Below are 72,089 nucleotides of genomic sequence, written 5' to 3'. Positions count from 1 at the left end.
TATTTTCTTGCTTATAAGAGACACACCCAACATGTTTCTTATTTAATGATGAATGTGATGTGGACATATATCATCGATAATAGAAGCTTAGAAGTAGAAGGGATATGTTATCATCTACTTTTTGTTTTGCTTTGTTTTTGCATTAGATACCTTATAGTCTCATACGTTACACATGAGAAGATCTAAAAGTGGTTGGCTTCAAGATCTGAGATATTAATTAGGGGTTTTGATTCTTCCACTAAAATATAATGATGCTGAGAATAACAACAACAAAAACTTTATAATAAAGCAACGTAATTCTAAGGATAAGTTTCTGGTTGAGGAGTGGCAATGTGGTTTAGTTGGACAGGCATTGGCTTGGGGTCAAAATCTCAGCGCTGTTGTCTTATCTACATATGCCATATGTAGACATGCAAGGTAAAGAGATACTCTGAGGAGTCAGCCAGCTGTGGAGAGTAACCATCCACCACACAGTTGACTGAGTCTAAAGCAGTTATCACTATCATTAAAAGTAAGGACAGAGTCCTTTTTCTGAGTAAATCTAAGGATCTAGTCAAATCCTTGCTGAGTAAAATGAGTTTCTTTTCTCTTTTATATTTACAGAGATGCTGGCAATAATATAATTCCCATCCTAATATGCCTGCTGAATATATTACTGATTCTACTGAGCTCTCAAGATTGGAACATGGAATACAGGGAGACTCCTTTTGAGAGCTTATACTGATGGAAAATGACACAATATCCATACAAGAGATATGCTAATACACAGAAATTAAAAAAAATTCTTGGACCTTTTTCTAAAAAAATTACAATGCAAAATTCAGAAATGTTTGTGTTTACTAAATCTAGTTAGTAGGTTTCTGTATTTGACATTCATGTGGACAGGACTGGAAAAGACATCATAAATGGCACAAATGAAACACTTGTTAAACCACTTGCAAAAAAGTAAATAATATTCATAGGTGTGCAATCCTCTTTTTCTTTTTCCTAACCACATTTGAAAGTAAACTCATAAAGATGATTATATGAAATCAGTATATAAATGCATTTAGTTAAAGGAACTTAACAAAAAGAGAATAAGACATTTATAAAAATCAAATTGAATGGATACTTCTTTTTCAAGTAACTGAAAAAGATAAATAGTAATAATCAAATTGAAAAAATCAAGTCTTTTTAGATCTGTACACTAGAAACTGTCAGACATTGATGAAAAAAATTGAAGACAAATAAATGGAAAGATGTCTTATGTTCATGGGTTGGAAGAATTAATATTGTTAAAATGTCCATGCCACCTAAAGCAATCTACAGATTCATAAAGTTCAAATGGCCTTTTTCATATAAATAAAGAAAAAAGATTAAAATTTGCATGGAACCACAAAAGACCCCTAGTAGACCCAGGAAACTTGAAGAACAAAGCTGGAGACATAACATTTCCTGATTTCAAACTATATTGCAAAGCTCTAGCTGTCAAAACAATATGGTATTGACACAAAAACAGACACAGACCAAGGGAACAGAATAGAGAACACAGAAATTAACACACACATATATAGTCAACTGATCTTAAGAGCACCAGGAATAAACAATGAGAAAAGGATAGTCTCTTTAATAAATGGTGTTGTGAACTGGATATCCACATGCAAAAGTACGAAATTGGACACTTAACTTACACCATACACAAGAATTAACTTGAAAGTGATTACATACTTAAATTTAATGCCTGAGACCATAAAACTAGAAGAGAACATAGGTAAAAGCCCCTTGACATTGGTCTTGGTAATGATATTTTGGGTATGACACTGAACGCAAAGGCAACAAAATAAAAGATAAACAAGCGGGACTACTTCAAACTGAAAAGCTCCTGCAAAGCTAAAGAAACCATCAGTGAGATGAAAAGGCAACCTAAGAAGCGAAAGAAAGTATTTGCAAATAATATATCTGATAAGAAATTGATATCCAAAATATATCAGGATATACCTACAACTTAATTGAAAGAAAAAAACAATTAAAAAAGTGGGCAAAGGTCCAGAGTAGACATTTTTCCAAAGACACACGGGCAGACAACAATTACATGAAAAGGTGATCAGCTACACTAATCATTATGGAAATGCAAAGAACCTCCCACCTATTAGAATGGCTATCATCTAAAATACAGAAATCTTAAATGTTGATGAGGATGTAGAGAAAATGAAACCCTTGTTCACTGCTGGTAAGTATGTGTACTGTTTTAGCTTCTGTGGAAACTGATATGGAGGATCCTCAAAAAGTTAAAAATAGAACTAGTGTATGATCCAGCAATATCACCTCTGAGTATATATCCAAAAGAAATGAAACAGTATCTCAAAGAGATATCTGCATCCCTATGTTCATTGTAGCATTATTTATAAGAGCCAAGATATGGAAACAACCTAATTGTCCACTGAGGGATGAATGATAAGGAAAATATGATGTGCATGTGTGTGTGTGTGTGTGTGTGTGTGCATGTGTGCACATGTGTGTGATATATATAGTAGAATGTTGTTCAGTCATTAAAAGATAAGGAAATCCTGCCATTTGTGACAATATGGGTGAAACTAAAGGACATTATGCTAAGTGAAAAAATCCAGACATAGAAAGAAAAATACTGTATGATTTCACTTTAATATGGAATCTAATAAAATTGAACTCATAGAAGTAGAGAGCAAAATGTTGGTTGCCAGAAGCCAGGGAGGGTGGGAGAAATGGAGGAGATGTTAGCCAAAGGGCACAAACAGTCAGTTGTAACATGAGTAAGCTCTGGAGATCTAATGTACAGCATGGTGACTATAGTCAATAATTCTATATTATATACTTGGAAGTTGCTAAGAGAGTAAATCTGAAGTGTTGTTACCCCACCCCTTCCAAAATACGATGTGAGGTGACAGACGGGTTATGTGATGTGAAGTGAGGTGATGGATGTGTTAATTAACTTGATTGTGGTAATCATTTCACAATGCACACATATATTAAATCATCACACCATACACTTTAAAAAAATCAACAACTGGAAAAACAAAATCAAAAATAAAAAGTCTTTTCAGTAGGGGCTACTGAAAATCACAAACCTGGCTGACCATCTTCCTAGGGCTAAAGGATCATTTCAGGAAACCAAGAAACATATTAGGGATAAGGAGTCTGTTCTGTATAGGAAAGCCCAGTGGATCCTGCCGTACAGGCATCTATACCTTTAAGAGGACATTCTATACAGATTCTGTTAAATCTAACTGAGCTCTCTTTAACCCTAGGTTTTCCACTCTACCTTTCAGAAGCCAGGCACACCACTTTCCTTTTGAGCACTCTTTCAAATGTACCTAGCTGTATACTATCATCTAACCACCTTATTTCAACTGTTTTCTCACATGTAAGTCCAGAACATTTGACTTAATGACTCTGAGGTCTTATTTACATGTCAATCATAATACCGCCAAATACAAATGATGGAAGTGGCTAGAGCAGGCTGTAATTCTCTTATTGCTATTGTCAGACTAGGAAAGCATTGAATCATCTTATTTATGTTAATTCTGAATTCCTTTTTTGTTACTGTTTTGTAGAAAATTGTTCCTTTAAAATCTGTATGATCAGTGGCCATCTGATAGTTTTCAAATGTTAATCTTTATTTAATTTCTATCACTTAAAGAAATATAATAATACAGAAGCTAGTTTGTTACATGCCATACTGTCTTAAAGAAGCAGAGGAAATAAATGCATTACTGAGTTCAGGAATCTTAACAGAGACTCATCCAACATTTCATTATCTTTAAAAGATAGAGCCAAACATAACTGCATGGTGATACAGATAAGTTTGGCTGTTTAAAATAATAATTCTGAAGAAATATTGCATTACAAATGCAAATAGACTGAGGAAGCCCTGGTCGCTCAGTATGTATTGATAATATTAGATTATATCTGTGCATTCAGAGTAATAACATTCAAGTTTCTAGGAAGGGAATGAAAAATTATATATCATTTTATTTGTTTATTATTCAAACAAGTTGGTGATTTATATAATTTTCATGCAAGTAGGAGTAAGAAAAACTTTCTGAGGATAGGAAACATAGGAAATAGGACTTTAAGCTTGTAAACCTCTGAAAAGAAATGCTTGCATATAAAATGGAAAAATATGAGTTGGTCTCACCAATGGGAAAAAAGTGAGATATTACTGTGTCTCATATGTGTGATTAGTTTGTTTAAACACAGAGTTTTCCATACCGATATTGCTTCATGATCAACATGATGGCCAGAAACTTCTACTTATAGGTTATAACATGCCCAGGTATACCTTGTATACATATGCTTGAGAAAAAAATCTGATATAGTTTGTTCTTCATAGAATTAAACACTGATTCTCTTTTGCTTACATGCATTTTCATTTATGTCTAAAACATCTGTGCCTACAAATAATTAGAAATACAATAATCATTGCCCTTCTCTTATTCTATCTCAGATATTATTACTATAATTTTTCTTGAAAAAAATTTTTAGAAATAGGGAGAACTTTCTGAAAAGAACAGAGAGGTAAGGACAGGAAAGAGAAAATAAGATAAATACTGTGTTTTTTAAGAGAACCATAGGAGAACTTATGTGAAAAGACATACACAGATAGAGTTACTGACCACAGCTTGGAGCAATACACTTTAATAGGTGAACAGAGAAACTCTTCAAAAGCTGGATAGATTAATAAAAAGACATTGGTAAAGCCGGTAACATCAAATATTATCTCTTTACAAGAAGTGGTTGTCTATAATAAAAAAATAGCATCAAAATAACCAAACACTGTTCTAAAAAGATCTAAAGAGAAAACAAATGGAGAGTGTCTTCGGCCTACAATGGAATAGCTTTTATTAGACCAAATATCCCACTGAAAACAATTACAAAAAGCTGGCAGTTCTAAGTCAACAGAAGCAAAGATAGCAGACAGGAGTTGGGAGGTCAAGATTAAGAGTGAAGGAAAATGGAAGTAAGTGAGCCCAAAATTCTCTACCAAGGTTTCTCCTCAAAGGCATTTGTTGATTCCCAACTCTGAGCATCTCAAATTCCATGAATAAAGCAGACCCTGAGATGCTAAGAAGTTAAACTCAGGGTTTACCAAGAAAGGCCCTAGTAAATGCCCTACATTTTTAGCTGCAATTCCTGTAGGGCTGCATCTTAAAAGTAAAGGCAAACCACAAATAGACAAGCCCTCGAAAATGCCTAAAGCCAGGTTCAGTTCAGTTCAAAACCTTTTGCAGCAAGATGACATGTTCCTACATTGACTGCTTGCTACAAGAAAAGTTAATCTCTTCTGGAGAAGGTAAACATCATTTGGTGGCTCTAAAATTTTTCTTACATAATGCCTGCTATGAAACAAACAAATAAACAAATGAACAAAAATTACCTTAAGATTTCAAGGGAGCAAAAATAAAGACAGAAAACTGACTTTTCAACCAGCAAAATGGAAGCCAGAAGACAATGGAATAACACAATTTAAAAAAAAGAAAAACTGTTTACAAACACAGAATCCTATCATATTGAAAATATTCTTCAAAAATCAAGTACAAATGCTTAAAGAAACAAAGGGAAGGTATTAGTCACCAGCAAATACACACTAAAAAAAATTAAAAAATAAAGGTAGTTCTTCAGAGAGGGCAATGATCTCAGATGGACACATGCAAATAGTAGAGGAATAAAAATACCAGGTGGTAAACAGGTGATCAATCGATTGTAGATTATAAAACAATATTCACAAGCAAGATTGGCTTACTAATATCTTTTCTTGTAATGTCTTTGTCAGGACTTGGTATCATGGTAGTGCCAACCTGACTAAAAATGCAAATATTGTAGAGATGTAGTTAAGACAATGTATTTCAAGAAACTTGTCAATATTAGAAAACATAGATGCTCAAAAAAAGGGGTGGTGGAGTGGAAAGGGTTTGAAACTCCTTGCTTTTGAATCTTAGCTGTGCAATTTACTACTTATATAACTTCAGAATAGTTGGGAAATCTTTTTGAGTCTGTTTCTTTATGCGCAAAATGAGGATGAGTATAATGCACTCATTAATTTTTCTGGTGAAGGTTAAAAATTTAACTCAAATTTTTCTGCAAAGCGAGTAGTTGAATGGCATATATTTAGTGGTCAACAAATGTGAGTTTCTTTTTTCCATTTCTGTTTCTTTTACTACTTTGTTCCCTTTTTCTGTGCCTGAATGTGTCAGATTGGGTTTTCTGGATGCTGATGCTAAGTTGGAGTTTTGGAATGCAGTGTTTTTATCAGAGATAATCACCTGGCGAAGGAAGTGGGGTGCGAAGCAGAACTGAGCAGACGGGGAAGCTGAACTAGATGCAGGTCCAAAAAGCCTTGGTCAAGCTCCTTGAGAGAGAGATATATAGCATCTGATTTAACCCACATTGGATTTGAGGAGCTGGGCCTTCAAACTTCTTCCTGGATTAATGACTGGACATGGGATATCCTAGGAAGCATGGGACCGCGGGTGAATCTGCTCTCTAGTGGAGGCAAATCCTGAAAGACCTGACAGCTGGGGCAACAAGTCTCTCTTAAAGGGGTTCAAACGGCCCTTCTCCATGTCCACCATACTGTCCCTGACTTCCGCCTTCCTCTAGCCTCCCTATTTTCCTCCTTCCTATTTCCACTTCCTCCCACCTTCTCCTCTTTACTATATCAAAAAAGCCGTCAGTTTCAACATTCTTCTTATCCTCCAATAGAAGGGCTATGCAGGAGAAATTTATTTTGAGGACACCTCCATTTTGAACTAGATTTTAAATTTGCTCAATTCTAAACATATAGAATGGAAAAAAAAAGGTATATTCATTCCAAAGAGTAAAATTACCTTGAATGTGCCTTGTTATCTCTCCTAGGCTTTGTGGCTATAATGTTTAGCATTAGTTGTTGACTTTAACAATAGAAATGAAAATACAGTCACTTTGTATCTTAATTTAATAAAATATTGATATTGATATTAATATTAATGCATTTGTGTATAAAATTAGAACTCTATAATTCTCAACATATGCTTAATCTTTATAACAACCATTAGAAAAATTTGAATTATTTAAAATACATATAGTTATATTCTTTTTTACATGACTTGGCTAAAATTTGAAAATTGTTTAGTGCCTTGAAAATATTAAAGTATAATGTGTTAGTAACATGGAAAATTAAGACATCTACTAACCCTTTATGGTCTTTTAGATCATAACTATTCTAATGCATTTACTTCTTATAGAGAAAATTCTGCATATCTAGATTGTTTCCTGATGGGCAATTATTAAAAATCAACTTTCTCATTAGTAAAGTGGGCTTAATTCGTCCTTTTCCTCTTATCCCTGTTCACACGGTTCAGCCTTGACATGAACTTCTTTAAATTCATCCTTTATGAGAGTAGCAAGAAAGGAGAGCAGGGAGTTAATTTAAAACGACAATGAACATGAAAAGAAAGCAGTGCAGCATTTTTCATCTGCTCAGAACAGGGCCCCTGAATTAATCCTCTACAGAAATAAACCAGGAATCAATTTACCCTGGATTTTCTTCTTCCCCCACCCCACCCCATAAGCCTTTATAAATCTTTAAGTCAAATCTTAAAGAAAGCTCCTGGGTGGAAACAGATTTTTTTTTTTTTAGGTTAGTTGGAAAACTGATTATGTCATAGCTATAAGCAGCCAATTACCAGATTAGATTTTTTTGCCACAAAATTATTTTCATCCCAGCTGACAAGCTTGTGCTGGAAGACTGTGTATGCACCTGTTTCTTGGCTGCTTGTAATGACTCTCATTTGAGAGCTAAGATTAAGCATAAGTAGAATATTGTGTCCGGTGACATCATACACATACAGGCCACAGTGTCAACGTGAGATATTTATTCTAAGATAACAGAGGGATTACTGTTTCTGTTCATTCCCGTAATTTATTGACAATTATGTGGTTTTGAATGCTTTGATATTTCCACATAAAAAAACATGGAGAGAATATGAAAAAAAAAAGGAAAACAAGGAGAATTTGGGGGATTCACCATTTTCTTTGATGCAGAGAAACTTTGTTAAGCAATATTTGACCATAAACCTCTAAAAGGTAATTGTGGTTTCCAATTTATTATTAGAGTCATAAGATGGGTTCTCTTTATAGAATGTATATCATTAAATAAATTTGTAAAACTGTGTTTTTCTTGTGCACACCATTTAGTTGTAGAAATTTTTCTAATGTAAAGAACATATTTCTCTGTGACCTTGAGATTTTAAATGATTTTAAATTTTAGGGATTTCATACTAGCTCCCTAAAGTAGCCATGGAGCCAGCAAAAACAAATGAAAAAATTAAACAATATAATTTTATTGGCATATTTATTTATCATCATAAAAGAGGAAAGGCAACTTTTAATTATTCAGGGATAGTGTTTGTCTTCATAAAAGAATAATAATATCATCAATCATATGTCTTCTGGAAACATTTGGAAAGTTTTGGTCATTTATTTGACAAATATTTATTGAGAGTTACTGTGATCTGGGCACTGTTCTCAAGGCTGGTGATACACCGATGAGAAGACAGATAAAGGCCCTGCCCTCATGGAGACTGCACTCCAGGGGAGAAGACAAAAAGATAAAGAAACTACCAACAACCAAAAAGACAAATAAACAGATTAGTCTAACATATAATTTAGGCAATGAGAAGTGCTGTGTCAGTTTGATTTTAGTCAAAGGAGTGCCAGAAGAACACCATCTAAGGCAAGCCTTATTGACTGTATATTAACAATCAATATATGAAAGAGACAAATAAACAGATTAGTCTAACATATAATTTAGGCAATGAGAAGTGCTGTGTCAGTTTGATTTTAGTCAAAGGAGTGCCAGAAGAACACCATCTAAGGCAAGCCTTATTGACTGTATATTAACAATCAATATATGAAAGAGTTTTGGGTGATGCAAGAAATTCTGTGTGTACGAGCATTGGAAACACAACAGGGCAGACACCAATAAAGAAGAAATCACACCATGGGTAATTATTTCCTTTATATTTATAACATGACTTCTGAAAATAATCTGGACACTGTCAATCACTGAAGACAGAAATGTTCTCTGTAGAAATAAATTTGAGTATGACCAAAACAATCATGTAAGTTATTGTATTTCACAGTCAAATTGCAGTTTTGAGGAATGATCAGACTGCAGGAGTGAGTTTCATTTAACTTGAGCCACGCTGGCTCATTTACCCAGAAACAGCCATGTTATGCAATGGTGTGCCAAGGGAATTAATAACTGATGGATGACAAGGCTTGCCTAAAGTGGTGGTAATCATTTGCTACTTAAACCAGCACATTTTGGCAAATGAAAAGCCTCTGCTGGTGCCAAATCTTTAATTACTTTACTTAACAGTGATGACATGTAAGCCTGTTCTGTGCGATCCCATACTGATGCTTCTGTCGTTGGCTAATAATCACCCAGCACTGGAGATAATAACCTCATTTCTGCATCTGTCTCTCTGCAGGATGGGTTTTTAATCCCCTTTCTCTTTTTCATTTTGTTTTGTTCTTTGAAAGTTAAAAGACTTAAGCCTTACCTTTTTTTAAAGGGCTTTGTTTGAATAACTTCACAATCTCATAAACATAATTTTTGAAAGTTGCTTACATCTTCACATGATTACCTTAGATAACAATCTTGAAGTGACAGTCTACTGATATATGAATATTAATGTGTATGTATTTGTATATTCCTGTGACCAAGTGTTATGCTCATAGAAGTCAGGGCCAGATTTCCCCCAGTGACTCCATCAGTTCCTGGTAATAGGACTCAATTTCAAGCCACTAGTAGAGGGTGAGTAACCAACATGGTGCCCTAATGCACTGAGTGAAAATGCCTCCTTAGGGTTTGGGTGCCTGAAATACAGTTTGCATGTGAGACAGGCCATTGAGAGAATAAATCCAAATACATGGAATCACAAATGGAAAGTTTCCACTGAGAAAGGGAAAAGTTCAGGCAAATTTACCTGAAGTATGAGAAAATATTTTCCAGCTGATGAAAATGGTTCATTTCAAAAGAAGTTTTTTCTGTGAATGGAATTCATTGGAATGGAATAAAAATATATTTAAAATGTATTGCTTTTAGATAAGTAACTTTCCTAGAGTTGGGTTGTGCAGTTTTATCCATTCTAACAAACTTTGTCATTTAAAAGGGACATTTAGGCCATTTATATTTAATTTAATAACAATATGGGATTTAAATCTACCATTAACTATTTTTAAAATATTTCTTCCATCTGTTCTTCTTTGCTTAGCTTTTTACTGCTTTATTTTCAAATAATTGAGTATTATTTAATCATTCATTTTATCTCTATTACTGAATAAATACCAATACCTTTTATGTCAATATGCATATTCTAGTATTTCAGGATGCACCTTTAACTTATCACAATCTATCTTCAAATAATATTATACCACTTCACATGTACTGCAAGAGCACACAGCAGTGTACTTCTACTCACCCCCCTCTTGTTCTTTGTGCTGTTGTCAAGAGCTCTAAGTCTACATATGCTATATAAAACTTTATACATTTCATTGTTTTTGCTTTCAGTAGTCAATTACCTATTAAAGAGAGTAAACACATATATTCAAATATTTAACAGTATTTACCATTTCTGCACTCATTTTTTTTAAGATCCAAATTTCTGTCTGGATTATTTTCCTTCTCTTTGAAGAATTTTCTTTACCATTTATTGTAGTATACGACTACTACTGATTGATTTTCTTAGCTTTCTGTGTCTGTTAATAATTTACTTGACCTTTATTTTTGAAGGTTATTTTCTCTAGGTATAGAGTTATAAACTCCAGGGCAAGTGTTTTTGTTTTATTTTGTTTTGTTTCCACTATCAATACTTTAAAGATGTCACCCATTGTTTTATCTTTGTATAGTATCTAATGTTATTCTAATCTTTGTTTCTCTATGTAATGGATCTTTTTCTCTTCATTATTAGTTTTCACAATTTGATTATGCCTCTTCATGTGGTTTTCCTCAGGTTTTTTGGGAACTCTTCCAGCTTATTTAATGAATAGGTTCATATTCTTCATAAAACTTGGAAAACTCTATTTCTTCAGTATTTTTGTCCTTTACATTCCTTCCTAATAGGACTCCAATGACATAATTTGAGGCCATTGTCCTCCAAGTCATTGATGTTCTGTTTTTTTTTTTTAAAGACATTTTTCTCTCTGTTGTTCATTTTGGATAGTTTCAATTGCCGTGTCTTCAAGTTCATCGATCTTTTCTTCTACACTATCCAATCTGCTATTATTCCCATCTAGTGCATTTTTCAATTCAGATGTGGTATTTTCAATCTCTAGAAGTTTTATATGGACTTTAAAAAATATCTTCTATTTATCTCATACGATCATGTCCGTCTGTATCTTCTTGGCTCTGTGGTGCATATTTGTATTGCTGAATTGTCTTTGTCTTCTCTTTCCAACATCTCCACCACTTATGAGTCTGTTTTTATTAATTGATTCTTCTCTTGCATTGGAATCATACTTTCCTGCTCCTTTAATTGCTGGTTAGTTTTTAATTAGATACCAAACATTATGAATTTTCATGGTTTAATGCTTGATTTTGATGAATTCTCTTATATAATGTTGACGTTTGTTCTTGCACATAATTAAATTACTTGGGATCAGTTGGACATTTCCAAGTTTTTTCTGTCAAGAACTTTTAGTATGGTGCATGGGAACCTTTAGTCTAGGACTGGTTGGGAACTCCAATACTAAGGTGAAAACATATAGATAGCACTGTCTCATGCGCCTTATATTTAATTATCTCTCTAATCTGGCTAGTGGAAATACCAAATATTCTCATTTTGCCAGAAATATTTCAGCCTATTGATTACTGACAGCTCTTCTCAATCCTTAGGTAGTTTTTCTCATGTGTGTTCTCTTTCGTCATCAAAGACTTAGAGAATATCTGTCAAAGGGATCTTCTCTGTATGGAGCTTCCGCTTCTCCAGTATTTTATCATATAAACTTTAGCCACCTTGGCCTCCCCAAATTCTGATCTCTCTCTCCTTAAATCAGCAAGGCTGCAGGCCTCTATTTCAATCACCCCTTCCTGCATTACAACCTTTAAGCTGTATCAAGGCAGTAAACTTGGGGAATCATGGGTCTCACCTTTTTCTTTTTTTCTTACCCCAGGGATGACCATCCTATACAACCAGCCATCCAATATTTGAAAATAGTTGCTTTATGTATACCTTGATTTTTTATTTGTTTAAGACCGAGGATAAGACTTGCCATGTTTATTAACATTGTTGAAAATGTCTCACAATGATTTCCACATTGTTCTTCTCAGTAAAAAATATTAAAAAATAATCACTTATTGTATACCTATAAGTGCTCTTTTGATTTTGTATAAATGTCTGATGTAATAGAAAAAGGGTATGTGTCATTTTCAAATAATTACATTTTTCACTAATGATCATTTTGGGTAGGGAGTGTTACTAAGTGACACATGTACTGACCTTTTAAAAAAATTCAGTAAGTGCAGATCATGTGAAAGCTCTTCCTATGTTCTTCTCCTTCCCCAGAAGTGACCATTGTTCATAGTTGAGTGGGGATCATAGTCTTATAATGCATTCACACACACACACATATAATTCTACTACTCTTGTTTTACATATAAGTTTTATACATATTTTTTGTGTTTTTTTTGTATTTTCACCAAATTTCTTAGCAGAATTTTGAAGTTCAAAGATAGAGTTTTAAGTTATCATTTAGTGCTGCATGGTATTCTGTACTGTGAATACACCGTCACTTATTTAAACCTAAGTATTAGCATTTAGGTAGTTTCTGATTTTTATTATCACAGACACTGCACATTGACTCTATTTGCAAATGTTTGTGCAATATGCTAATATTCTTCTGAAGCAAATGACAAGAAATGGAATTACTTTATTTAATGGTAAATGCATACTTTAATTTTAATAATTAAGGCAAAATTGCTTTCCAAAATGCTATACTGCCACAAGTATATGTGTACTCATTTCCTCACAATCTCACCAACACTAGATACAATCTTTAAAATGTTTTCAATATAATAAAAATATAATGGAAAGATAAAGAAAAATAGGTAACCTTGATTCATAAGTATAATTCCAGTGAAAGCTGAAATAAACTCATGTTTAAATATGTAGTGCTTGCTCTAATTAATTGCTCTTTTTTTTTGAAACTGTTTCTCTTCATGATTTCATTCTACCAGTATTTATCCATCCATTCTTAATAAACCGTTTAGTTCTTTAAAAATGCTTCAAGTCAGAACAACTTTTAAAGAAACATAAAACCAGTTACTATGTAAGGTTCTTTGCACTGACTTAAATTCCTACTAGTCCAATACATGTATTGTGTTGGGATGTGCTATTTAAACTGCTCTCAAATTCAGCCTCCTCTATCATATACGGTATTGTACAAAATAGAGTCAGAAAAATGAGGTTCATGTCTGTAAATGGCAACAAAAGGGTAACATGGCACATTTATTTGGGGAAACTTGAACGGACATTAAAGAAAGGGTGCTTTTTGAGACAGACCTTAGACATAAAAGGGATAAATTTCCACTAAAGGGCATGAGCAATGAGGGGGACAGTTTCCAAGTTTGTGGAACGCAAAAGTCACATACATAAAATATGAAAGAAGGGGATATATTTGGAAAAATAGTAGAAGTCTAGACCTTGAAGAGTCAATCTGTAAAAGAACAGTAGCAGCAACCTTAAATACCTCTTTAAAAATACAAAATTCAACATTTTTATGTAAATTTATGTAAAACAAGACCGAATGATTTCCTAGTTGTTTTATGAATGAAATCTTATTTTTCCAACCAAGTTTAAGCTCCATAATAGCTGGATAGCATCTGAAAACTTTCCTTTTCATTTGCAGAGTGACAAATTAATCACAATTTGTTGCTGAGAACATACAAATTGCTGAATGTAACCTACTTAGGTCATACTGCTTTTTTACATTGTGTTTTTGTTTTTTGTTTCCTAATATCACTGGGTTAAAATATGTTCAACCTTGAAAGTGATATTTTGCTGGGATTTTCAGAATTTAGAAAAGAGCAAAAATAATGCATGTGGCATCCCCCCCACCTCAGTTATAGACCGTGCTTTCTTTTTATGTATTCTAAGGTAATACCAACCAACATGCTCTCTGAGCCATGGAGCAAATCCTAAAGAACTTTTATGACATCTTTGTCTTTGATAATCTCCTTTCTAGTCCATTGTGAACTAAACAAAGATAAAATATCCCTGATGTAGCTGTGAGAGTACAAGAGATATCTGTAAGCTCTTAAGGCATGTGAGTGATACTATGGCGAATCCCCTTAAGCTTTTCCTCAGGTTCTTCGTTCTTTCTTTTGTACATTTCCTCATCTTAGTAGAATTAATTCATGGGCACAACATGCTCCCTATGCTGGTTATACCACTGAAGTAAAGAGTTGAACTATTTAGGGAATCGGTATGGTTTATTTGTGTGATTGCTCTGCCCTGTTTTGTCTGGTGTTATAGCCTCTGGGCTTAAGCCTCGGGACTGTCTCTGTTGTTAAATGTCTTTTGTTTAGAAGACACCAATGAGCAAATATTGTAGGACCCAATTTGGAAATCAGAATGAAGATTAAGGAAGGTTTTCTCCATTCTAGGAAATTCAGAACCGAGGCAAAGAAGAGTATTTCTGAAATATCCCTGTAGACTTTTGGCAGTGATTAATTTCACTCACATTGTAGCTTTATAATTGGATCTCTTCTCTAGTCTATGTAAACTGCCAGCCAAGTCATGTCATCCATTTTTTACTTTCAGTTTTACGTATTTTTAAGGGAATCATGAAAAACTCCCCACCCTCATTTTCTTGGCAAAGAGCTCTGAGCTACAACGCAGAACAAAGGAGCAGAGGCTATTTCTGATGTTTTTGTTGACATGCACGCACTTGCTAAACCCTGACTTACAATGCGTTTATACTCATTAGTGAAAAAGGTTGAGTCACCAGTGTCTGCAATTGTCACATGTGAATTATTTATTTCTCCAGCCTCATTTCCCCATCTGGCTTATTCTGTCATGGAAAAACAAAACAAAACAAAACAAAACAAAACAAAACAAAACAAAACAAAACATGTTTTAAATGGCTTTGCTAGAAGTTTTATCTATTGCAATGTGTCTATCTTTTTTCTTAGGTACAGCACCTGCTATTGCTTTGTTATTGTTTAAGTTGCCTGAGATTTTATCAAGGGGTGTAAGACAGAAACTTCTGTGAGACAGGATGCATCTAAGTTTTGGATTTTGAACTGCTGTGTGTGTCAGTATTAAAGTCAGATGACAGCTATTGGCAAGGCCAATGGTAGGGAAGATAATATTTTATTATAGATTTGTAGATTTACAATAAAAGATAGCTTGCTCAAAATACTTGACAGTGATTGCATAAGGTTAGACTTTTTAAGAATATTAACAAGAAACTTAAGAAAATAATGCCAAAAAATCAAGTCTTTGCAAAAAAACACCTTTGAGTGAGAACTTTTGTTCTTTAGGTCTAATCCAAACATTATGCCTTTGAATTAAAATAATACAAAGTAGTAATGGTTTAATTTTGATTTCACTAGCTTTTGTGACAATTTTGATAATGTGACAGAACTGAATAGAGTTTGAGGAGGGAATTAATTTTTTTTAGAAAATTCTCTGTGCCATACTGTACAAATAAATCAATAACTAGCATTGAAAAATAAAATAACAAATATATAAACATGTAGAAGTAAATATAAAAAGTAAAAAAATAATTATTATCAAGTAGATTTATTCATTCATTTATGTAATACCTACTATTTTCCAGGAACTATTCTAGGTTCTGAGGATATAGAGTTGAATCCTGCCCTCAAGTAGTTCATTCCTAGTTAAAAGAATGAAATACTAAAAAAGAAAAAAAGGAAAAGAAACTGCACCAGCATGTAAAACTGAAAGATGACTGGTAGTGGCAAGTGATAAAGAAAGAGAAAAGAGGATACAGCAAATGGTGGCTCCAAAGGGAGGTAGGTAAGCTTATTTAAGGCAGATTAGGGAAGGCTGTCTAAGGAGATGAAATTTCAGTGGTGAACCAGTGAAGTGAGAAAGCGATTTGCTATCAAGGGGAGAACTTCCCAAGCAGAGGCATCAGCAAGTGCAGATGCCCTGGGAGAAGGATGTGGCTGGAATGGTGTGAGGAACAGCAAGAGGGCCAGTGAGACTGGCTCACTAAGAACCATGATGCTGCAGGGAGAGAGAAGAAACCTCAGGAAGGGTCCTGTGGTCCACAGACAGGACCTTCAGATTCATTGCTCATGAAGAGTTGAGAGCAGGAGAGAAAGGAGCCTTATTCGGTTTTAAAGGAACTAATATGACTGTTAGAAGAGATTTGTGCATGGGAGACAGGAATAGAAGCAGAAAAATCTACTAGGTAGCTGTTGCTCTCACAGTCCAGGTATGGACGACCTTGAAAGCAAAACCCTGGATTACTACAGTATTGTGCATATTTTACTAAAGCTTAGAGTCTGGGGTCATAACCTGTAATAACACACTGTAAGTTGGGCTAACAGAAAAGATGACTTCTTAAGTACACATAACTCCTTAATATGCATGTGTGAATTTATATACTGAAATAGCTGTAATGTCTAAGATAAATGTTAACCTGATAAACAATATAAGTGTTTTTCAAAACACACACACAAATGTTCTTTTTTGCAGTGAAATGTATAAATGTTGTCATTCAGTGGATAAAAAAGGAACATAAATGGTGTTGTGTCAGTTTAGGTCAAGTTTTCCCACCAAATCAGTAAAGACTGTAGTTAAATTTCCAGAGATTTTTGGTCTTCTAAATTTCAGACTATTTATATGTAGTAAGCAACTATCAGTAATGCCCATAAATTACTAATACTATACAAATGTTAGGTAACCTTTCATCAGAAAAGACTCTCTGAATACATACTCCACATGACCAAAAGATGAATCAAACTAATAAAATAAAATAAGTCCATATATCCATAAAAGGAACTCACAGATCCTTCTTTAGTCATGCAGGCCCTGAAGGGCAGTAGGGTACTCCACCCCAAAATATGCCATTTTGAGTTGTAGGCAATTGAAAAACAGCAAAAGCTGGGAGAGGCTTTCTCTGAACATCTCTTTTCTGACTAACGACAGTCTCCAAAAAGAACTCCACTGTCATAGATCGCCCCTCAGAAGTTCCTTCAGACGGAATACGAACCCTTTCAGCAGAATAGTGGACGTTCACACAACACCCAGACAATCTTTGTCCCAAAATTATCATATCTCCCACCTGTTCTTTCCAGAGCCACTCATCTTTCCTGAAAATCACTCACTCTCCCTGTAGAGGCCTGACTCTCCCCTCCCCTCTTCCTACAAAGATGATATTTAATCTTGAATTCTCAAGCAGCCTCTTTCAGTTACCTATTTTTCCCTGGATATCTCCCATGTACACATGTTAATATATATGTTCATGTTATATGTGTGAATCTGTCTTTTATTACAGGGATCTCAATTAAGAACTCAGAAGGGTAGAGAGAAAATTATTTGCCTTCTTATGACTCCAAACTTGGGAATTCAGGCAGATCGTGCGTTAACAGTGTATTCTGGAGCCCAGAGGTGAAACTTAGTATCAGACTTTTCTTTTGCTTTCTTAGTACCGGGAATTGGGGATCTTAGGCCCGATCCTCCTTTCCACAATTAAGACTAAATCATGTTTGGTAACCGATTTAGGAGACATGAACAGTGACAATCTGGTGTCATCTCTGAAAGCTGTTTGTCCAGCACCTGGCCCCTGGAGGGGAGTGCGGCAGGCTGACCCCCTCTTTTCCACCAGCTTTACAGCCCTGGTTGCCTAAGTAGCTACATAGACCCCTGGGGAAAGAAGGTGTTGCTCTTCCCCTAAGACAGCGAGACATTTGAACCTTGGTTCCTGAACGCAGAAGCCCAGAATTAGCAGGTAGGAATGAGCGGCTTGTTTGTATAAAATTCTGCCTAATCACTGACTTCATTAACAAAATTCAACCAAACCAAAGTAAACCAATCAAATCAAATGAAAGCAATGCTTTGAGCACATCAAATGTGAATATAATTTTGGTTGGATTTTTAAACTGTCATATAGTCATGCCTGTATCCTGCCATCATAAGCAGCTTCAAATCCTATTTTTCACCACTCCTGGGATTTCATTCACTGCCTTTATCAGTACAAAATCCATTGTCTACATGAGCAATGCTCACTTTAGGCACAGATCTCCCTTTTGTATTTATCTTATTTTATACAGGACTAAAACTTTCCTGATAGAAATATTCACATAAATATAACTGTATGATTCGTTTAAAATATCATTTTCAAAAATCTCCACCTTCAAAATAATTCCATAAGCACTCTTTTTTTTTTGGTCCTGAATAAAATGTGTTTTATTCACCAGCTGTTTCTATGTATGTGTATGTGTGGTTAATGCTGCTAATACTTCACAATTTCTTTCTGACTTGTTAGAACTGGAACTTCTCCAAACATCATTTTTTAATGCTTTTAATTACAAGAACTTTAATAAGGCATTTGAAGTCTTTCAAGTTGATTTCCCCTCCTATATAAACTGCCTTTGTTATGGAAAATAATATATTACTAATACATTCATCATCTAGAATAGAAATGTTTATATTTCGATTCCATATTGCAATCCCTTTTTTCTGTTGGCTGTAGACAAAAACTGTAATAGTGCCATGTTAGTTTTTCTGAATCACCATAGAGAATTTTTTGCTAGAAACACATTTCCATGAGATTAAGAAGTAGGAAGATCAAATTATCTTAGAAGGAAGTAGTAAAATATAAGAATTGTTCACTAGTCTATAAGAATGAAGGGTACTTTGGATGAAATCATGAAATGATCTGACTTTTTACATGTAAAAAGAACAAAGAGCTACCAATAAGGGAAAAGAAAAGAATAATAAAAGGAAACTATTACTCAAGGTAAAATAATGTTTTCATTTTCATTCTCCACATCATTGTGTGGTAGGGTTTTATGCTTATGGATTTGGGTGTTTATCCAACACTTACTAGGATTCATCCAAAGAATATGCAGCCCCAACGCCTTCTTTGGGTGAATCATACCAATTAGAGTAGGAGGAATTTCATTAGCTAGATATAAATACAACTAAAGCACGTCACTAATGAGAAACTAAGACAAGATTGACTTGATGAGTTTATTCTGCATTGCTTGAGATGTGGCAGTTTCTGGGGATCATTTCATGTAGATACTCACCTTATATGACTTAAACCACTTTCCTATTTTGTAACGGAATAAACAGCTATTTATCCAAAGTACCAAAAATGAAGCGTGTGACCTGCATTGCAATCAATTTTTCTAAGCTTGACAATAGTTCTCCATTGTTTTAGTTACGGGCTATCTTGGTTTGTTAGAGCTGAAGTGACTACCATAGACTGGGTGCCTTAAAAAACAGAAATTTATTTTCTCACAGTTCTGAAAGGCTGCAAGTTTGAGATAAAAGCATTGGCAATTCTGGTTTCTTCTGAGTCCTCTCTCCTTGGCTTGTAGATGCCACCTTCTCCCTAGGTCCTCACATGGTCTTGCCTCTGTGTGTGTCTGTGTCTTAATCCCTTCTTAAGAGGACACCAGTCTTACTGGATTAGGACTCTCCCTAATGACCTCATTTAACCTTAATCACCTCTTTACAGACCCTGTCTCCAAATACATTCACATTCTGAGATACTGGGGGCTGGGACTTCAACATGTGAGTTTTGGGGGTACATGACTTAGCCCATAATACTGGCTAAAATAAAATGTGTTGGAAAATAAAAGAATGACTGAATCTTTATGATTTTTCACCTAAGTTTTCTAAACCTACTGTTGCAAGTTTCTATAAACATGAAATCTGTGTGTGTGTGTGTGTGTGTGTGTGTGCATGTGTGTTTGTGCACTTGTGTGTGTGTGTGTTTTATAAGCCTAAGGTAAAATGCTTTAGTGAAAGGGTGAGTGCAGCAGTCATTCTGGGGTCTGCTGATGCTTTCCAAAGACTCAGAGAGAGAGTTGAAGACTGAGCTTTCAATATATCTTAACATTTTCAATGCTGAGCCTCCATTGCCATTAAAGTTTTGATTGTAAGAAGTGCAAGCGTGTGAACAGAGTATGAACAGGCAGTGTGAACAGAGCAGCAGCCAAGGGCTTACCTCAATATTATTGAAGTCACTATTTACAACCTAAGGAAATGAAGACCCAGAGAGGACAAAGTTTTGTTTTCATAGTAAACAGCAGAAAATCAGACTCAAAGTTCCACAAAAACTCTTTCTCTTACTTTATGTTCCCTGCATTGAAACTTCAAATTCTTTATGTCTTTAATGCTCTGATTCCTTGGTTATCAAAATCCCTGTACCATGGACATCTGTTGTTTTATTCTTGCTTGGCATCCCTTCCTCTTCATCTGGTATCAGACCTTTGCTTATGACTTGAGAACTTGCCCTGCTGTCTGGCAGTGAGCTGACCTGTCAGTCCAGGGCCCTGTCATCCTCACCATTGCCCATCTTTGATTCTTGATCCTAAGGCCCATAAGAGAATTGACACTGATGCCTGGAGAGAGAGGTCCTTCTTTTGGAGATTATGGCCCCTGAGGAGCTTGTAACCCTTGGACTGTAGAAGAGATCATAATTGAAAAAGAGGAAAGGAAAGGGGAAGAGCTGGCGAGAGACAGGAAAAGGAGAGAGGGAAAAAGAGAAGGGACAGGAAATAAGCATGTGCTTATGTCCAGCAGGACCTAAAGGATATGCAGTTTCTGTTGTTTGTAGTTGGTGAACCGAAGCACTGCATTTTTTTTTTTCCTTAAGGTGGAGTTCGAGTTAGTTTTCTGCCCCTTGCAGAAGACAAATAACTTTCACACCACTGAAAAAAATTCTGCTCTGGATGTAGGAAGTTAACTTCAGTCATAGTCTGTTAATCCAGTCACGTGTCCCATCAATGTGGTCATTATCTCTCAGCTCTGAATCCTGGTCCTTGGATGCATAAATTGTTTTAAAGGGCAAGAGCAGATAATAACTGACTGAGCACGTTTAGGATGGAACCACTGAGATGATCACCTGGCACAGGTACAGAAGGGTGCTCCTTGAAACATAAAATGAGAAAACTTAAAACTTTCCAATTGCTCACTTTCTTTGAGGATATGATTTTAGGTCAGTTTTCATTAGGGTTATTGTGGAAAACCTGACTTAACACTTCATACTTTCTTACGACAGAAAAGGGAGCAGGCTTGCCTCTCTGCATACGTTATAGTTTCAAAGCATATTTAAGGAGATTATAGCCTTTGGGCTTTGTACCCTCAGCGATGTGCTTTGTGTGTATATATATTTATATATAAATATATAAGTATATATATAATTTGGAGGGATCTAATAGAAGTACATGTCTGGGTAGCTCAGATTCAAATTTGATATATTGTGCCCTCCTTCCCTGTACCCAACTCCAATCAAAATTTCAGAATTAGGAGATACTATACATGTGGAATGAAAGTTACTCTACATTCCTGTAGGTTACTCTGATATAAATCAAACTAGGCAAAAGCCAAGGTACCTGTATCACAGAAGATATGGGATAAACATCAAAGCTAAGGTTTATTTTTGGATAGTTGAAAGGCTCAAATCCATCTCATGGTCTGGAGGGAACCACACACAGAGTGCAAGATCCCGTGGCCAATAGTTCCCACAGCAAGGCAATCTGCTGATGGTTAAGTTGTGACTTTTCAAACAGTATTTTCTTCTCTGACTAAGGGAAACCACATATAAGGTTTCATTTATAGAAATGAGCTGGTTCTTGATAAACTCATTTTAGTTGTAGATTCGGAATTCCTTCTTTCAGCATTTATGACGTTGATCACAGTGAGTCTGGTTCTTTTCCCATAGTTTCTTTGTAATCTGCCTGTTTCAACTCCAGTTTTAAGGAAGTGTATTTAGAAGCTTCTTTGACTGATCCAAGAGATTCTATCAGAAGTGTACAAAACAGAAACTGTTGAACTTAAATCCAGATTAACCTATCTTAAAAAGGTCATTTTGTTTTGGTTATGGTAAACCCTATTCAGTATTATTTTTAAAAAATAGTCATAAAATGTTTTTGATCATATGAAGTATGTTAGTCATGGCACTCAAAACAGAAAAATGATGCGTGTGTGTGTGTGTGTGTGTGTGTGTGTGTGTGTGCACATGCATGGTGTGTGCATTCTCTCTTCGGAGAATGTATGGTAACGTAACATATGTCAGCTCAGCAGTTCAGCCAGTATGTGATGATCTCAGTCCTGAACACAAACGGTGCCCACATCAGTAGATGGCTTCCCAGAACACTGAGGTGTATTTACCCTGAGTATGTGATGTGACAGAAGGTGACAGAGTGTGACATGCAAGGAATGTCTATAGATACAATCACCAGCATTCATGGGAATAAAAAAGATAAATGAAATTTCTTCCCTCTTCATAGTTTTGAGCATTAAGGGCAAAGTGTTCACTTTTGACTTTACTGATATCCCATATGCTTTGCAGGAAGCTACTCAGAGAAGAAAATAATCCAGGGTCAGATGAAACTAAGTTAAGAAAATAAAAAGTGTCCAAAGTGCCAAAATGATGTATTTATTGACAAAGGAAGTAGTCACCTCTTAAACAGAAGGCTATTATTAGATAAAAGACTGTTTGGAACTGAAATGCTGAGGACTGAAAGTGCGGATGACATCTTTCTTTAGGTGAGAGAAGCAATATTCCTGCATCATGTAACTTTAAGTTTTACTTCAAAGAATCTGAAAAATGACAAATTTCACCACAAATACTCTACCCATTGCAAAAATTTTCTTAGTGACTATCAAATAACTATGAGGCTCTAGTTTTTCCATGTGAAGGATAAGCTGAATTCTAGCACATTTATTTAATAAAATATCATTTAATCAACAGGATGATTTTTATGCCTTCATTGCTCCCTGGAGAAGGCACTTACCCTAAAAACTGTTCTGCCTGTTGACAAGTAACAGCTACACTCTCTTTTGTAGTGTCCAATATATTGCTTTGCCTGATTTGAATCTATCTACTAAATGGTTTAATTAATTTTGCATTGTGCTTACTAACTAGTTTTAATTAGCAGTTAAATCAGTTCAGTTAACAAAAAAAAATGTAGGTGTTTACATGAATGCAAATCACAATGATTCTCAAGCCTCAATTCAGAAGCTGGTTCCATGCCATTGATGCTGGATTTCTTTAGGTTTTGCTTTAAAAAAAAAATGCATTGGATAGCTATAGTTTCTCCCTTAAAAAATTGTGGAAGTTTTTGGTTCACTGTCTGGTTTGCCTCCCCTAGACTCCCTGGAGCTCTACAGTGAAGGCTGTGTGCCCACACCAAAGGTGGAGACCCCCCAGGGGCTGTCCTCTGTGCTTCAGTGAAGACCCTTCTTCTATGTAAGGTCTGGAAATGGTTCCTGCACTTCTGGCTGCAGGTGGGTTTTTCTTGGTAAGATTTTCTGGGGCAACCACAGTTTAGAGGTGCCAAGGACTTCTCCACACATGGTTAGATGGTGACACAATGGAAAACATGACCCTGATATATTTCCTTGGTAAACTGATGATTAAAGGAAAAAATAGGGCGATTCAATTGTTAAATCCCTGTTTCAGTTATTCTTCATCCACTGATGTGGCTTCCATACAAGAAAATAGTCAACCAGAAACAACTGTGGTTTTTAGAAAATCTTATCAATCAGCTGTTTTTAATTTGTAACAGATAATTTTCAAATTGATAGACACTATAGTTCACTTCAGAGGTCTTCTACGAAAAAAAAAAAGTGTTTCCAAAGGAAGAAAACATTTAAGAAGAAAGTCTTTATTATTTGACTTGAAGTTCATGATATCTTAACCGTTTTTCAGAAAAAAACAGGACAGGAGTTTCTTCTTCTTACATAGAGTACAGTCAAGTGAAATGCAAAGCAGATTTGGTATATTGACAATTTAAAGACTATACACCAAAAGTGTGAATGGTAAAATCCTAAAATATATTTTTCTATGTGTGTATACACACACACACACAAGAATATAAATCCTTTTCTAACTAATTTTGATTAAAACTTTTCTACATATAGAAAAAATACCAAAACAGTAGTCAACTATTAACCTGAGAACACATTCTGTAAGTTTTCAATATTTTAAAATTTTAAGACATAATTTAAGGCCCAACATATGGTCTCTCTTGGTGCATGTTCCATGTACAATTGAAATTGTATATTCTGCAGTTGTTGGGTGTAGTGTTCTGTAAACATCAATTAAACCAAGGCAGTTCAAAGTTCTTATATTGTTATGATTTATTTTTAGATACTTTATTACTTACTGAAATGAGGTATTACCACCAATAACTACATGGTAGACTTGCCCATTTATTTTTTTTAGTTTAATCAACTTCTGCTTTATAGGTACTTTTTAAAACTTTTGACTCTGAATTAAATATAACTTCACAGAGGTTGCTAAGATAGTGTACCCTTCACTCAATTACCCATAATAGTTACATTGATTTGTAAAAATTATCCCCTAATATCAATTTACTAGATGATTTTTTGAACCAAAAAGACATAATGTTCATCATGGAATGTTCAGTTATGGACATTGTTCCTTACCACATTTTAATTTCAATATAAATTTCAAATGTCATGACTTCTAAACAAAACATGTTCAACTAGACAAGTAATTATAAATAGTAGTTTATATCCTGCAAATGATAGTACATTTTCTTTTTACAGCTCAATTGAGAAATACTCTCATAATATAAAATTCACCTATTTAATATATATAGTCCACTGATTTTCAGTATATTCAAAGTGTTGTGCAGCCATCAATGTAGGTGATCTTAGAATCCTACCATCCTTAGATCCCTAAACCCTAGCAATCAGTAAACTCTTTCATCTCTATAATGTTATTTCAAGAATGTTCTATAAAAGAATTCATGGAGTATGTGATCTTTTGAGATTTCCTTTTTTACAATTAGTGTTATGTCTTTGAGAGCAAACCTAGTTGTTGCATGTATCGTATCAAGTTTTTTCTTTTGATTGCTGAGTGATAGTCCATGACATAAATATACCTGGAATATCCATTCAACCACTGGGGATATTTTTCTTGTTTCCAGGTTTTAGCTACTACTAATAAAGCTGCTTTAAACTTTTGTGTACAGGTTTTTATATGAACATGAATTTTAATTTCTCTGGGATAAATATCTAGTAGTGTTGTTACTAGGTCATATGATAAATGTATGTTTAGTTTTTGTGTTTTTTCTTTAAAGAAAATGCCGATTTTTTTAGAGTAGCTATATAATTATACATTTTCACAAGCAATAAATGAGAGATCCAATTTATATATGTTCTCACAACTGTTTGATATTGTCACTATCTATTTATTTTAGCTATTCTGTTAAGAATGTACTGTGGTTTCAATTTGCTTGCCCCAATGATTAATGATGCTGAACATCTTTCTGTGTGTTTATTTAACATATGTATTTCTGCCTCAGTAAAGTATCTATCCATGCCTTTTGTGCATTTTATAATTGAATTATTTGCTTTTTTTTACTTATAAGTTATGAGAATCCTTTTACAAGTTCAGGAACTAGGAAAAGAAGAACAAACTAAGCTCAAAGTTTGCAGAAAGAAATAATACAGATTAGAACAGAAATAAATGAAATAGAAAACAGGAAAACACTAGAAATGATTAACAAAACTAAGAGATGGTTCTTTAAAAAAATAAAGTTAACAAACCTTTAGCTAGAAAGAGGAACTAAATAAATAAAATCATAAATGAAAGAGAAGACATTACAACTAATGCCACACAAATGCAAGGGATCAAAAGAGACTACTATGAACAACTATATGCCAGCAAACTGGACAACCTAGAAGAAATGGATAAATTCCAAGAAATGTGCAATCTACCAAGAGTAGTGAATCACGAAGAAATAGAAAGTTCAAACAGAATAATAATGAGTAGGAGATTGAATCAGTAATCAAAAACATCCCAACACAGAAAATGTAGGACCTGATGGTTTCATTGGTAAATTTTACCAAACATTTAAAGAAGAATTCATGTCCTTCATTCTCAAACTCTTCCAAAAAATTGAGTAAGAGGGAATACTCCCAAACTCATTTGAACTACAAAAGACCCCAAATAACCAAAGCAATCTTAAGAAAGAAGAATAAACCTGGAAGGATCATCTTCCTGATTTTAAACTCTATTATAAATCTATAGTAATCAATATAATATGATATAGGCTTAAAAAAGCAAACACTAGGTCAGTAGAATAGAATAGAAAGTTCAGAAATAAACTCATGAATATATGGTCAATAGATTTTCAACAGAGGAGTCAAGAACACAGAAGATGAAGAGGATGGTCTCTTCAACAAATGGTGTTGGAAAAATTGGACAACCAGATGCAAAAGAATGAAATTGTACTCCTATATTACACTACACAGAAAAACACATTAAAATTGGATTAAAGGTTTAAGTTTAATACCTGAAAACATAAAAAGTCCTAGAAAGAAATATAGGGAAAAAATATTGACCTCAGTCTTAGCAATGATTTTTAGGTTATGATGCAAAAATGCAAAATGCACAACCAACAAAATAAAAAATAAATAAGGACTACATCAAAATAAAAAGTCTGTTATACACAGAAAAAATAAATAATTAACAAAATAAGAAAGTTACATAGAAAATTGGAAAAAAATTTTGCAAGCCACACATTTGCAAAGAGTTAATATCCAAACGTTATAAGGAACTCATATAACTCAACAGCTGAAAACCAAATAATCCCCTTTAAAAATGGCCAACAGATACATTGAAAAGTCACTCCACATCATTAACTATCAGGAAAATGTACATCAAAACCACTATGAGATATCACCTCATACCTATTAGAAGGGCTATATTTAAACAGGCAAGAGATAGCAAGTGTTAATAATGATTGGAGAAAAGGGAACCTTTGAATGATGTTGGTGGGAATGCAATGAGTGCAGCCAGTATGGAAAACAGTATGGAAATTCCTCAAAAAGTAAAAACTGACCATGTGAGTCAGCAACTCCACTTCTGAGTATATATCTGAAGGAAATTAAATCACTTCTCTAAGAAATATCTTCACCCCTGTGTTCACTGCAGTATTACTTACAATAGTCAAGGCATAGAAATATCCTAGTGTCTATTAATGGATATATGGATAAAGGAAATGTGATATGTATATATGTATGTATATATGCATATATGCATATGTGTACAAACACATACACTGAAATATTATTCAGCCATAAAAAAGAAGGAAACCTTGCCATGTGCTATGACATGGATGGACCTTGCGGGTATTATGCTAAGTAAAATAAGTCAGACAGAGAAACCCAAATACGGTATGATCTTACTGATATATAGACTCTAAAAAACCCAAACTCATAGAAACAAAAATATGGCTAGTGGCTGCCAGTAAAGGAGGGCCTGGGGCTGGTAGGGTGGAAGAAATGAGTGAAGGCATTTAACAGGTATGAACTTCTACTTAAAATACCAAGTTCTGGTAATATAATGTACAGCATGATGACTATAGTTAACAATGTACTGTATATTTGAAAGTTGTTAAGAGAGTAGATTTTAAAAGTTCTTATCACAAGAAAAAAATTAGTGAGGTGATGGAATAGTAACTAAACTTAGTGTAGTAATCATTTTGTAAAATATACATATAGTAAGTCATTATTCTGTCCACCATAAACATAAAGGTTAAAACTAGAAAAAATATACATAAAACTACAATTTTATTTATTTTTATAAATTTTATAAATAAAATACACTGCAAAGTATGCTTAATTGAGTTGCTTTTTGTAACAGATGTGAAGCTCAGTTGTATGTCTATGAATGTCCAATTGCCCTACCACCATTTGTTGAATGTCAATCTTTTACAAATACTTGGCTTTACAACATTTTAAAAAATCAACTGGGCTAGTTGTGTGCATCTATTTCTAGATAGTCTATTTTGTTCCATTATTTTGTGTGTCTGTCTCTCTTCTTATAGCACAGAGACAGATATATGTAGCTACACAATGTCTTAAAATAATAGTGATTCCTCCCAGTTTTTTTCTTCTTTATTAGAATTTTTTAGCTATTGAAATCCTTTCTCTTTTCAGATAAATTTCAGGACACTTTTGTCTATTTACATCAAAGTCCTTCTGGAATTTTGATAGAAATTGCACTCAACTTGTTTATTGATTTTTCTATTTTGTGTCTTGTAAATAAATCCTGATATACATTTCTCTCTATTCTTCAGGACTCTGATTTATTTTATCAGCATTGTGTAGTTTACAATACACAAGATAGGTACATGTTCTATTTAATTTATACCTATTTTCAGTAATATGTTGAATAGAAGTGAAGAAGTGAATACAGTTTCTGTCACACTTATACTCTCCAACTTTGAAATCTTACGGGGAAATCATTTAAGGATTTACCATTAAGTATGTTAGCTGCAGACATTTTGTAGATGTTCTTCATCAAGTTGCAAAAATTCATTCTATTTATAGTTTTATTGAGAGTTTTACCATAAATGGTTGTTGAATTTCATCAACTTTTCTCCTGTATAAATCTATATAATCATATAAGTCCATCTTGTGTAACATGTAATTTAAGTCCAATATTTCCTTATTGATTTGCTGTCTGGACAATCTATCCATTGTTGAAAGTAGGGTATTAAAGTTCTCTACTATTTTATTTCTATTTCTGAAGATCTGTTAATATTTGCTTTATATATTTATGTGATCCCATGTTAAGTATATAAATACTTACAGATGTTAATGTCTTCTTGATATATCAACTCATTTATCATTATATAATGGCCTTTGTCCTTATTACAGTCTTTGATTTAAAGTTTATTTTGCCTGAAATAAGTTTACTATCCCTGCTTTCTTTTGGTTTCTGTTATCATGGGAAATGATATCTTTTCCCATCTCTTCACTGCCTATGCATGTCCCTAAAGTTGAAGTGAGTCTTCTTTAGACAGCATATCATTAGGTCTTCCTTTTTTTCTTTTTACCCATGCAGCCAGTCAATGTCTTTTGGTTAGAGATTTTAGTCCATTTACATTTAAAGTAATTATTGATAGATACAAACTCACTGTTGATATTTTGGTAGTTGTTTTCTATCTATTTTGTAATTACTTTGTCCCTTTATGTTTCCTTTTCTTTCTTCCTTTGTGACTTAATGATTTTCTCTAGTGATATGCTTTGATTACTTTTCCTTTATTTTTTGTGCAGCTGTTATAGGTTTTGCTTTGTGGTTACCATGAGGCTTACATAAAATACCTTAGAGTTATGACAATCTATTTTAAACTGATAACAATGTAAGTTCAAACACATACAAAAGCTCTACATTCCTATTCTCCCTCACAACACACATTTTATATTTTTATGTTACTATTTAAATCTTTTTACATGTGTATTCATTAGCACATTATTTTATTATAGCTATTTTTAATACTTTGTCTTTTAACTTTCATACTAGAGCTATAATTTTACTAAATTTAGGGAGGTTTCAGCCATTATTTATTTAAATATGGTGTCTGTTTCACTTAGTCTTCTGGGAATCCAATGACAAAATTGTTAGGACTTTTGTCACCCACATCGCTGATAGTGTGCTTATTTATTTTTTAGTCTATTTCCTGTCTGTTGTCCAGATTGAGTAATTTCTATCATTCTGTCTTCAAATTCCCTCATTGATCTCTCTTACCTCTGAATTTTCTTGTTGAGTTCATCTGTTTTACACAGTAGTTTCATGTTTTTAGCTCTAAAACTTCCATTTGGTTCTTCTTTATATTTTCTATTTATTTGCTAAGACTTTCTATTTCCTTGCTGTGTATTTTCTTTTACTTTATTTCTTAGCATCCTCATAATTGTTCATTGAAGAAATTTTATGATGGATGTCTTACAATCTTTGTTAGATAATTCCAACATCTGTATCCTCTTGATGTTGGCATCTGGTAATGATCCCTTTTTCATTCAATTTGAGATCTTCCTGTCTCTTTGCATGATGAATTATTTCCATTTAAAACCACTGTGTTGTTTCCTATGTTCTGAAGTCCCGAGACATTGTATTTTCTCTCCTCCAACTTGCAGTATCTTCATATGTTGGATTTATGTGTAAAGAACTAAGGATTTTAGTGGTACTTAATAGAAGTATTTTCCAGAAGTGGAAGTCCACTTCATGCATGTATTTTGAAGTGTCTATGCAGTTAGTGTTGCTATGTTTTTGTGACATGCATATATAGACCTCATCATAACAGAATAAAGCCAGTAAGACAATTGTGAAAATGTAGAATAGATAGACAGATACATTTTAACCAAAAGTAGAGCTCAAAACTTAGGTGTTTTCAGACTACCAGAATATACTCAACTTGAACTATGCCACACCTTTTCTGGAACTAGCAAATGTAGGGTTCAAAGGTACATACATGAATAGTTTTTGATTCTATGTGAATTTATCAGATTGTAAATTTTAGAGCTATATCTGTGCTCTAGAGCCACACCTATGCACCTGAACATACATCTGTGTGCATATACTGCCAACCCTTTAGGGTCACAGTGCAAATTACTGGATTTCATTTTCTTAATTTTGTCATTCAAAGCAGCTCCTTGGCCCTTGGCCTTGAGAAACAGACTAATTCTGCTAAAACTTGTGGACAATGACTAATATTTTCTCCTCTGCTAACTCTGCAGTTTGTAGCACAGATACTAATTCAGTTATTTATTTATCCAACATTTAATGAGAGCCTCCACTTCTCCAGAAATTGTGTTCAGCCTTGTGATACTATAATGAGCTCAAAAAACATAATCTCTGGCCTCATGGAACTTAGTATTTACTCCAACAAAATTCTCTTCTATTCCTGTGTTTTTTAATGTGCTATCATCTCCCCTATCACCACAGTCTATTGCTACATCTGAGGTTGAGCCTAAGAATGTGCACATTTTTTATAAACAGCCCCCAGCTGATTATGCTGCAAATACTCCAGGGAACAGACTTTGAGACACTCTGCTCCTGGGAAATAGCTTCTAAATGTCTTTAGTCAGCTGGAAATGTAAGCAAATGAGATAAAAGCCGTTACAGGAGGTGGTCTGTTTGGGGGACCTTATTTCTTCCCCATTCTCTTTATCCAACCCAATAACATCCTTAAATAAAATTGGTGGAGGATAGAGTGGATCCACTGTGCATCACTTTGCAGTCCCAAGGAAGGACAGCCACATGGGATAAAGGAACTGTACTTGGAGCAGAGATCTAGAATCTGGTCTAATTCAAAAACAAGTTCTATAACTTCAAATAAATCACTTAAAAATAATAATGCCCTTTGACGAGAGTTTTACATGTTACAATATGATTCCTACATTTGAATTTCGCAATAATCTAGAATGGTCATTTCCACTATGTTCCTTTTACATGTGAGGAAACCAAAGCTCAGAGGTTAAGCCATCTCTTTAAATAACACAGTATGTGGAAGAGCCATGCCTTCTTTCTTTTTTTTAATTTAAAATTTATTTTTAATTATACATTTTACTGTCCATGTCACTTTCCCACTAACAATGTAGGGCCATGCCTGTATTTTCATACCACTGTTACAAAGTATATCGTACATTTTTGGAATTTCGTCAGTCTGACAGTTAAGAAATTATTTTAGTAATATTTTTATTATTAAATTTAGCCATCTTTCCACATGTTTAAGGGCCATTTGATATTTGATGCTATTTTTGTGAGTCTTCACTTTGGATCCTTTTCTACCCTGATAGTGTTTACTTCTAAATTTCTGGGAACTGTCTATTTAGTAGAAGGATTTATCCTCTATCAATTTTTTTCAAATATTTTGCCATTTTCCACTTGATTTCAGATGATTTATTGTGTTATCTTTCTTCCTTCTTTACCATTGCTGAACTTTTAAAAAATGCAGTTGAATTTTTCTTGCATTCAGGTAGTAAAAAATCCACTTTAACTTCTTTTGGTATTGTGTGGTTTCACTTTATAACATTTAAAATTTTGACCCATTTGAAGTTTATCCTATTCACAGACTGAGATATGAGAACAATTTAACTTGCTTTCCCCAAAGGATCACTTGCTTTCCCTGCACTACTTACAAAATTTCCATCTGCACTCTGCTAATTTGATATCCTCCCTTACTGTATGTTGCACTGCTGTGTGTTCCTGTGCCCATTCCTGAGTTTTCTGTTCGGTTTCTTTAGTCTCTCTGCTTACTCCTACATCCCCAGCGCACTGTCAGAATTGTTGAGGACTCTTGGTGTTTGAGTACCTGGTAAGTCTGCTCCACCTTCAAAGCTTCATTATTTTCAGGATTCTTCCTGCTTGCCTTGCCTAGTTATTTTCCATTTGATCTTTTATTGGTATATTTATTTTTCTAAGTACTTTTTTGTATTATATAATGCTGCTGATTTCTACACAGTGTCATCTTCCGGGGCCATACAGGGAAATGTAAAGTTGGTAAGTGAGAGAGAAGCCATATTGTTTGCAAAGGTTTTTTTACTTCATTGCAGATTTATTATAGCAATTACATTGCTGTTTGCAGAAGGTTTTCAGTTGATTATATTGAGCTTTTCAGATCAGTGAGAATATCTGTGAATAGTAGCTGTTTTATATTCTCTTTTCCAATTTGTTTGTCACCAATTTTGTTCTTTTGTATAATGCTATTGGCTAATACTTCCAGTACACTATTAAATAATATCAATGATAATGCATATCATTGTCTAATGCCTGCCTTTAGCAGCAGTGGCTTTTCTGTTTCCCATGAGGTATGATGCTGGCTTTTTCACTGATAGTGATATTTTTTAATGAGAAGATATTTTCCTTTTGTTTCTATTTGGCCTAAAAAAAAATCAAGCAAGAAATGTTGAATGCACTTTCAGCATCTGACTTGATCGAGTTCCCCAGAGGTTGACCTAAAGAACAGTACATATGTGCAAGTCATTTATTCAGGAACTGCTCCCTGGTGAGACTGGTAAAGGAGTGGGGGAAACAGGGCAGAGAAGGGGAAGGAGTGAGCCAGAGTGTAATTGCAGGCAGTAGTCCTACAGAAGGCAGTCTTTAGCCATGTCCTGCAGGATAACTGCAATGTAAATATATCTCAGAGTTGTCCCAGTCTCGAGTAAGAAACTGACTTTATATTACCAAACTTTACAATCATTGGCTGGTGGTCACAGGCGTCATGGTTGAGGAGGGGAGTATGAACTCACAGGTGTTTTCAGTTCTCTGTGTATCTATGCAGAGTGACTCTAGTAGCCCAAGACAGCCCTGTGGAGGTCAAAGTAATTCCTGGCTGTTGAAAGCACACTGAGAGGAAGTCAGGAGCTCAGAAATGTTCAAATGATGTCTGAGGAGATAGAAAGAGAACACAGACATTGTGTCCTTAGCATCTATTGAACTGGTTGGGATTGATAGTCTTAGATCTTTGATATGATAAATTATAATAATGCATTCCCTAAAAACTGAACAGCTGTTCATTGCTAGAATAAACTGATTGTGTCATGGTAAAAGCAGGTCGTAGTGATTTTTGGTGATGGTGGAAGGTAAGTCTTGTAAAATTTTCTCCATTTCTTCTACAGAAAAATGGCCTGTTTAAACTTTCCATGTCTTCTGAAGTCAGTTTGGTAAGTTGTATTTTCCTCAAAAGGTATCCATTTCACCCATTGCTCAAATTCAATTGACAAGAAGTTATGTAAAATAGATTCTCTTTAAACCAATTTTAAGTTACTTATGCCTTATTTCTTATTTTACGTATTTGTGCTTTCTCCCCTTTATGCTCGATTTATCTAAAAATGTCTGTTACTTATTTATTTTTTGAAACCCAGGTTTATTTAATTTAGTTTTGTCTACTTTTCTGGGTTGTGTTTTGTTTTCTAACACATGACTTTTTTCTTCTACTGTCTTCAGTTATGTTTGCTTTTGTTTTCCATTCCTTCTTCTTCTTCGCAACCCAATTAAACAATAAAATGTAATCTTAAATATTTCTAGACTTTTCCTTGGTTGTTAGCTCTTAAACATTAGGCAAAAAACAAGGTTATTATTCTTTTTTTTACCTTCTCTGACCTTTCTTCTAGCATTTTTGTTAGTTGTATTATTTTTATGTTGTCATAGCATATAGCTTTTATATTCCATTTGGACACTCTTATGCCTATCTTTGATTTACCTCAGATGTAAAGGAAAATGTTCTTAATGGTTAAGTTCACCTTGTAATGTCTTTTAAGATTACCTTATAATGTCTTATGGGTTGAATTTTATTTTTCAGTTGTTTCATCCAGTATCATGATATGAAACATATTCCCCTAGTTTCTTGTGTTCAGAACCTTGGTCTACAGATTTTATATTTGAAGATTTAGTTTGATATAAGAATTCTTGGCTTATATTTTTTTAAGTATTTTGTACATTTTGATTCAATCTTTTAGGTTTTGGGGGAATTGGATATAAGCCCAAATGTCCTTTCTTTGCAAGGCATGCATTCTGTATCAGCCTGAAGTATCATTTCATTATATTTTAAAGAAAATAAGTTTATTAGGATGTTTCTGTGTTTGAGTTTATTGGGTCAATTTTTACTGGAATGTGTGATGCTCTTTTTCTACGTGAATCCAAGTATTCTTTTATTTCAAAATAGTTTTCTTTATCAGTAAAAATGTTTCTTTCTATTCCATTATTTTAGTGTTTTCTTCAATGACTCCATTATGCACATTAGATCTCTTTTGGCCTTCTATTATATCAATCACTTTCATTCTAAATATTTGCTTTATCATTTCACTTCCATTTTCTTATTTTTCCCTTAATTTTATTCTCTTTAACTTTTGATGCATTTTCAATGGTGTCTATTAATCTGAGTGCACCTTATAGTCTTTTTTAACATTTTGTATTTCCTTATTTTTCTTCCCAAGTTATTCCTTCTCCCATTCCCTCCTCTTAATTGTTTGACCATATCCTCCTACTGTCCAGCCAGCAACTTTCCCAAATCTTGCATTTCTTCTTATATATATTTACATCAGCATTTTTTTCAGCAATTAAAAAAAAATCCATGTTATATTTTGTTGTAATTTTCATGTATATTGTGGCACTATTTTTTTTCTGCTGTAGTTTCTTTATTAGTTAAGAAAGTTTTCCTTCCTTTTTTAAATGTTCTCTTTTTGTATAATAGCTTTACTTTTGGGGTTTATGTACTTGTGGTTCCTGCTGTAGACTGAATATTTGTGTCCCCTCAAAATTCATATGTTGAAACCTAATCTCCAATATGATGCTAATTGGAAAAAGAGCCTCTGAGAGGTGATTAGGTCATGAGGGTGGAATCCTCATGAACGGGATTTAGTGCCCTTATAAAAGAGACTCAGAGAGCTCCTTCCACCACCCGAGTAACTGTCTTAATCCACTTAGGCTGCTATAGCAAAAATGTCATGGACTGGGTGTCTTAAAGAACATTTATTTCTCAAGTTTTGGAGGCCGGGAGGTTCAAGATCATAGCACCAGCGGATCTGGTGTCTGGTGAACATACCCATCCTCTTTTTCTCTGTATCAATCCCTTGTCTCAGGGATCGTTGTTATTGTTTATTTGTTTATTTTTATGTTTTGCTTAATTTAGGAACCTTGGACTGGAGTTGCATGCAATTTAGTATTTTGCATCCAATTTTATTGTAGATTTATTTTGAGTGGGTGACTTGTGATTGTTCTTATCTTCTATGTTGTTTTACCCCAAAACTGGGAAGATCCAGACTCCAGCTGCCATTACATTCCTGCGTAACCCTTGGATTTCTTGAAATAGTTTTCTGTTGTTGTGTTGCCCCAATACGCCATCAGCTTCTCTCTCAAGTCTGGTTCTTTCTGTTGTATATTATTAGTGATCGCATTACAAATGTTTTAGCTACATAAACTATAAAAATCTGATCCACTCTTAGAAGGACATGCAAGTAAATCACCCATTTTGATTATTTTCTTAAGACAACATGTCCAATCTTCCTTCTGCCCTTTATCTGGCTGTACCCCACTTCACACGTATTCTGAAACGTATTCTGAAAGTTTTTCTAAGCTCCTCCGCCCCTTTGTACATGACTTTCCCTCGCCTTTCTCTTCTGGTAAACACATAATTCACACTGAAATGTCTCTTCTGAGAATCTTTTTGTTGATCCACCAATAAAACTAGTTGTGCCTTTATGAGTCATTCCTGCATCAGAGGGGAGAGCTGTTCTCATGCTTTTAGGTCTTAATACATTTTAAGGAAATCATTTTCTTAACTGTAACCTGTCTATGGTATATTGTGAGCTCTTTTTGATGGCACATCATAGGTCTTCAGTAGTTCTTTGTTGAACAAGTATAAAACTAGTTCTACTTAATATAACCCTGAAAAAAATGTGTTTCTTCATTCGGTTCCCCATCCAGATATAGGTTCTATGAGAGTTGAGATTCCTGTATTTTTGTTATTATATTCCAAGAGACTTACACATATCTCTTGTAGCACAGAAAGCCCTTCATGTAGGTCTGACTCTTTTATCAAAAGATGGAGAAACAATGAATCTCTGAGGGTAAATAATATAAATAAAATCGTGTTAGCTAGGGACAAATTTGGAATTATAATTCAAATTTCTTAAATCCCAGAGTGCATACATACCTACTCCTTGTTTTCTTATCCATTTTTTTTTGAATCCATCATTTGTTTGCTAAGAGCAAGTCTAGAAAAAATATAATAAAAATTTAAAGATATAAAAGAAGAGAAAGGAAGAAGGATATATTTAAAAATAGGTTCCTCACTCAGAAAACTTCTGGGTATCAAAGTCGACAGCAGAGCTTCCATCCCATTCCCACTCTTCTTTCAGGGTTTCTACCTAGCTCATATTTTTGGCAGAAAGGTGTTTTCTATTCTTAGCATTCTGAAGATATATCAGAAAGATTAATTGCAATAATTTATCTTGCAACTGGGATTATTGATATATATATGTATATAATGTTTCTATATCATATATATAGGCATTCCAACTAATGCCACTCTAACTGGTATATGAAGAGCCAATTTATTAGATGACCACAAATGCTGAAGGAAACACAGAGTATGAATTTGCGTCTCTAACAGGGACTTTGGATGAGAATTCTATCTTTAGTTGCTGAGAAGATGAATGAGTGAAAGAATGATAGATACAAATAGCAGGGTTCATTACTCAATAAGAAGATATTATTGGACATGTGATGAAGATACATTCTACTGCATGTGAGAGATACCATGTTATTGCCTCTAATCTATCATCTTGTTAATGTTATTTCTACGGAAACATTAAAAGAAATTAAACTGCTAAAACCTGAAAACAGATTTGACCGCTACATGGAACAAAAGGAAAATATCAAGATTTTGCTGAAATATGTGCTATACTTCATCAAGTTAATATTAATTCCTGGTAGCTAGGGTTTGGATAATCTATGCAATGGAGATGGATAACCAAACTGCCATAGATAAAGATGCTATCATGATTGCTGTGTAACAGCGATGACTGATACGTGTGTATGTTGTTATATAAATTCATGGGGAAATTGCAACCTAGGTTTTCTTATTTTAGCAGGAGTAAGCAACTCAAATCAGGATAAAGAAAACCTCTTGTGTTTCCATACTTGTGTAAAATCTCTAGCACTGGTTCCTTATATTTAAGCAGACTCTAATCATTTGAATGGCCTCCATGAAGTGATGCAGGTAGGTGGGGTAATTTTTACCTACTTATCTTGGATATGGAATAACTTTATCTGGGAATGCAAAGCCTGTTTCTTCTGTCTCCACTGTCCTGTCACAATTTCCAGGGAAAGAAGAAGCTGTCCACAGCTCCTCATGTGTAAGCATGTGGGTGTCCATGTGTGCATTTGTATGGAGTGTTAGAGGGCCCCCAGGTGCTCCATACTTTAACAAAGACAATTTCTATCCCAGGGAGATCCAATTCTTTTTGTCTCCACTTAGCTTTGTATGAACAAGAAGAGAGATGAGCAGAGAGAGGTTTTCTCCTCCTACTTTTCTTTATTCTTCTGAAATTATGTAGAATATAAAGTCAGTTATTTGTGTCACTGCCTTCATGAGAAAAATAAAATGAGAATCAAATTGAACTTCATCAATTCTGCTGAGTTGGTGTGAGACTATTAAGGAATCTTTACCTCTATTCATCTATTATGAGAAGGGTTGAAGTTCAACTTCTCTTTAACAGAAAACTATAATCAGTTTCATTCTTTAAGTATTTATAATGAACTTTGTGAAGCTCAGATGAAAGATGCTGGGGACTGTTAGTGACAAGAACTAGCATCATTTTTTTATCCCTGAAAGTGAAGTATTTGAGTTTTCTAATATAAAGAACAAGGCATGACAAGAACTTTAAAAAATGGGGAGATTATTTTTTAACAGGAATTCAGTTTACAGCAACAGAGTAAAGTCAATCAGGTTAATTATTTAGAGGCTGAATTGCTGAGGACAATCAATCAATGGAACAAAAAAAATAGCCTTTCACACTGATACTTTATGGAACTTTTTATGTGAGTGACGATATTCCCAGAAAGATTTAGCTGTGTAAACTAACCATCCATGGTATCCAGCACATGTGATCAAAATCTTCTACAAAGTGGAGGAAGTGAAAAAATTGTTTATGTTACTAGTATTCATGCAGATTTGTTCAGAATCTATAAATGATTTTAGATTGAGAAGTTGTCAGTCTCGTGCTGTTCAGTAGTATTTGATGGAAAACCGTGATGATTCACAGATAAGCCATAATTACAAGTACACAATAAAACTGGAAATAGAGTCCAAATGTTTTGGTAATTTAAACCAAACAATCTTCTCAGAAAAGTAGGAACTTTTGCTTTGATTACAGGCCATTTTAAAATCAAATTATCAGGTATTTGTCTTATTCCTTAAACATGTTCCATCTAGATTTTTGAAGTCCTTGACTTAAGATCTCTGGCAAAGCTGAGGGCCTGGTTAGAACCATATAATTCTAAACCCCTTATTCCTGACCAACATACCTCCCCTCTAAGAGACCTGCAAAAAAATATTTATCCAAATGACAGACTTCAGTAAAAGTAAAAGACCTGGTTGTCTGTCAAAGATAACAAGTACACCTTTGAAATAAATATAATTTTATTCCAGCTTCCAGAGAACCCAAGGCACATGTATTCTCCATGAGAATTTTATCCATATAAGATGAACAACAAAATCTCTTTAAATAATGCTAATGATTACTCCTGAATTGGATCATAGGAAATGACCTGGAAGAGAGATGTCCTGGGGTGGAGGTATTCCACTTAAAAAGAATCTGGTATTATTCTACACAGAATAATAATAATCTGGAACATTCTATACAGATATGTATTTAATATATGATTGTTTACCCAAGGTTATTAACAGCAGTTCTGGGTTGAAACAGTGCTCACTGGATCGTGATTTAGCAGGTCAGGAAGAACAGTATTTATTGAGTTTATTTCTATGCACGGTACTTCTATGCACTAGTGAGGCTCTTCCTTTTCTTTTTTTAACAAATATTCTCATTTATTTACATTTAATAAAAATTATTTAGCTTCAAGTTGGTCTTTGCTATTAAAATTTGGGCAGCTGGATAAATAATATCTCCTCTCTGAGACTTTGATCTTCATCTAAAAATGAGGAGATGGTTTAGGTCGTCTTTAAAGACCCTTCCATATCTCAAATTTCCACTGCAAACACCTCTCTCAACTTTATAACTTTTCTTTAGTAGTCATATAGAACTCCACGACCTTTCATGTCTGTCTGATTTGAGACATGGTTTGGCTCTCATCAGTTCTAGCATTTTCCATAGTACACATGTGAGTGTGTAAGTTCATAGAGACATTGTTCTCTACCTAAGCAATAGAACCCACATTATTCACCTAACACCCCACCCCAGGCCGTCCCCTCTCTTCCAGGTCATTTCCTATGATCCACGTCAATAGTAATCACTAGCATTATTTAAAGAAATTTTGTTTTTCATCTTATATGGATAAAATCCTCATGGAGGAAACATGTGTCTTGGTTCTTTGGAAGCTGGAATAAAATTACACTTATTTCAAAGGTGTACTTGTTATCTTTGACAAAACAGTTAGTGCTGTTTTATTGAGGTCTGTCATTTGGGTAAAATATTTCTTTGCAGGTCTCTTAGGGAGGAGGTGTGTTGGTTAGGAATAAAAAGATTAGAATTATGCAGTTCTGTGTTACTATGAACATTGTTTTTATGTCTCTATTTTTTAATTGTAAAATAAGATAAAATAATATTTATTCTATTAGCTTCTTGGGCATATTAAATGCAATTACACATGTAAAATTTTTAGAATACTAGTTGTAAGTAGCCAAATTATAAGGAGTATATATTAAGGTTTATTGTTATTATGTTAACATATTATGTTTGGTGTTATTATATTATTCATAAGAATTTTACTCTTAATGTATAATAATCAAAATGTTTAAAAATAATAAAAATAGTTGCCAATGAAAATAGGCAATACAGCTATGAATACAACAGATGGGAAAAATTCCTTATACTACACTCAATATTACGGAAACACCCATTCATATAGTTTGATGTAGCTTCTTCAGTCAAGGGATTTCTTCTTCATTGGAGTCATCTTTTCATTGAACCAAGCCTCAAAAGCGAGTTTTAAAGCAATAGTCATTTAGCATTAGTCTGCAGTATGTAGCCTTTAACAAAGATTCCTGGTACCCTGCATCTGATGAGAATTCTCACTGGTAATCCGGACACTTTGCTAAATCATAGCTGCAGTCCTTTTGCAGGAGACCACCTGAACACATGAGAGTATTCTCCGGGTGAACTTTACATTGTGTTTTAAACTCAAATCTGTGATCTCATGTCACAGTGTGCAAAATAAACAGCATCCCGGAAATCAAGCCTGAGATCCACAGCAAAGAGGTGCAGGTTCTCAATTCACAATGCTGGCTTGTTGTCCAGGGCCTGGGCTACATCACATGGAGGAACTGCCAAGCATCACTTACACTGATCCAGGAAGTTGGAAAAAAAGACAATCTGCTCCTCTGGCCAACAGAGCTTTAATAAGCTAGCCTTTCATTAAGTGAATTCCTAAATGTTGACCAAATTCTTTTAGACAGAGGCAGCTCATGGTTTAGGGTGCATGTGATGTGCTTGCTGTTACATTGACACTGATAAAAAAAAAATCCTTCCGGCTGCTTTCCCAGAACACTCACATGCTAGAGGTGGGGCTGGGCAGAACTTTCCTTCAGTGACTTCTTTCATGTCCCAAGAAGGATGGTCATGTGTTTTAGTTTAGCTGATACATTCCAATAAAATGATTTTCAAAGAGACAGGACAAATAATAGGTGTTTTACATATGGTGGCTGTGGTTGTCACATGGAGCTAATTTTCTCATACACAATATATTTGTTATCCCACAGGCTGGTTATAATTCATTTAAGGTCCCTTTTTATTTAATTTTACCTAATAAACTAATGAAATGGCCTACTGAAGTCTTTATGGTCAGTATAATTTGGGTGATTGACTTAGCCTATGTTTCCTTTAGGATATTAAAGATATATCATTATCCTTCCAGCTTTTTTCCTCTCAAAAAGCTCAAGCAAAAGAAAACATCTCAAGTCTGAGTAGTATTGTTATATTTTAAAAAAAATCATTCTTGATGTGAAGACCTTCATAGAAAGAAATCAACATTACTTACTTTTCTTGTGTACAAATAAAATTATCAGCAAATGATTTTCTTTATTTCTCACCATGCCAGTGGCAGTTATCAGCTACCATTTGTGTACTTAAAAATACTTAAAGAACATGCATCAGAAAACAGAAGTCATCATCTAAGAAAACAAGTTAGGGGATTAAAGAAGGACATACCCTGAAACAGCAGGAGATAAAGACACACTGCCCATTCTGTAGAAATTGTTTTTATGCAAAAGAGCAAAATAACCTGTTTTTTTGTTGTTGTTGTTTGTTTCCCAGTTGCTAATCAAACAAAATCACAAGGTGGCTTTTTTTTTTTTACCATTTTTTTCATCCAATCCAGAGCATTCTACCTCTCAATGCAGTATAGACTCTGGCCTTCCTAAGAGATGCCTTGGCACACCTCCAGGTGAATCATGTGACCAAAAGCTGAACAAAGCAGGAAAATATGTTTGAGGGACAAGTGATGCAATTATTAACCAGAGATAGTGCAACTCAAAGATGTACTTTTGGGCAAAGAGGGCTCCTCAACATTGCAGGCAATGCCACCCAATCAGCCATGGTTAAAATGCCCGGTGTCCGCACTGCTTAGGGCTATGAGAGATCCAGAAGGATGAGAATATCACAGTCTGAAGTCCAGTTGTCCGGAAGGTTTAAGCTTACAACTCAGTTAAGTAAATGAGCGACCAGGCCTGTTGAAACCCTGACTCACCTGCAACTTATTATGATTCCTGACTTTGGGGTAGAACATTTCCTAGAGGGGGGCATTCAAAGACTGCCTATTCCATAAAGATCATGTTATTAAAAGGGTGACTATGGATGCCAATAAATGTTTTGACACATTTGAGGTAATTTTCCCAGTTGTTTTCTTTTCAAGACTCATTAAAATGAGGGCTCCTTAGGTTGGCTAAAAGGATCATCTGGGAAGGAGTCAATATTTATATTTTTAATTTAATTCGCAGTTTGCCTAATTTTGATGACCTCATGACCTCTGTTCATATAGAAATATTGTCCACATACACGTTACCTCTATAACGTGATTTGCTAAGTATTAATACAAGGTACTTTATTATCTACCAGTTTTGAGAGAAACATTTAAATGGTGAGCTCAGCACACCATACAAAGCCTGCTGATTTAGAAAGAGCACAGAAGAAAGCAAAAATGAACAATGACTAATTTCTCTCACGCTTGTCCTGCTTAGGGCAGGGCCCCCTCCACGCTTTCTTTCTCTCTTCCAGGCTTTAAGATGGATAAGACTTCTTAGAAAGCACAATGAAATTTTAAGAGCCTCGGACTATGTTCAAGAGATGGATTCAGGAACATGGCTCTGCTGCCATCTAGCTCTGTGACTTTGGACCAGTCACATCTAAGGTCATTTCTTTACCTCCAAGATAGATTGGGCCAAATGATGTCTAATGTCCCTTTCTGTTCTGAATTTCTATAATTCTTTTATTATGTTACCATGAGCTTGAGAATCATAATAAGTTTCTTTCAACCTTATGTATATTCTGCAGAAGTCAATGTGGAGGAATAAAACGGGCTGCCATCAGCAAGGAGAGTTCTTAACACTGGCAGCCAGAGGGGCATTCACCCCGAACACACACCAAATGAACAGAATCCTGGATGCAAATCTCTCTTAGGGCACCAAGCACACCACTGTTGATAAAGGTTGGTGGTCCTATGACTTGCCAAAAATGTTTATTAAATGGCAGAATCACTTTTATTGATATTGTTTATTGAAACAACTTTTTATCTTAGGTTATTGGTAGTAATGAATATAAGTTTTAGTTAATTTAATTTTATGTTGAAAGCTTTGCCCTTTTGTCTGGTATCTTTCCCCACTATCATTCTTTAGCAATAACTAGGAGGACCATTTAATTCACGCATCACAACTATATGTGAAGACTAAAGCTGTCTCAATAAGGGATTTAAAATACCGATCCTATTCATCATGAGTCAAATCATAGTATACACAGAGCATTCAAATTGGTCTTTCCAGCTTAATTTGAGGAGATCTAATTCTGTACAATTCCAATAACACATGCAAAAAAGTCCTGTTTTTAATAGACATAAATGGGAGGACTTGCTCTGCTGAGATGGAGGCATTACCAGGCATATGACACAACTGAAATCTAGGTAAATATCTTTACAATACCCACACAGTACAATAGAATAAGATGGTACTTTTAGAGGAGTCAAAAGACTTAAACTCTAGTATTGCATCTTCCATTCACTGTCATGTAACTTGGAATAAATCAGTTAGAATCTTTAGAATCTTGGTTTATTGATTAGGAGAGTGAACATCAAGTGAGAAAATTTACATGAAAATATTTAAAAAATTATTAGCTGCTTTACAAATGAAAGTCACTGTATTTGATACAAATAAACATTCATGAGGGTGATAAGATTATGATGGATGCTTATTAATTAGAAGTGAACACTTTATTCCCAAGAGTACTTGACTCATCCAATCTTTATCCATTTGGGTCACTAAAGAGAGCAACATGGCAGTTTTATACTGTGTTACCTTTGTAAGATTGTACTCATAATATCTTCTTTGAACTGCTGTTGGAATCACAGGTGGACCCAGAGCCATCCTATTTAGATGTGGCCCACCATCAGGGAAGGGAGGTAACTCAATGAGAATGACTTCCTAAGGGTAGATCTACAGCAAAGCCTTCCTGGCAAAGGATGGTGAATGCATTTACTCTGATCCAAGTGGAGTCAATTTGAAAAATGTGTCTGTTCATTTCGATACAATAGACTGTTACCTTGAGATGGTATTCAGCATAAACAATTTCTCAAGGTAAACTGACACATGTTGCCTTTGACACATGTTGCCTGTGTTACGCTGTTTTACATACAATACTGCAATTGGCTGGGAATTTTAAAATAATTTTTATTCCGTAACATTGGGGGAGACTTTTTTCTTAAAGAAAACAATTCTGGTACAAAACAAAATTTATTTTCTGGCAAAACTTGGGGGAAAAGTCTAAATTTGGTAGTGTTCTACAATTGTGAGAGATTTTGTGGTTACACTTTGAAGTTCATTGTAAGACTTTATAAAGAAGTGAAACAGTTTTCATGCCTGAAAAATGCCATTTTCTGCATGAGTAAAATTGATGTTCTATTGTGCAGACTTTCTATTTTTTTTATTTAAAATTTTTTTTACATATCCACTAAGGAATATGCAAAAATAAATATGTCACAGCTGTGAAGAGATATATGGCACTGGGGTGTTTCATGATGAGAAGAATTTGGACAGAATTATACAGTGTTAGTATTTCCCTATATTTGTGAAGAGTAAATCTGAGAAATTCTACTTTATTCTATTACTAACTAGTGAACCACATTTTTCAGTGTGCTAAACTACTCCTGAGGAACACATTATTCACTTCCTGGAAGCTACGTGAATTCTTTCAGACCAAATAGTGTATGAAGATTTTTCTTTAGAACTGTCTTATCAGTGTTATATACACAATCGATATTCAAGAAATACTTTATTAGACTAATGAAAAGGCATTTAGTGGCCTTGTCTTGGCTTCAACAAAGTCAGATTTGGCTTGAGCACTTAGTTTACTTAACAGGGGAGAGCTAAGTGCTGAGTCAAAAAACATGGATTGGCTCTCTGCTTCCATCACATTCTCTATGTTGTCCTCAAAAGCCTAGAGATGTAACTGTTGTCCTTCATCCTTACCTTAGAAACCACTGGAATGTCTAATGGCTGCAACATAATAGGACTATTGTAGGCAACTCTAAGGTTCTAGAAACATCTTTAAATTTAGGAATCAGAAAGGCCCCTTAAGAATGAATGTGTTCAGTGCCCCATTCAAGAATGTGCGACCTGCCGTCATACAGCAGACTCAGCTAGGCTTTGAGGAAGATGTTATGGTGTTAAGTTTATTTTCTTTTTAGCATCTGTGCTTCTTTGGGAAGTGGCTTAATTTTTTATAGCCCCAAAGTCATCTATAACATTCTATGAGGATTAAATGAAATGATGTATCAAAGTCATATTGAAAATTATAACACTTTACAATATAGCTGTTGCGATTATAAAAATTCTCTGACACTTGTAAGAACTAACAACAATTCTATAATTAACCCCTAAATTTATAAGAGTCAATTAAGGTTGAGGAAAGTATTGGCTTAGGGAGGTATTTAATTTTACCTGGCTGGAATTTTCCTAAATATTTTGAACATGGGAAATAATCTATTTTGATAAAAATATAACAAACAAATACTACCATATGAAAACAATGTGTTATTAATTCCCACTTAATTTAGATTAATAATTCTAAGTATATAGGGATTCATCCCTTTTTTCTGTTTTCCCAAAACTCTTTAAGGAATTCTGGATAGTATTTTAGGCAATTGTGTGTAATTTTAGAAATATGAATCAAAGTCAGTGAGGCTCAAGAGTCCCTTTACAGACTGGAACAACCCAGATTAGCTGGAGAAATATATCGGATTTATAAAAATTGTAACTTTTTTTTCTACTTTGTCATAAGCAATCAAAACCTCCCAAAGGTTTTTTTTCTGGCTTCTTTACAGAATATCTATATAAATAGATACATTTTTCTTTATCAAACAATTACCTTTTCCACCAAAGCAGTCTTAAAACCTTACTTAGCTGAGCCAAACATATATATATATATATAAATCTGCCTCTGAGAATTTAGCTACTATCCTCTCAAAGTATTTTGTCATTCATATCTAGCCTTTTCCTAAGGAAAAATGCACAAGTCTTATTTTTTCTCTTTCTATGAGCTCACAGTGTACATTAGAATATAGCATCTATTTTGGTTAAGGAGTTATTTTTTACAAGGGAATAGCTAGATAAAAAGATGTGCAAGTTGGTAATTTTACCTGCATTTTTATTTTGATTGTTTTTATACCTCTTCCATATGGTGGGATGTTCGGCTGACTAGAAGACCAAGATGTTCAATTCCACCTCACCCTGAGTTTTTCTACCCTGCCTATTTTTGATACATAAATGCCTTTTTTTAAGAAGTTGCTATTCTTTAGAACAGCTTTATGTTCACAACAAAGCTGCGTGGATGGTACCAAAAGTTCCCATATACTCTCTGCCCCCATAAATGCATGGGCACCCCCACCGCCAACATTCCCACCAGAGGGGACACTTGTTAGAGTTGATGAACCTACACCGACACATCGTTGTCACCCAGAGTCCAAGTTTATGTTGGGGTTCACTCTTGGTGTTGTACAGTCTATGGGTTTGGACAAACATATAATGACATGTATCCATCATTACAGTGTCAAACAGACCACATATACAGTTTTTTCACTGCCTAATATCCTCTATGTTCTGCTGATTCATACCTTCTCCCACCCCTCAAGCTCAGGTCACCACTGGTCTTTTTACTGTCTCCATAGTTTTGCCTTTTGCAGAATGTCATGTGATTGAAATCATATAGTATGTAGCTTTTTTAGATTGACTCCTTTCACTTAATAAAATGCATTTAGTTTTCCCTCATGCCTTTTCATGGTGAGATACCTCAATCTTTGTTCACACTGAATAATATTCTATTGTCTGGATGTAATCGCTTTTTTATCCATTCACCTACTGAAAGACATCTTCGTTGCTTCCAAGTTTCGGAAGAATTATGAATAAAACTGCTATAAACACCCATGCGCAGGCTTCTGTGTGGACATAAGATATCAACCAGGAGTGGATTGCTGGATTCTCTGGTAAGAAGTATGTTTAGCTTCCTAAGAAACTACCAACTGTCTTCCAAAGTGGCCGCACTGTTTTGCCTCCATCACTAGTTCCTTCTGCTCTACATCTTCATTAGCATTTGATATCAGAGTTGCGGATTTGGGCCATTCTAATAAGTGTGAAGTGATATCTCATAATTGTTTTTATTTGGATTTCCCTAATGACATACGATGTGGAGCATCTTTTCATATGCTTATTTGCTTTCTGAATATGTCCTTTGGTGAGGTGCCCAGGTCTTTGGTCCATTTTTTTCAATCAGTTTTTTTTCTCTTTATATTGTTGAATTTTGAATGAATGTTTTTTAAAATCATTACTTGCCATGTTTGCATTGCATTTGGGGGATTTAAAAAATTTCTTTATTAATATGCATTTCAAAGCATGAAGCCTATCCTTGTCTATCCTTGTCTGTTCATTGTCTGACGTATATGAAGAAGTTACAGAGTATTTGTATGTCTAAAGAGGACTGAAGTTTTCTACTCTGCCTATTTTTGATCCATAAATGCAGAACCTAGCAAGAAAAGGACATTACTGGAAGGTGGGGATGTGGGAAAAACTTGTGTACTCATGTTTGAATTTAGCCTATCTTTCACAGAAAGGCTCATAATTTCTGGATTTACTACAGAACCTCACAGTGTATAAAAGGCCCCCTATAGAAAAAAGGTTATCTTGCCAAGATGATACAAGGCTATAAAGAAATGTGCCAATCGTTTTGTGCCAAATACCTGAGGTGCGTTTACTTCCTGCTGGATACAGTGTAGAACCCTGACAGGTTTCAGATGGCACCAACTCTGGCTCAGTTATTTTCTAAGCTACTGCTTCATACTACAGTGGAAAGGCAACCAGGTGTGTATGAGTTACAGTCACAATGAGCTGCTTGACAGTTGTGTATTGTAGGTAGGTTTTTGCCTCTAAGGGAGCAACAAGCCTCCTCTTGGTCCCTGGATCCAAGGCAGGGTCCATCCCAGATAAACGGGAAAGGGGCATGGTTTACTTCTGTGAACTTCCACTTGCCATCTGTCTTGGCCTATTATTTCCTCAGAATCTTTCTCCCCTTAGGTACTCAATGAAATCAGTGCCTCTAGTCAACTCCAAATGTCTGGACATTCTGGAAAGGATGCCACATTCTGGGTCTATCACTCCCAGATGTCAATATTTTCAGGCCTCAGAGCCAGGATTGCAGAAAAGGATTTGGGACACCTTTGAAGTCAGCAGTCCTTATCCCGATGTAAAGAAGTAAGCAAGTTAACTAGTAAATGGCTATCAAACACTCACCTGGGGCATGTGTGAATGCCCAATTTAATTTCATCTCTCCCGAGCCAGATGCTCAGCTCAGTCACTGGCCTCTGTCAGCTTGTTCTTGTATTAGACATAGAGGTTGCAAAACACCAGTTATGAAGTGTCATTTCTGGAACATAATAAGAAAACAGCATTGCACTGTACCATTTCAATTTCTGCTGAGTTCTGAAGGAGTATTTTTAGAATAATTTTCAATCTCACTATGTGCATGGATGCAGATTATTTAGGAAAAAAGATAACAGATTTATACATCAAATACATCAGTTGTTTTGATGTATAAATAAAAGTTGAGTGAAATAAACAATATAATAAACAAGCATTCCATTTCTGTGTAAATATTCATGAATCTCAGATATTTTTTGAAAATCATTTTCAGGGACAAGGAACTATTTTTAGTCTTATCGTTAATTTATTGTTAATGTATTCAAGCAATATATGTACATTAAAGAAAAAGTCCTACCAACAGCTTCTATTTCTCTCCCCCAGTGATAACTACTGTTACCAAATTGGCATATATACTTCTCATCTTTTAGCCTACATGTCACAAATAATATCAAATGATTTCCATTCAGATTTTTCTTTTAATCTAAGCTCTGTTAAGGACATTCAACATGAGACCTGAACCGTGCACTTAGTATTTTCAAGCAAAACTTGTATTCCTAAAGTGATAATGTCTATGATTCTTTCAAATAACATAACTGAAAAAAGCAGAGATGTGAAAGAAAAAGAGGTTCAAGGCCAGTTATTAAGTTGGAGCAATTTACATTTTTAATAACTTTGAGAGGTTAGGCAGTGTCATATTTTGAATATCGAACAACCTCTCAGTGCCTATTTCTTTCACTATTTGCATAAGGAAGTGACAGCTCATTAAGAGCTCATTAAGAAACAGGGAAAACACCGTGATCAGGGGAAACAGAAAAAAAATGAGCAGTGCTGTGAAGGAAGGCTTCATTCGTGAATGTCAGTATTTCACAAGAATGTGAGATCCATCTATGTATGATACGTGAGGGTGAAGGTAAGTGAGCTTTATACACTTGTGAAACACAAAAGGATATTACCAGTCATTATCTTTTAGCTTATCTTAATAAGAAAATGTACAAGTGATAGAATTTATAGCTATAATTTTATCCTGAAACAAAAAACTGAAAATTTCCATTCCCAAACTTAGTTTTCCTTTCGTTCTTTCCTTTCCTGCAAATTTTATCTGCCATCTATCTATCTACCTATTGATCTATCTATCGTCATCTAGGTACCCTTAAATTCTAGATGACTGTATCTCAGAGAAACCAAGTAACTTTATCGTTCAAGAATAGTCTATATGTGGGAAAAATTGACTATGCTCCTTCCTGGTAAAATATGATCAGAATATAAATTAGTTCACTTTCACTTGCTAATTCTCTCTGGACCCAAACAAAGTAGACAAAAATCGGATCTCCTCTGAATAAATGTTTACCTGATACTTCTTAATCTCCAGATACCCAAAACCTATTGTAAAATGAAAAGCAAATGCAGGCTGGTGTGCTGGCTATTCTTTTGCCTTTGTGCTGCGTTTTGTAAAACGCATGAGTACAAAGCCCTTTTAAACACCCAGGAATCAATACAAAGGAAGCAGTGGTAACACACTTATTCCTGTTTCATGCCATTTCAGGGCTGAGGAGTTGTGCTTGACCAGATGTTGCAGGGTTTCAAAGTCAAATCAGTTCATCCTCCAGCTGTCAACTAACAGGTGCTTTATTTATAAACAGTAAGATCTTCTATCTACTGTTATCTTTTATTTTTTGCATATCCATATTTTATGAGACAGCTCCCCTTGAGAGAGAGGCCTAAGCATGTTTTTGTGGTTCATCCTCGTCCAAAAGTGAGAGCTGCAGTCTGTATTTAGGCCATTTGTGTGTTCCTCATTGGGGTATGTGTGAATGCCCAATTTAATTTCAATGGCAAGTCCTTTGTAACATAAAATAAAACATGGTGCTGAAGCAAAGTAACGACATACACACTCAGGCCTTTCCTAGCAGTTGGTAAAGCCTAAGCCCTGCCTCTCTGTGTGGCAGTTTCCCTCCTTCTTTTCTTTCACTGTGACAAGCAGCCATTGTCCCCTCGGTGAGATCTGCAATATTACTTTGACCCCAGCCCATCAATCTGCCTCAATTGGATAATGATCTGTAATCACTTTCTTTCAGGGGAGTCTATAAATTTGCCAAGGCCCCATTCTTTTCTGAAGGACTCCTTATGTTCACTCCCATTTGTGTTAATGCGCCCTCTTTACAGGGCTAAACAGCCACGCACATGGTCCATTCTGTGAAGAGGCATGGGCGGTTTCTGTTGATTTTCCATGCTCTAGTCTCTTAAAGGAGACCAAGTCTGACATGCCGGGACACAGTGGGGGGTGGCCAAGCCAGGCCACATCAGAGGCAGCCGCCTTTCTCATTAAGCCTGACCCATCATTAGGTCACTTTCTGCCATCCTTGTAGTCAATGAGCTCGATGTTCAGTGCAAAAAGAAAGTTATAAGGAGAGGAGCTTGGTGGTGGAAGGCAAGGGAAATGGTAGTAGAATAGTGAAATTCAACCTCTGTGACTTAAGGTTCTATTTTGCTAGCAAAGCCTAAAAAGTGATCAGATGTCATTATTTAAAAATCTCAAATACCCTTCCTGGTCCTGTTTGTTTTCCATAAACATAAACCCTTAGACATTTCCCCAGTGGCCTCTCTTCTTGGTAAGCAGGCTGAAAGGCTCTATAACTGCATCTAAATCTGCGTTTGCTGGGGAGCCATGTGGAAAAGACAGAGGCACTTGAGGTTCATGTGCATTTCAGCAACTTTGGAGTGTTAAGAGAATTTAATTTAATATCATAATAAAGGCCCAAACAGATCGGTTACCACAGCCAGATGGAACAAATGAACAACCCAAAAAGAAGGCAGTGCCCTCCACAGAATCTAAACAGCCCCCATAGTAAGGAGGATTGAGAAGAATTTGGGTCATCACATTTCCAACACAAAAGAGAAAGTGTGTCCCTGCACACTGAGAGGTGTGAACATAAACACCTTTCACTCACAATCACTCTTAATAAGCAGAAGAGTCAGACAAGCTTTAATACATGTGCTTTAGATGATATGCACTGGTAACGACATTGATTTTCAAGAAGGCAAACTTCTTTCCAAATCTCTGTGTCTGATTAGTTTATAGTAAACCAATGATGCCTTTGTCATTAAGTTTAGGGGGAACAGTTTAGGAAAACAATGAAGGGCTTCACAGAACTGTCAAGGGGACATCAGAGGAAAAAAACAATTTAACAAATGTTTGTGTTTTTCTCCATCCTGCAGAAAAAAAAAAATAAGCATTTTATTTTGTACATCCCTGTACTTATTTTGCCCTTTTTAAACATTTTAAACTTGATTTATAACATATATGCATATGTCTGTATAGATAGAAAATACATCAAACATAAATATAGATTTTAGTGAGTAACAAAACAAACACTCATGTAACCACCACATTGGTTAAGAAACTGACATTTGTGATTGGACTATTAGAGTCAGGGGTTAAAAAGAAAATTTAAGTCTTTCAGATGAGTAGGGTCCTATCATGAATCACGGATTATATGATGCCTGATGAAACCCTTACAGGTCACACAGTCAACATGACAGTGTCATGAAATAGGAGAGTCTAATGATGAAAGTGATCAAGCAGTGTATCTAGGGTGTTACAGCTAGTAGAGGCTGAACGGAGACAGCATCCCAGGCTGCCTCGCTACTTAGCCATTGTCAATTCCATCTCATGAAAGGCCTCCACTGGAGAAATCTACAAAATTTCCTGTCACACAAAACCCTTTTTGGGAGTACTGACAAAAAGTGTCTGTCCTAAGTGTTGCCGTAATGCACCGAAGGAAACTAACTCATTCAGTATCACAACTGAGCTCATTTTCCCCGTGGAATCTCGCACACTGGGAAAATAATAACTTTAAATATGGAGGAAAACGATTTTGTTTTGCTTGTAAAATCATGCATAAAATGGTCTGACAATTCCAAGTGCGGAAGCCAGAGACATACTTAAGAAGTTTTGCTAATAGCCAATGAATAGTGTTCTTGCTTCAGTTACAGACCATTATTATTCAAATTTTAAAATGTGCCATGAGTATCTACTTTCAATTCAACTTTTTTCCACTGTAATTCTCTAGCAAAAAGTTAATTAAGGAGTTATGAGACTATAAAATACACCACATACAATAGTATTTACATTTTGTAAGGCTTTTTTTTTTTTTCTAAAACAGCATACTGTTTCTTAAGGTTTGTTGTGCATTGGTTCATAAAGTACAGGGCCAGTAAAGGTTTAAAAATAATTATCCCAATAAATTATTGACAAAAGAACTATTGACTTAGAAAATGACCAGAAACTTTGTAGTCTCTGGCATATGATTCTAAAATTTTCCTTCTGACCATTTGGGTAAGATGATTACTGTTTTTACCAATGCTGCCTCGCTACAAAGGACAGTCACAAAATGATCTCCATTATTTTACAAAGAGAAACTGAGTGAGGGACAGAGAGATTGTTCCTTGTCCAAGGTGATAGCTGATAATTAGCTAGATCGGAATTTGAACCTAGGTCCGCCTGGCTCAATGGCATATATATTTTCTACTATCTGTCCCACCTCCCCCTATTATATTTATATTAATATTAATTTGTTCCAAGATACAAATAAACCATATATTCAAAATACAAATTATGTTTACTTTATTCACAGTCACAGACATTATAGACACAAAAGTGATACAATGGAGACTTTATCTTAATAACTCAAAGCTTCCCCTCTCTTTCACGCAATAGAGCTTCATCAGAGGCTCTCCAATGTTTTAAGGATTTTATTAGTCTAAACAGTTGTATAGAGGATTTTCAGTAAGGTCTTCTACTCACTATCAAAACGCCCTGTGTGTCAGAAGGCTTTGAATGTTGACATTTTATCTGAGAACACTTCAACCGTGTCGCTATATATCCTATCTCTTCCAATCTTTCTGTTTCCCTCCAGAGTTACTCTGAACAACTGTTAAGTCTGATCTTCTCATGTGCCTTGACACAGTTTTCTTTCCTTTTATGAAGCAAAGTTGTTCCCTCCTTTTCCAATTTATGCTAACACATAGCAATGTTAAAAATGTCTTGCTCTATGCATAATTGCCTTATCTTTTCTAAAAGCATTTTTATACAGTTAAGTCACTGTTCTCACCTTGCTGCTTTGGCTATTTGCACACTCTTTTGTATGTTTGCCTCGGTGTCCAGTGTGGTTTCTATGGACTGTTTCATGTAACACACTCTTAGTTTCCAAAACTGTAGCTTAACACACTGTGGGGTCAGTTTGAAAACCCTATTTCTCTTTAGGATTTTCTTCCTGATACATTCAGAGAGAACATTGGCAGTGAAAGAACTTAGAGATCATCTAGCCCCCTGCCAATCCTTTTTGTTCCCATGAAGAACATGTCTCCCAAATAGTGGATATAAAGTCACAAAAAACAAAGACCACGGCCTCTACCAACAGTGCAGCTGGTAATTTATTTTCTCGTAGGGCTAATGAACAAACCGAAGAGGAAAGCTCTGCTGACGAATCCTTCCAAGGTGGTTGTTAGGAGGGATGAAATAACCCTGACAGCTGTAGAAGCTTCGTCCCACGTGGCCCTGGTGTGCCCCTTTCAGTTGTGCCTCTGATTTTTGTTTGATGGTTTATTTGTTGGTTTGTTTTAAGCAACTGGGATTGGGCTGAATAATAGGCCTTAAAAAGAAATGACCCATTAGCTGTAGAAGGAACAGAAGCACAGAATTCTTTAAGTGTAGAGGTTCAGTCCTTAGTCACCCTGACCCAGGTTTGAAACTTAGTTTCATCCCTTATCACCTATGTACACATCAGCAAGCGAAGGTCACTTTGAATTTCTATCACACCAGCACATAACAGGGCTTATACCATCAACCTCACTGGTTGTAGTGTGGATAACTGAAATGCCATAAATGGAAACCTTTACCCCAATGTCTGGCATAGCTTTGCCATTTAATGAATATCTACTATGATTAATATCCTCTGAAGTAGCTTCAAAATAACATGTGGAAAGATTGATAATTAATCAGCTGTAAGATTACAATGTGGTGTTCATCAGATAATCCTTGGCCTTTCTCTGCACCATACTACCTTCTTCATTTTTTCTACCAAAGTCCAGAATACCTGTAGTTGAGAATTCACTGCTGGACTCAGTGTGGCACCGTATATTATACCATAGCACATGATGTATATAATAAAGGCTTAACAAACATTCATCGGATGAATGAATAAATCCATATAGTTTTATTCTGTTCATATATAGATGTATAAGAGCTTCCTTCACGTTGCTATATAAAAAACAAAGATTTTCCTTCCACCTGCTCAGAAAGTCTATTCTTCAATCTGTGATTTAGCAGTTCTTTTTACCTCTTAGTTAGTCTCAGCAAATTTTCTTCCGCATTCATTTGTAAAATGTTGGTAAGTGATGAAATATGGATGTTGAAGTAGGCTGATATACTGGAATGGGAAGGGATCAAGAGAGAAAGGGAACAGAACTTTTGGGTGGCTTGTAGGAGAAGTAGATGTAGAAGAAAATGTTCAGAATCTCCTAAAAGATATTGCCAGCAGCTGTTGCTGTAGCTGTAAGTGTCTTAGCATTCCCTGCTCTTGTGTCAACATACCACAGTTTCACATGGAGGCCCTCCTTTCCCTCTTCCTTCCTTTCCTTCTTTCCTCTTCTTTCCTTCCTTCCTTTCTTTTTCTTTTTTTTTCTTCTTCCTTCTTTCTCCTTTTTTCTTTGAATCATCTCACTTTGCTGTTAAAGAAGAATCACTCAGATTCACTTGACTCAAAAACAGAGATCTTGGACAATTCAACTCCAGCTAGTGGTCAGCATTCTAGAGAAATGTGCATTCTCTTGGTGTGTCTCGTTTTCATTCTTCTAAGCAATTAATGCCTCAAAGCTTGTGTGTTTCACTTTGCAGAAATTTCACCATTTCAATTTCTATTTAAAAGTTAGTTTCTATTATTAATTTATTAAATACTTGGCATTGGGGAAGATTTCCGGGCAGGTGAGTAGGAAAAGTCAGCTTCCTTCAGCCTTCCAGTACTTTCTCTGTGGCAGGAGACGAACTAGAGGAGGCAGCCAGGGAGGAGATGCTCAACTTCTTTCTCCTTTCTAGACATTCAGCAGTTGATGCAGCATTATAGGCATATGGGAGGGGCCTCTATTTCAAAAGGCCTGAGAGGAACCCATGGCCTGTTTTTCAGTATTGACACCAAATGCTGTTTCACGATGGACTGTCTATGAATAAGAAATAAAGATTTTTTGTATCTGAGAAACAGAAACAGACTCATATGGAGTTTGATACGGAGAAAGACTTAAGGGCGAGTTAAGCGGCCCTCCCTTTTTAAAGACTACTCAAAAACAGACAGAAATGGGTCCTTTCATGGTGGCATTATAGCACGTAAGTTGATAATCAAGCTGAATAAACATCATCTGATAGTTTAAAAAGCTAGCTAACAATTCAGGTTGCATAAGAAAATTAGTGCTTTTCTTTGGAAAGCAAAAATAGGAACTGCTTTGAATGCTGTAATAGTTATTGCAGTTATAAGGTCCTCATGAAGAATCTATACAGTATTTGTCAGGAAACAACTAAATCTGAAAGCAAATGAGGTAAATTTCTACTTAAGAAACTAGAAAAAAAGTAAATTCTCCCCCTCAAAAATGGAAAAACTAATAATAAGAATATGATAAAGGTAATGATATTACTAAAGGTATTATTTTCCTCTAAGCCAAATAATATCAAAGATAAGTACTAAACATGAGAAAAGGTAATAATAAAGACAAAAATAAATCAGTGCAATAAAAGAACAATGATAATATAACAAAGAATAGACAAATCAAAAACTTTCTTTGAAAGCATTAACAAGTGGACATGTACTGATGATTAAGAAAGATAGAAAATAAATAAAGGATGCAAATAATGACAAAATGGAAATACACACGTAACAGAAATTTAACATAAAAAAGTATTACAAAAAATAAAAAGTCAATAATTGCATAAACTTAGAAAAATAAAAAGTAGCAAAATTGGTGCAAAAAGAAAAGGAAATCTCAAATAGGCCAATAAACATGAAACAGCTGAAATACCAATCCCTTTCAAATGCCTCTTTACATGAATTTACTCAAATTTTATGCTCAAATTTTCTATTCAAATTTTCCTCCCACTTAAAAAGCTTTTATTTTGAAATAATTGAAGACTTTCAGATAAGTTATAAAGAGTCCAGAGTTTCTGTATGCCCTTCACCCAGCTTCCCTTATGGGTACGGTGGTACAATTATCAAAACTGAGAAATGGACATTAGATATCCCAGGTTTCCAACCAACTTTCCATTCCAGAATCCCATCCAGGATATCATATCCCATTTAGTTATTCTGTTGTCATGTCTCCACATCTCCTGCACTCGTGATCATTCCAAGCATTTCCTTGTCTCTCATGACCTTGAACTTTTCAAGGGGACTTCCCTCCTTTAGGGTTGGTCTGGGGGATATTTCCTGACATTAGGCATGTAGGGGAAAAATCCATCCCACGGTGACATGCCCTTGCATCATATTAGATGTGTGACTATGTTGTGATGTATTATTATTTGTGATGTTCACCTTGCTCACTTGGGCTGGTGTCAGCAGGTTTCTTCAGGGACAAGTTGCTACTTTGCTCTTTCTATATTCAATGTGTTATAAGTGAGTCAGTAAATTCAATCCGTACTCACAGTAGGAGGGGAATTAACATCCATCTCCTGGAGAAAATAGTATCTAAGAATTTGAGGACATAGGTTAAAAACACCACAGTAGTTAATAAATATTTTGTTGGAGATACTTTGAAACTATTTTACCTACCAAAGTTTGGCTACTAATTTTAGCATTGATCAGTGGATCTCCTGCAGCAATGGTCACTGTGGTGTTCTAAGTGTGAGTTAACTTCTGCATGGTAATTGTTTTCTTCTCCATTTATTTATTTGTTCTATCATTTAGTCTACCAATATTTACTTTTGCACACTTATTTTTATTCTTTGGATTATAATCCAGCACTATCAATATTTTATTGGTCAAATTGTTCCAGCTTTCCACCCCCTACTTTTTAGATGAAATCTTTTCAATGCAACAGAAAAATTGACAGAATAATAAATACATGTATACCCATCACCAATTATTTAAAATTTGCAATTTTATCTTTCTTTTTCCTTTCTCCATAAATGCATTCATGTAAGCTTTTTTTCTGAAACATTTAAAGATGTAGCCATCATGACACTTCCCATGTAAATTTCAGCATGTGTCTCCTAAGGAAAGGACACTCCTCTCACAACCTCAACACCAAATGTCTTCTAAAACATTCAACATAGGTATAAAATTATTTATATTGTTTATTTTCAAGATTCCCAACTATTCCTAAAATATCTTTTAAGCTTATTTTTACAAAAAGTCTCTAATCAAAGACTATCTGCTATATTTGTTACAATTTTTAGTTTTCTATAAATCTAGAACTTCCTGACTTCTAAAACTTTTTCTTCTATAGTTTTCTATTATCCAGAACTTCTAGCTTCCTGCTTTTTTTTTTCCTTTCTTCTTTTTTGGCCATTCATTACACTGTTAATATTTTTAAGTATCCAAGCCAATGATTTTGTAGAACTTCTTGGATAATTTGCATTTGTCTGGTTGATTGTGCAGCATTAAATTCAGTAAGATTTTGGAAAAATAAATGACATAACATTCAAAGGTACAAAATGTCATTTTGTGACATTAGTGACAGCATTACATTTGATTATTTGATTAAAGTTGTGTCTTAGTTTGCGTTTCCTAGAATTAAGGCCTAAGCAGGGGTGGGTGTAGAGGATTCACTGAAGGAACCTGTAAGGGAGTGAGCAGAGCAGGGGGTAAAGAGGAAGAAGCAAGTGGGGAGGCAGCCTCAGGTGAGGCGTAGCCTTGGGCTAATCCGTGGGTGAAGGCAGAAGAGTGGGGGGACTCCACAGTAAGAGTGGTGTCACTGAGCACGTGGGCTGGCCTCTGGGCCCACATGGTCATCAGTTATTGGATGAGGGCAGTCTAACTTAATGGCAAGTTGGTTCCCTTCAGCGGAGGACAATTATCTGAAGAAATGATCAGCTGCGCACCGTTAGCCATCAACACAGAATCTGGGATGCAGGGGAGCAGTAAATGTGCAACTGAGATCTGGTGGGAAGTTAATAGCATCTACTGCAGGCAATGACAGACACATCTCATTGTGAAGATACCCTTTCCACCTTGAAAATGATAAAATGATCATAAATATTCATGATTTATTGATTATGCTTGCATAAGCTAATTATTATAGGATGGTGGCAATAATGATTTTCCCCCTAATTTGATCACTCCTCCTGTTTACTGGCTGGCATTCTTTTTTAAAGTAGAGCTTTTGCCCTCTCACCACCTTGCATTTTTGGTATTGCTATAGACACACATGAAAATATCTTTTATTTAATGTGTTCATGGTCTATTATGTTACTCTTTTTGCCCAAAATGTCATGAATTTGGACAGGGAGAATCACTTTAAGCTGGCTCTTGTGCCGTTTTTGCCATGGCCTCATTACTCTTTGATTATTATCTTGCTTTCTGGCAATAAAATTCCAGGCCCACCTACTTTACCTGGAATCAGCCATCCCCCAAGGGGTCCTGATGCCTTAAGCACAGAAGAGTATTTTGAGAGCGAGAATTTAGTTCTTATTCTTTACATATTCTTTATTTCTGAAGAAATTAGTGCTCATTGGTACTGGAGTATCATTGGCTCCCTTTCAGTGGTCAGAACTGGGAAATGGGATTTTGTAAAAAATCTTAAATTCATACTGACACTCTCAATTCTAATACAACATCACTGGGTTTTCCTTACCTTCCTTATTTCATATTTTTAATATTTTAATCTCCCCTTTTACAGTGATAATTCTGTCCCCAGCTACATCAACATATTTTTAACTTAGATTACACCAATACTACTATCAGCAAAAAATTCAAACTTTCTTTGCAATTCCTTTTGTCCTCAAACACAAATCCCACTAGCTGTGTATAGTCCAACTATTGGGTTCAAATGGTACTTGATTCATTATTTGTCTTTGTTATGCATCTTAGCAAATTGATTCATTTTTTTTTCTGTCTGTACTCAGTGTTAAGGTTTGCTTTTTATATCTTTTAATTTGATTTCTTAACATGAAAAAAACTTGCATGGTTGAAAAATGAAAACAATATAAAATGTGTTGTCTGAGTTTATTCCCTTCCCAAAGTTTTCTTCCCGATCCCTGCACTAGAGACAATCATTTTTATTAAATATGGGCTACCCTTTCTGCATTTCTTGAGAAGTAGAAAATAAATATTTCCTTGCTTTTTCTTGCATGGGGCTAGTAGTACAGAATGGAGAATATAATCAATGATTCTGTAACATCTTACTATATTGACAGACAGTAACTGCACTAATGGGGGTAAGGATTTAATAATATGGGTAACTGTTGTGTTGTATATTTAAAATGGATGTAAGATTATATATCAATGACACTTCAATAAAAAATGTAGCTATGTACACAATATTGATCTTAATAATATGTTGTAGAGATCAATCTATTGCAGTTCATAGAGGTTTTCCTCAGTTGTTTTATAATATGCTGACGGCTTATTTCACCAGTTCATTATCAGAGAGCATTTAAGTTGCTCCTGATATTTTACTATTACCCCAGTGAATAATTCTGTGTATACATGGTTTCATGTTTTTAGAAATACATCTTCAGTTACATCCTTTGAATGGGATTTCCAAATTAAAAGATAATTAAATATTGTTTTCCCAAATTTCTTCTTTATGTGAATTGTACTATTTAAGACTCTTATCATGAACAAATGAAAATCATGTCTGTTTTGTTATATTCTCACCAATAAAGTGTCAAGTTCTTAAATTTTTACTTATCTGATAAGTGAGAAGTAATAGTTTTAGTGTGTATTTCTCTCATTATAAATGTGTGCATATTTCCTATAGACTATGTTTATTATTTTGTTCATTTTACTTTCTTAGCTTTTAGGTCTTTTTGACCTCAATGTCAAAAAACACTTTGTATATTAATTAGATTAGCTCTCCATGAATGACAAATGTTTTCCTCTTTCATTTATTATTTGTCTTTGCACATGATCTTTCTTTATTGGATATTGTCACTCAGATGTATTTATTTTTATGTACTTGAATTCAATAATCTTTTATTTCATTGAACTTGGATTATAAGGTGTGGTCATGACCATGGACATGCTCAGCTCAGATTTCCCTTAAGGAGAAGAGCTGATTGAATCAGCCTCTCATTGCCACACCTTTGGTTCCACAATGACATTCATTCAGAGGGCACAGCTCCCCCAGGCCGCTCACAGCCAATGAACGGCCATGGAAGAGAAGCTACAATGGCCATTCCACCCTCATGTAGAATTCCACCAACAGGCAATTTTTGCTGGGAGACTCTCCATCAGCCAAGGAAAAACTTGAGCAGAGCTGCTTGGCTTTCTGAGATTCCTGCCAGTTTGCCCTCCCTTCATTTTCTCCTTCCCCCGTTGCCACACCTGCGCCATGGTCTGAATGGCCTTCACACCTGCTGCACCTCCCGCTCCCTTCACCCTTTTGAAATGCTTCCTCTAATAAATCTTTTGTACATCAGTTATCACATCTTGATGCTGCATTTTATAATTTGTGAATAGAGATACTTCCACTTCTTGTTCTCCAGTCCTTATACTGCAGGGTTTTCTTTTCCCTCGTTGCTGGAAGGCACCCATAAAGTGCTAAGCGGTGTTAGAGATAGTAAGTATTTTTGCGTCTTCCTTATATCAAAAGGAATGCGTTTACTGTTTCCCATTATATAAGATGCTGGTTTTAGAACTGTTGTACATATATTTTATAATGTTAAAAAAGTTTCCATAAATTCCTACGTGGTTGAATGTTTTAATCAGAAATTGGTACTGAGTTTTGCTGATGAGTAGAGAAAATTATTTGATTTTTCCCATAAGTCAATTAAAATGAATTCTATTAATGGACTTCCTAACAATGGATCATCTTTGCATTCCTGGAGTATATCCTACTTACATTTGTCATGTTATCTAATGTATTACTGGAATTTTTTGCTACTTTATTTAATTTATACCAACATTCATAAATAAGATTAGTCTGCAGGTTTCTGTTTTATGTGATATCCTTATTGGGTTTAGGCAGAAATCTTACTCCAACTTATTTTAAAACTAGGTTTTCCTTATTTTTGCATGTGCTGGAGTACTATTAGGACTATCTGGTCTTTGAGTGTTTTAAGGTCAAGTGCTGTTTTGGGGATAATTCTTGGTAAAATTTTATTTCTTTTGTATGGAAATGGACATATTTATGTGTTTTATTTCGATGAGGGTCAATTTTTGTTAAATTGATTTAGGAAATCACTCATTTTATTTAGTTTTCCAAATTTACTTGAATAAAGTTATGTATATTGGCTATGAATATTTTCAAAATTCTCTTTTCTTTAATGTGTGTTTCCCCTCATCATTCCTTCTTTTGTGTATTTGTGCGTCTCATTTGAGTTGTTGAGTAGTTTGGCTACTAATTTGTTATTTTAAAAAAGTTTAAATGATTATTTTTATTTATTTCCACATTGTTCTGTTTTATATTTCATTAAATCTGCCTGTATCTCTCTTGTTCCCTGCCACTTGCTTTCTATTGATTTTCAGTCCTTTTTGTGGAGTTTTTATAGTTGGGAAATCTAAATTATTTATTTTTATTATTTAATTTTCACTTGTATTAGTTTTTGAAGCTTTAGATTTTTCTCTTATCATTACTTTACTTCCTGTAGATTCTGATATGCAGTTTCCATTATGATTACTGTTATGAATTCTGCAATATTAGTTTGATTAACCCTTTCTTACCAAAATTTACTTGTTGGAGACCTGATTTTTTATAAAAAAAGAATCTAAGTAAAAAACTTCTTATTTTTTGGTTTTAGTATTTATTTTTAATTTTAGTTGAACAGATGCTTTTGTTGAACTATTTGTGCTTTAGGAGACTTACTGAGATTATTTATTGCGACATAATATGTGGTCAATTGTGAATGTTTCACGTGCCATTGAAAAAAAGCCATGTTATATATTATTGGCATATAAAGTTTGATATATTCATAGGATATATCTATTGATTAAGGTATCTAAGTCTATTATATCCTTACTTATTTGTGTCCATTGGATTAATCAAAACCAGAAAGCAGTCTATATGTTATGGGTTTCTTTTCGATCTTCCTTAGTTTTTGCTTTAGGACTATACTATTTCCGTAGATTTCAGAAGTTGTACATCTTCATTGTAAATTAATGAATTTGATACTATTAAAGTAGGCATTTAAGCTCGATAAAGCATACTATGTATAAAGACGACAGAAATATGACAGATTTGGGAAAGGTATTTGCAATATTCGAAATCAACAAAGAGGAAATATTTAGAATAAAGAGATTCCTGTGAACCAGCAAGAAAAAGAAAGATAAGTTTAATGGGAAAATGGGTAAACTACAAACACAGGGAAAAAATGAAACTAAAAAAAACCCAAATAAGCATTGAAGATAATCTACACATTCATTTGCCACTAGACATACACATATTAAAACAGTGAGATCCCTTTAATCCGCTTGGATGACTGCAACTGGAAAGCAGGACAATGCCCAGTGTGAAAAGGGTTGTGAGGAGAATGAAGCCCTCCTTCTCTGCTATCTTGAGTCTGGGCTGATAATTACTAGCATAACATTCTGGGGTACATGATCATATTAAATATGGGTCTAGTGTAACTTGAGGATATATACCAGAGAGATTCTCAAACAGGTTCCTAAGCAGACTAAGTGAGCAAGCTCATAACAGTGCTATTTGTTCTGGTGCTGAGTGCAAGAAGGATGAAACACACTGAGTCTGTAGTATAATACACATCAAACACATTAGAATGGTTGTATGTGGACAGGAAAGCAGAACAGACGTGGAGAATGGAGATGAGAAGTAAAAATGCCTCAAAAAAAAAGAGGTTTTGCATGCTCATCTGATGGGTTGTTATGAAAATATGAGTGTAATTAACTCAACTCTGCACCTGAAAGCACATATATATCAACCAGTAGAAAGGCCTACAGGAAAGTCTGGAATAAGTCAGTACTTCCCTTCAGAACTTTACCTAATGACCCGAGGGCTCGCATTTCCAATAAAGGTAGATATGATTAAAGATGAGAACATTTCCATTCTCCAGAATTGCAGGTTAGAAGTTGTGGTTCGTATAAGATCAGACCTGAAATATGACTAAATTCAGGTCTCTGTGACATAAAGGAAGTCCATTTCAGATGTGGATTAATATCTAAGGCAAATATGTATTACTTTTATTTAGCAATATAAACATTTTCAGTGGCAATAAAAGTAAAAATTTTAAAAACTGATGTATTAATGAGTTAATTTTCTTTCCTGATATAGGACATTAACTGCAACATTTTATATTTACCCATGATGTAGTAATTTGAGTATGTTAAAGTCAGAATTTGGCTCTTTGCTCAAACATAGACATGAAAGAGGAAAATGAACAATGCTTGCTTAGGCAACCAAGGGTATGATATGAAGAATTTTTTGTTATATCACCAAAGGATTGTATACTAGGCTTTGGATTTTTAATCAGTTTCTATGTTCTTGGTAAATACCTATTATATAATTCATCAGTACTTATTCTACTGCCTTAGCAGTAACTATCATATCACTATTGTAAACTTTTTGGCAAAGTAAGAGTTTGTATACTTTGGCAAAGTATACCAAAAAAAAAGGTTTCTTTTGTGTAGTATCACCTTCTTTCTCAACATTGAAAAATCAGGAAGAAAAAGCAATGAAATTCTCAAAATGAATGAACCAGTAAAATCGAACTTGAAGTTGGATCTTATATTAGTTATACATTGCTGTGTAACAAAGTACCACAGACTTAACAACTTAAGAACAAATCACATTTCTTGTGGATCACAAACCTGGGTACAGCCCAGGCTTAGCTGTCTCCTCGAGAGGTTCCGATCAAGATGTTGGCTAAGACTGTGTTCTTCCTGGAGGCTGCCCTGGAGAAGGACCTGCTTGCTAGTTCAGCTGTTTACAGACTTCATTTCCTTGCACTTTTAGGATGGCAGGGCCCCCGTCCTGCTGGCTTTTGGCAAGAGGCCACCATCAGTTTCGTGACACATGGCCTCTCAACATCGCCACTTACTTCTTTAAAGCTCGAAAGATAGAAAATGCTCAGAGAATGTCTACCAGCGAGATGACGTCTTATGAAACACAACATCATCACAGATGTGACATCACATGACCTTTGCCATATTTTCTTGGTAGAAGCTAGTCGCAAGTCCTGCCTTCTTCACTCAAAGGGAGGAAGTTTTTTTTTTTTAATTAGCAGGTTGCAGGGATCATGGGAGAATCATGTTAGAGCCTATCTGCCACAGTTCTGAATTTTGCAATTAGAATAAAACTTAGAGCATTAATCTTATAACTCTCTCAAATCAATTTTCACCAGCACATGACATATGAAGCTCCAAGTTTCACTAAAGGATGCTTTATGTTTCTTATGATGATTTTTTAAATGAACTAGGTTATATGATTTTAGATGATTCTGCAAATTTTAAGTCCATTAGAAAGTACTAATGAATTTTGACATACTTTTTGTATTTAAGTGTAACATACCTCAGGAAAATGTACACAAATCTTGCAATCCAGCTTGACAGATTTTCACAAATTGATTACAATCATCTTAATCCTCAGTCTGATCTACGGATGTGAACATCTCACAGTGCACCGGTAAAAACTGGCAAATGCCTAGAAGGCTCTAATCTCCTTTGTTGTAGCAAAAACTATAATTTGTTGTAGCAAACAAGATCAGAGCAGCCAGATGCTAGTAGTCCCTGTAAATTAATTAATGAAAAGGCAACAGACATCAAGAAGTGTGGGAACCAAGACAAAGCTGGGTAAGGAACACTGGTTGACCTTTATTCAGTCATCCTGCCCCTCAGCGGACACAGTTGCAAACTGTTAGTCTCAACTTATCTCAAGTAAAGTACCAGCAAGAAACAGATTTTGGGGGGCCTAGCATTGGTCAGGAGCACAATAAGGATACTAATAAAACTACCACAGGCTGGTCCCTATAGATGAGAGGCATTTCTCAGAAAAATAGTATGGAAGGTGCCCTCCCCCCTAAAATATGTATGTATGTGATGGAGGAAAGCAGTGCTGCGTGGAAGAAAGAGAAGGGAGACTTTGTACATAATCACCTGTGTCTAAGTCTCAGTTTTGCCACTCACTTGCTTTAGGATCTTTGTTCAAGTTATTGAAACTCCATACGTAAGATTTCTCATCTTTATATACTGATCTCACAAGACGGTAAATTAAATGGGATCACTGGTGCAAAGACATGGATAGACCAATTATAAGAAAAATACCGTAAGTAAAAAAAAAAAAGGCTTCACAACCTAATTACAGCCTATATATGACCAACCCAACCATCGAAAAACCTAACAAGTTTAGGAAGGGTATACAGGATTAAAAGGATAAAAGGAGATGAAAATGTTAGCCATTTAAATTGTAGACATAGACAAACCTATAGACATTATTGCTTCCATTTAGGGTCCAAATTATAATTCTTTGTGAAGAACTCAAGTACCTCCACTGTAAGTATACTAATACATTCACTTACCAAAACAAAATATGACCATTGTCCGCATCTAAGACATGAAACAAATGACTCCTCTTACCACCACCCTGACATTCTCTTCTCTTAGATGTCCTCAGCCTTGTGGAGGTGGAAGGCAGTTTTCCTATTGAGGCAGCACCAGAAATGCATTATGTTCTTGTGTCCCCCAGAATTTATCACTCCGCTTAGTAGTTTCAAATGAGGTCTGCTCTCCTCCGTCTACTCACTTGTCTACTGAATCCCATGGACTTCAATAAAACCAGGCTACCCCTAAGCCAGTGTTCCTTCAAATGTGGATATCAGACCAGCTCCAACAGATAGTTGGGCTTTAGATAAATTACAGATTCTTGAACTGACCTCCATGAATATGATTTAGTGACATTTAACTCCCAGCCACCACCATGTTATTACCTGAGTCAAAATACACAATAACATTTAAGAATCATTGTCTAAATTGCTGGTTTCATTCTTACACCAAGGATAATTTCAGCTTTTGCAAAGAAAATACTGAATGTATTTCAGCTTACCAAATGTTGGCCCCTTTGACCCAAAATATTTTCTGTTCTTGGGGTGTGGTCATATTCTCTATTGACATGAATGCATATCTCTTTCTCTCCTTTTTGTTTTTATTCCAGAAAAAAATACTCACTTAAATTCTCTTTCCACTTCTCTCCAACCTCCTCCTGCACACTACTTTTTGTTTTATACCTACTTTATGAAGGACATCGGCTAAGTATTCAGGATGGCATGTCAGTCTTCTTTAGAGGTTTGTTATAGCATTTAATCAACTGTACTCTCAATACATAGAGTTTAAGGGCATCTCCAACAATCATTCTTTCCAACAGCATTTACATGTTAAAATATGTGTGATTTTAAGATGTTTAAAATGTTTTAATTTTAGCCATAAGTACACTGGTGTAGCTATATTAACACTAGGCACAATGGACTTTTAAGAAACTTTCCTAGAGATAATGAGAGACACTCATTGATACAGAGCAATAGTTTATCAGGAAGACTAAAGAGGCTACATCTGTATGCACTAGTAACATTCAAGATACATGGAGCAAAAATTGATGGCATGAAAAGAAATAGTGAAAAAAGCACAATCATAGTGAGACACAATTCTGAAAGCTAATAGTATAAATAGACAAATATTATTAAGCACATAGAAAGTCATGAGTAACAAATTTGATCTAAGTAACATAGCTACCCAACTGAACACTCCACCCAACAGAAAAGAAAGTTCATATCTCGAGCTCACATGGATCCCACCCAGACTGGTCACAGTTGCAGGAGGCAATGCAGATCTCATTGCCTTTCTAATGATCAAAACGATTAGAGTGTATTTTTTTTACCACAGGGAGGGTAAGCTAGAAATCAGTAACAAAAATTTTTTAGAAAACACCCAGTTTGGAAATGAAGTAATACACTTCTAAACAACCCGGTTGTCAAAATATAAACAATGATAAAACAAGAAATTATTTTAAATCAAGGACCTCTTGAACAATTTTAATATCAGTATTTATAAATTTAGAAGAAACTGAAGAATTCCTAGAAGCAAGTTTCTAATGTAACACAACAAAAAATGGAGAATACATTATTCTACATAAATTAAAGCAATTAAACTATAATTACAGACCTTCCCACAAAGCTAAAGAAAGCCTAGATTTTCAACAGTTAATTCCCAAACTACTCAAGTGTCACTTCTCAAAGAATTTTATGTAGTATAACCTCGATATGAAAACCAAAAAGGAAACTATAATAAAGAAAAACCACAAACCAGTCTCTCTCATTATCATTGATATAAGACTCTTAAACAAAATGTTAGAAAATCAAATGCAAAGATACATAGAAATGACAATACATCGTATCACCAATTTAGGCCTTTTTGTTTCTTTTTAAGGAAGACAAGTTTGGCTTAACATTTGAAAAATAACTGTAATTTAGCACATTAATAGAAAAAGGAGAAAAAGTAGATATAGTCATTAGAGTAGATACGAAAAATTTGATTAAATTCAGCAGTCATTCATAATAACAGCTTTTGGAAAGTAGGGACAGAAAAAAATTCTCTAATTTATGTATTAACAAAAACCTGTACAGATAATGATGCTTAATAATGTAATATTAAAATACTTTTTGAGCTCAAAAATATGACAGATACTACTTCCACTCACATTTTAATGGAGGTTCTAACTAGCATAGGAAATAAAGAAAATTGAAAGGCTACAGACTGGAAAGGAAGAAATGAAGATAACATGACTGTACACCTAGAACCTACAGATGAGCCAGTAAAATTAATATGTAGATTAAGAAAGATTCAATGATAAAACTTGTCAACATAGAGAAACCAGTAACATTTCTATTAAAAGCATAAATAAATAGAAAATGAAATTTTAAAAATGTCGTTTCTGATGACATGAAAAATTATTAAATATTTAAGCTAAGATATACATAAGAAGGAATAGCACAAAGAACATTTCAAACATTGTGGAGAGACCTATATAAATGGAGGAATATAACATTACAGGGTTTTAGGTGTTTATGTATTATGTGTATAGGTTAAAATGTACATTCTAAAACTGAAGAAACATCTAAACTGAAGAATTAATAATAACCAAGATAATCTTGAATAAGAATAAATCCGGAAGACAAGCAGTATCTAACTGGAAGTCATGTTACAATATTGCAATATAATTCATTGCTAGAGGGATAGACAAATGGACAATGAAACAGAATAGAAGGTCCAGAAACAGACCCCATATACTCAGTCATGTGACTTATGATAAAGGCAAAACTGCGATGTGGTAGGGAAACAAGAGTCTTTCCAATTAATAATGCTAAGTCATTAGAGAACATGTAGAAAAATGATGACTCTTAATCTTGTCTCACACCATGCAAAGATACAATTTCTAAATAGATTTTAGATCTAAAGTGATAAATAAGATGGTTATCTTCACCACATTTGGTTTGGTGAATATTTAACTCTGACAGGAAAATATGAGACATTGGACTACTTTAAAGTTAAGAATTAATTTTCCAGATAGCCATGATTAAGAGAGTGAAAATGCAAAATATATGTAAGAGAGAGACTATGTTTGAAATGTTTATGCCCAATTAAGGACTCATATTCCGATATAAGTTACAGCTATCACTAACTCTTACATGTCAATAGGAAGGAAATCCCACAGCCCAAGACAGCAACGACAAAATACTTGAAGGGGTGCTTTATAATAAAAATAATTTCAAACACTGTCAATAAATATGTTTTTCAAATCCTTAGTTCATTAGCTTTGAATGGCCACTATCCAAAAGACAAGAAATAACAAATGTTGGTAAGGATGTAGAAAGTAGAACCCTCCTACACTGTTGATGGGAATGGAAATTGGTGCAACTGCTGTGGAAAGCAGTATGGAGGTTCCTCAAAAAACTAAAAATAAAAATACCATTGATCCAGTAATTCCACCTCTAGGAATTTGCCCAAAGAAAACAAAATCTCTGATTTGAAAAGATATATGCACCCCTTTGTTTATCACTGCATTATTTACAATAGCCAGGTTATGGAAGCAACCTATGTGTCCATCAGTATATGAACAGATAAAGAGGATGTGATACATATACACAATGGAATATTATTCAGCTACAAAAAGAAAAGAAATCCTGCCATTTGAAACAACATGGATGTATCTAGAGGATACTATGCTAAGTGAAATAAGCCAGGTGGAGAAAGACAAATACCATATGATTTCACTTACTTGTTGAATATAAAAACAAAGGAAAACAGAATGAACAAAACAGCAGTAGACTCATAGACACTGAGAAGTGACTACTGGTTACCATGGGGGAGAGGTTGGGGTGTGTGCGTGGGGAGGGCGAAGGGAATAAAGGGGCACAATGATTCACAATCACAATGTAAGTTGGTCACAAAGATAGTAGTACAGCATGGAGAATATGATCATTGATTCTGTAACATCTTTCTATGTTGACAGTAACTGTACTAGAGGGGTTGAGGATTTAATAATATGGATAACTGTTGATCCACTGTATTATACATTTAAACCAGTATAAGATTGTATATTAATGACACTTAAATAAAAAATAAAAATAATAAGTAATAAATTTAAAAAAGCACAATGTGGATATGACTGCACATATATCACAATGGCTAAAATGAGAAATCAGGTCAAACCAATGCTGGTGAGGATGCACAGCCACTAGGACTTCAGGAGTTTAAGCATAAATTGGTACAATCATTCTGGAAAATAGTTGGCAGTGTCTACTCAAAAGTGACTATAAATACTGTATGATTCAGCAATTCTACTCCTGGATATTCATCCTATGTTTCTTCACCACAAGATATTTGTCTAAAATCTCATGATGGCACTGTTTTGAGTAGCGCAAAATGAAAACTACTCAAAAGTAGAACAGATAAATTGTCATACGACAGGCAATAGAATATTATCATTGAGCATTGAGAAATAATTGATCGTTTTTACATGTAACAACAATGGATGAGTCCCAAGAACATAATATTGAGCAAAAGATTAAAAAGCAGACATCATGAATTATTCCATTTATAAAAGCTCAAAAAACAGGCAAAAGTAATGTATGTTGCTAGAATTCAGGATAATGGTTTCCTTTGTGGAAAATGTGCTTAAGGACTTCTGTGTTGTTCTAGTTCTTCATCTGGCTGCTGCCTGCAAGGTTGTTTATTTTGTGATATTTCATCCATCTGTAAAGTTATAATTTGTGTACATGTCTATATTGTTATACTTCAGTTTTACATAAAGAATGGGTAAAAAGTTGTTCCAATGGTTCCCTAAGTGTAATAAAAGCACAGAACCCAATACTGGAACTGGAACTGTATAGTGCATGTGTGTGTGTGGGCAGGGATACCACTGCTATGAGCAGTGCTATGAGCCAAACTACAAAACACCAGCTTTGTTACTGTCCCTCAATAAATGCCTCTAAATGCTGCAACATAAAAAAAAAATCATTGATATAAAATACTGACCCTAGAGAGCGCACACATGCATGTGTGTGTGTGTATGTGTGTGTGTGTATGTGGTGAGGCAGGTGAGCAAGGTTGTACAATCAAGGCAGTAGGAGAAAAGGTTATTAGAGTATCAGTTTAACCTCTATTATGCATAATGACAAAATCTAATTCTAATGCATAAGTAACTAGAAAAGAGCATGAAGTTAACAAAATAATATTTTCCATCCCAGTTGTGGGCATATGATTCAAAATTATCCCATTATGAAGTAATAAAATTGAATCTAGAGTGATAATGAAAAGCAGTAATGTTTGAAGTCAGCTAACGTATCTTATGTTTATCTTTAACTATGGTTCTTTGTACTCATTCTTAAGGAGTCATTAATATTTTTTGTTGCATCCTAAAGAAGATGTATTTGAAAGAGCTAAAATATTTTAAATGTATAAACCCCATATTCATAACACATTCTGTGTGGCTATATAAACCCAGACTTATGCATATTTCTTTTTAATGAAGAAAGTGAATCATAGAAACATTTAGTCAT

Source organism: Manis javanica, chromosome 16, assembly GCF_040802235.1.
Source record: "Manis javanica isolate MJ-LG chromosome 16, MJ_LKY, whole genome shotgun sequence".
NCBI classification, from domain to species: Eukaryota; Metazoa; Chordata; class Mammalia; order Pholidota; family Manidae; genus Manis; species Manis javanica.
This window is presented reverse-complemented; position numbering follows the sequence as displayed.